Source organism: Arabidopsis lyrata (assembly GCF_000004255.2).
Source record: "Arabidopsis lyrata subsp. lyrata unplaced genomic scaffold ARALYscaffold_7, whole genome shotgun sequence".
NCBI classification, from domain to species: Eukaryota; Viridiplantae; Streptophyta; class Magnoliopsida; order Brassicales; family Brassicaceae; genus Arabidopsis; species Arabidopsis lyrata.
Genome location: NW_003302549.1, coordinates 18,165,932 through 18,236,123, shown reverse-complemented (window position 1 = coordinate 18,236,123; position 70,192 = coordinate 18,165,932). Strand labels below are relative to the sequence as shown.

Sequence of the window (70,192 nt, the reverse complement as noted above, 5' to 3'; positions counted from 1 at the left end):
TGGAAGATCTGTCTCAGAAAAGGGTAAATATCCAGCCAATATAACGAAAAGAATAACCCCGCAAGACCAAATATCTGCTGCTGAACCATCATAACCATGGCCACTAAGTACCTCAGGAGCTACATAGTTCGGAGTTCCACATGTGGTGCGCAGAAGTTCTACTCCCTGATTGAGTATATAACAAATGAATGAAAGAGATAGAACTTTACACAGCTAAAATAATTTAAATGACGCAGCTGCTGAATAAGAGCATTTACTTGCTGAGGCAATGCACTGAGTCCAAAATCCGAAACCTTCAGATTTCCATTTGTATCGAGTAAAAGATTTTCTGGCTAGATATCATAGTGACACAAAAATATCAAGACTGGATTACAACGCAGTAAGAAATTGAAATATTCTGAAGAATATTGGTTTAACAAAAAAGGGCTTCACCTTTAGGTCACGGTGGTAAACACCCTTGCAATGACAATGAGCAATAGCATCAACAAGCTGTTGAAAGTATTTGCGAGACTCACTTTCTTCAAGCCTCCCATTGTGAACCTGCATGAACAAAAGATATCCAAGAAAAACAAAGATTTGAAATGCCGAAGCACAGATGCTTTAACTACTGACGACTAAAAGGCATACAAGTACGAAATTCCTTACAATTCTATCAAAGAGCTCTCCTCCTGTCACAAACTCCAAAACTATATATATTTTTGAAGGACTTGCCAAGACCTACATCGGTCGGGAAATCACAAAGAAACAACAAAAGACCAGCCTCAGATGGACAATGATGCAAAAACACTTAGGAGAAAAGTTTTGCAGATGCAGGGAAAGAAACATACCTCATACAACCTCACTATGTTAGGGTGACGGACAATCTTCATTATAGATATCTCTCTTTTAATCTGGAAAAGACAACAAAAACAAAGTAAAAGAGATTAAACGAAATCAAGATCATACCATACACAAAACTAATGCAACAACCTTAGTTGCAATATAAAAAATACAATCCAGAACACACCTGATCAACCATTCTGTTCTTAAGTATTGTACTCTTAGCCATAATTTTGATGGCAACATTTTCACCAGTGTCTGTGTTCCTCGCAAACTTAACCTTAGCAAAGGTTCCTTCACCTACCGTGCGACCAACCTCGTACTTGCCCACTCTCCTCATTTTCTTTGTCATTCTTTACAAATTTTTACCAGATCCATTAACAGCTATCAATCAGATTATTCAGAGACACACTGAAAACTAAACAAAGCCAAATCATTTGATCTGATCCATTAACAGCTATCAATCAGACTATTCAGAGACACACTGAAAACTAAACAAAGCCAAATCATTTTCACAAAGAACAGGCAATGAAATTAAGGTAACACTGAAACAACAATCTCTCTCCGAACACAAAATTCAGAGACAAAACATCGATATATATTGAAGAATTACTTCGTAACCATAGTTTCGATTTCTCAGCATAATCAACAGAAATCGATAAAGGGAACGACCGAAATTAGCAGCAACTAGGATCGTAAGATAATCAAGTCCAATTGCGATTTTTCTGAATCGAACACATAATGAAATCAAGCTATCTTGGAATCGAAATATACCTGAATAGGATTGGCAACGAAGGCAGAGAAGAGTAGTGAAGGAAGAAGGCGCATCATGCGAGGATTTTAATCTAGTCGGCCCCCTGTACTCAAAATCCATTCCATTTAGCCCCGTAATAAAATTAATATAGTTAATAGTTTATTTTAATTCAGAAAAATAGTAAAAGACAAATAAAACAAGGAATTTTCACTTATTTACGATCCAACCAGTCAGTTGGATCTAGATCCATATGACTTTCAGATCTTTTATCCCCAAAGTCAATCCAAACACTAATTTCCAAATCACTTTTTTTTTATTTCTCCTCTCTACGACTTTTTCATCTTCTTCGTTTCTTTCTGTCTCGAGTCAACAATCCGACAAACACAAAGCTTTCAATCTCTTTTCTTCTTCTTCTTTCTTCTTTTTTTTCTCTCTTTTCTCGATTCCATCGATACTCATTCATCTTTTTCATCTTCCCTCTTCACTCGTTTCTATCGATCCAAAGATCCGTCCTCTCTCTTCTTCTTCGTGAGAAATTCGCAGTGAAATCGAGAAATCCGCCGTGAGAAATCTGCCGTGAGAACTCCGCCGTGTCTTCTCTTTGTAAGATTTCATTTGTTTGATCCCTAATTTTGTTTTATTGTGTTGGGTTTAATTAGGATTTGATTTCTTCCAATTTATTCTTCTCTGTGAGGGTTTGATATGTAATTCTCTTTGATTTTGTTTGAAACAAATGCATTTTGAATGGAATTTCGATTACAATTAGGATTTTTTATGATTACAGTTCGGATTTTAAGATTACTAATAGGATTTGAATTACAATTCGGGTTTGAAATTCGGACGACATGTAGCTACTTTTTCTTGTTTTTATTTGGAGATATTGAGTGAAAGTTGTAACTTTGTTTGTAAACTCTTCTTAAGATGATTGATTTCTCTTGGTCAATTTTGGAAGAAATCTAGTTTCAAGTAAGTTAATAAGGAGTGGATTGCAGACATAGATGAAATTTTTTGTACGTATATATTAGCCTATAACATTTGTTTCTCTATTACGAGAGGAAGAAAAGGAAAAGGAGACTGAGACTGAGACTGAGAAGGAGAAGGAGAAAGAGAAGGATAAGGAGAAGAAGAAGCAGAAGAAGAAGCAGAAGAAGACTTGGTGTGTTCAGATGTGTTTTGGTTTCTAATGTTATGTATGAATCTAAGTGTTTAGGTACAACTGGTACACTTATGTACAACTATGTATCTGGGTTTGTATGAATCTAAGTTTTTTTGACAGAAAAATCACCAAAAAACTATGAGTCAAAGTGTTTTGATCAAAAAATTCACAACAACACTATGAATCTACTAAGTATGTTAAAAATATATATAGTGTTGAAAAAAAAAGTATTTTACTTTTTTTTTTGGTGAATCTAAGTATTTTGATTAAAATAAAAAATAAAAGAAATATCTACAAATATCTAAAAATATCTGAGAAATATCTAACATAAATATCTAAAATTTGTTCATAGTTGTACAGTTGTACTCGGTTGCACATTTTTGCTCATAGTTGTACAATATCGAGAATTTAGTAAATCTAGTTGTTATCAACTCTAAATTAATTTTTGTGGGTGGAACCGATGGTATTGTCTCATCAAAATACCATTTCTTTGTATGAGTGTAGTTATATTTATCAAAATACAAGTATTTCAAAAATTTAAAATTTTTTAGTTCAAATCTACAAAGTAACAATGGAAGTATAAGGTTGTTAGTGTATGAATGTGAGATTTTGTGATAAGAATTTCACTAATTTAGGAAAATATGAATTTTTTTGTCAAAAACTTCTTGTGTAGTTTCATTACCACCGAGTATGCATTTTTTAAGATTTTTTTATTTGGTTTTAAATTTTCATATTATATAAAACTCTGAAAACTAGCCAAGGCAATAGACCTTAGTTGTACAGGTTGTACTTAGTTGTACCAAGACAAAACAATTTAATTTGTATAGATACGATAAAAAAATCAACCAGAGTTGTATCTGTTAAAACTTAGTTGTACGAAACAGAACAAGTAAGTTTCACAAACAAAACCAATACAAACAACATCGCTTCTTAAATCATCCTAATAATGGCACTTAGAAATCAACCTTGGTCACCCTCATCGTCCCATCAACGTCACCATCATTGTTACCATCATTGGTAAACCACTCGCCTAAACTACTCGGCCTCTTCGACCTCTTCTTACCTCATTTTCTTCTATGTTCTCCAAAGCATAAGCACAAGCAAATTAAAGCGCATGACTGAATTCTTTTTTATTGTCCCTGAAAAAGAAAGAGAGAAAGAAAATGGTCTATAATTTTATATTTTTCGTAGCAGTCCATCAACATAGTTGTACTCATTTGTCCCAATTGCACCAAATTTAGGGTTTCGGTAATATTATACTTAGTTGTACCTAATGGTTTCAGTTGTTCCAAATCTACAATTCCCAATTTTTTCTACCAAAAACTGCATTCAAGCTACGAATTCAACTTTTCTCAATCATAATTCACTAAAAAAACAAGTATACTTACTAGTGGATAGAGAAGAAGAAGTAAACAACGAGCTTTAATGGTGGATGGAGAAAAAGAAATAGAGAGGAAATATGTCATTGAAGATGCTTGAATCGTAAGAAGAAGAAGAATTTGATTTTTTTTAAGTTTTTTGATGGAGAAGAAGAAGAAGAGATGAGATATGTCTTTGGAGATGGAGAAGAAAAAAAAAGAAGAAGAAGAAGAAGAGAGGAGAGGAAATATGTCGTAAGAAGAAGAAGAATAATCTCATTTTTTAAGGTTTTTGGTAGTTAATGAGAGAGGAGAGAGAATGAATATGATTGGTTGCTTTTAAGAATTTGTTGGTAATAAAATTTAATGTAGAAATAAATTGGATAAAAGGCAAGGGTATAGTTGGTTTTTAAATGTATTGGGAAGGAGAGGGGTAGTGAGAATAAGTAAGGGTTTTTGAAAGAATGTTTGGAGGAAAAGGGGCTAGAGAGATTTAATTCCATCATGCGATTCGCGAAAGCCGTGAACCGTCAATGCTACGTCGGTGCAGATACGCTCTCCATTTCGGGTCGGGTCGGGTCATTTTACTCTATCCGTTACCCGATCTGAATTATTCGTTCGGGTTTTTTTTTAATCTATACTAGTATTTTTGCAACACTTTGGTGACGGTTGGGTAAAAATGTTTTTGGGTTAATCGGATATCCGACCTGTTTTTTAAATTCCTTCACAAAAAATTTGTTAGGTCGGGTTATATTTAACCCAACTCATACACCGGATATTCTATATTTAATAATTTAGATGTTTAGAAGATTTGATTAAGATTTATAATTATGATTCTCCTATCATCTTTGTTTGATTTATTTTTAAATGTTTTGAATCATCATATAATACAAAAAGTTAAAAAAAAAAATCAATTTTTTTTTCTGCATATACTGTGATTCGAAATTTTAAAAACGGATATATATTATCCAATTGACGAAAATGTATGTTCAACGTTCTACATCGATTAAAATATTTAGATAATGATTCAGAATCATATCCTAAATAAGAACATTAATAAAATAAATGAGTTTTTTGGCCGGACGGGTTTGGCGTGACGGGTTTTCGAATTAACAATAATAAAAAGATTAAAATATCATTAATCCGCCGCTTCAATACGGATTAAATCCTTTTTTTTAAATACCACAAATATTAGACATATTAAATCAGTCTCATTTAGAAAAGATTGTATAAAACCAAAAATTGTCCCGTGGTATAATGTTACTTAATAACAATATTTATAAAATTTTAAAATATCATTAACATGCCGCTTTAATACATACTAAATCTTTAGTTTATTAAAATATACATCTCTTAGAGAATGATATGATTTGTAAACTTTTATATATAATAAATAATCATTAAATTTCAAAATAAAAACAAATCAGGGGACGGGTTAAGAAATTACGGAACGGGTTATATTTCGGAAATGATTTATATGGCGGACGAATTTAAATCAATATTTATATACCGCTTTAATAGGGGTTCAATCCTCAGTTTATTAAAAATTGTCTCGTGGACTCGTGGTATACCGTTACTTAATAACAATTGTAAACTATAATATAAATAAATATGTTATAAGGAGATACAATTTACAAAATATTTTTATATTAACTTTAAAATTAAATCATCCTGCGGTGTACCGCGGGTTAAAATCTAGTTAAATTTTTAAGAAATTATCTTAAATTATTTATATATTTTGTTTATATCTTAAATAAATTAGATAAACATTTGTTTTCACAAAGAGGTTATTACTTCTCTTGTAATTGAAGCAATGCGAATCGTGTTTTACAAGGAACAAATTATATCGTTTATATAGACGTAAAAAGTAAATTACTATGCGTGCATAGTAACGGTGGACTCCACACACATTATATTTTACTCGTAATATTTTTCACGTGTAGCTTCTATTGTTGACGCTTGATATTGTTGACGTTGGTTTTTGTGACTTTTGTAACACTCCCCCTGGGTGACCAGTGTCACTATGTCTCTTTCTTAATATCTTATGTTGCCTCGTTAAAAACCGTTCTAGGAAAACCCGGTGGGAAAAACCATAGTAGGTAGAAAAAAGTGCAACCGCGCAAGCTCCCCCTCGAATGATCAGGATCATAACTTACAAGTCTTGTTGACGACGCATTCCAATGTTATGAACATGTTTCCTGAACATAGAGGTGGGTAATGATTCTTGGATGATCGGACATATCTTACTTCAATGTCTTTATTCTTCAAGAGTTTTTGGATGTATGAGAAGAACTTCGGAGGGATATGTTTGGTTATATCACTTTTAATATATCCTTCTTTTGTCTGAACAACACATGCAACATTGTCTTTAGAGATGGCAGACGGGCCTGCCCGCGTCCAAACGGGCCGACTGCGATGGGCCTTTTTTAAATCTGATCCGCGACAATCTAGCCCGCTAACGACCGCGGGTTACAAACACAAGCCCATGCCCGCCCCGCATAGCCCAGCGGTTTGACGGTCCGGCCCGCGGGCATTCTTGGTTCAACAATTTTAAGTTCAGTTCGTGCAAGAAATCCTCTACAACCCAACTAAAAAATACTAGGAAACAAATCTATGAATACAAGCTATGAAAACTCAACAAAGATACAATTGGCTTGAATTCTTTAAGAAAACGCATAATTCATGACCAGAATGATTATCATTTTATTCATTCCACACATCTAAAGGCCATAATCTATTCGTTTACACCAATTTTCAGACATTAAACTTCATATATAAATTGGCTTCGTAAGGATGGTGACATGGTGTTGTGAACGTATGGTTTATATGTTAAGATTCCAAATCAAAACCAAAACATATTCTTAAAACCAGAAACTGATTCTCCAAAACAAACTGAAACTCTCACATAAACCCAGTCAAGTAACTTTTTTGAATAATCATCAACAAATTTTCACACACGATATCAATTCGTGTCAATCGATATGCCATCCCTCAATCCTTTCGCATCGATCTTCAGTCACGATAACTTCGGAGTTCAGATTCACCACAAACTTCAATCAATTCATGGAGAATTAGAGAAGAATTGAAACAACTTGGAAGAGATGAATGATTAAACGGACCACTCGCAAACCCGCGACCGCAATGGGACATAATCCGTCTGACCCGCAAATCGTACGGGTTGAGTCCGCGAGACTCGCCTTTTTTTGGGCATCAGTTTAAAGGCCCATACCCGCCCCGCTAAGTGACATAACGGACCATGCCCGCGGGTTTGAGGCCCAATTGACATCTCTAATTGTCTTCATATAAGATAGTTGGCTCCGTATTCAGACGAATTCCACTACTTGTTTGAATGTGTCAACTTATTGATCGTAGCCATACGCATTCTCTACTCGCTTCATGAAGTGCAATGATTTCAGCATGATTCGAAGAAGTAGCTACAAGCGTCTGCTTCTGAGAACGCCATGATATAGCAGTACCTCCAATCGTGAATACGTATCCTGTTTGTGATCAAGTTTTGTGTGGGTCTGATAAATATCATGCATCTGCAAAACCAATCATTTGACCATTTATATTTTTAGGATAAAATACCCTTAAATCAACTATCCCTTGAAGATAACGAAAGACATGTTTAATCCCATTCCAATGTCTTCGTGTAGGGGATGAACTAAATCTAGCCAAAAGATTTACTGAAAATGATATATCAGGTCGGATTCAATTTGCAAGATACATAAGGGCTCCAATTGCACTTAGATACGGTACTTCAGGACCTATTATCTCTTTATTCTCTTCAGGTGGTCGGAAAGGATCACTTTCAACATTAAGTGATCTAACAACTATTGGAGTACTGAGAGGAGTTTTCTTATCCATATTAAAACGTTTTAACACTCTTTTGGTGTATGTGGATTGATGTACAAATATACCCTTTTGAGTATGTACAATTTGTAGGCCAAGATAAAATTTTGTATATCCGAGATCTTTTATCTCAAATTCCCCTTTTAAATAGTTTGTTGCTTTCTATATTTCTGCTTGAGTCCCGATTATGTTTAGATCATCAAAATATATCGCGATTATCACAAATCCGGAATTTGTTTTCTTTATGAAAACACATGGGCATATAGGATCATTCACATATCCTTCTTTTGTTAAATGCTCATTGAGACGATTATACCACATTCGTCCAGATTGCTTTAACCCATATAATGATCTCTGTAAGTTTATTGCACACAACTCTTTGGTTTAGATTTTGATGCATGTGGCATATTAAACCCATCGGAAACTCTTATATAGATATTTGTATATAATGATCCATATACATATGTTGTAACGACATCCATGAGACGCATCTCTAGATTTTTTCCAGCTGCTAGACTCCTCAGAAATCTAAATGTTATAGCATCCATAACGGGAAAATATGTTTCCGCATAATCAATCCTGGATCTTTGAGAAAATCCTTGAGCTACGAGACAAGCCTTGTATCTTGTATTTTATTTTCCTCGTTTTCTAACGAAAATCCATTTGTATCCAACTGGTCTCCCATCTTTAGGTGTGAGTACAATATGTCTGAATACATTTCGTTTATTGAGCGAATCAAGTTCGACTTTTATTGCATCTTTACCTTTTATCCAGTCGTGTCTCTTTTAACATTTATATACAGACTTTGGTTCTGGATCCTCATTTTCCTCATCAATTTCCTTTGACAAAAAGTATGAAAAAATGTCATTAACGTCATCCATTTTATTTCGATCCCAGATCTTTCCATTATGGATATAGTTGATAGAAATCTCATGATTTCCTTCAGGCTCATGATACTCATCATTGTCATTAGACTCATGATTCGTTTCTTCCAAAATGCTCTCTGCTATATTGGGAATATCATGCTTTTCAACTGCCTTTCGTTTTCTAGGATTTTTATTCTTAGCACCAACTGGTCTACCATGTTTTAAGCGTGTTTTAGACTCACGTATACTCATTTGCAGCTGGTATATATGATTTAGTTACCGTTGTGGTATCTACAAAAGCATCGGGAAGTTGATTTGCTATACATTGCAATGCACAATTCGTCGAACTTCTATTTCTGACTGTTTTGCAAGAGGATCAAGGTGTAACAGAGATGGTACACACCATTTGATTTATTTTCCTACTTGCTTATTTTCTCTCCCTAGAATCGGAAATACTTTCTCATCAAAATGACAATCGGCAAAACGTACCGTAAAGATATCACCAGTCTGCGGTTCTAGGTATCTTATATAAATTCTCAACCTTCTTTCTGGTCCCATCTTTGTACGTTGTGGTGGTGCTATAGGCACATACACCACACAACCAAAAATTCTTAGATGAGATATATTTGGTTCTCGACCAAATGCTAACTATAGTGGAGAGTATTTATGGTATACACTTGATCTTATCCGAATGAGTGCTTCTGCATGCAAAATGGCATATCCCCATACAGAGGTTGGAAGTTTTGATCTCATGATCAATGGTCTTGCAATCAATTGCAGACGTTTAATTAATGATTCCGCCAAGCTATTTTGTGTATGAATATGTGCTACATGATGTTCAACTTCAATTTCCGTTACTATACAATAATCATTGAATACTTGGGATATGAATTCACCAGCGTTGTCTAGTCTAACTCTCTTAATAGAATAATCAGAGAACTGAGGTCTTAATTTGATTATCTGAGTTATAAATCTCGTAAATACCAAATTTCGAGATGACAATAGACAAACATGTGACCATCTGCTAGATGCGTCAATCATTACCATAAAATAAAGGAATGGTCCACATGGTGGATGTATCGGTCCACAAATATCGCCTTGAATTTGTTCAAGGTACTTTGGTGATTCTTTATCAATTTTGGTTGGCGATGGCCTTATGATTAATTTTCCAAGAGAACACACTGCACATATCATTTTATTTCCATGACTCAACTCATGATTTTTCAATGAGTGACCATGTGAGCTCTCTATGATTTTTCGCATCATTGTGGTGTATGGGTGACCAAGGCGATCATGCCATAATACAAAATCTTCTAAATTTTTTTTATAACAAGATGTGATTCTATGGCATCTATGTAAGTATGATGCAAACCAGAAGAAAGTTCTGGAAATATTACCAAGACATGCCTTTTTCAGATTTATTAGAAGTTATATACATATATTTCTTTCCATCCTCAGTTGCAGACTGAGTTTCATATCCTTGAAGGTATATGTCTTTGAAACTCAACAAATTCCTCTTAGAATTCGGAGAATATAAGGCATTATTTATGAAAAACTTTGTTCCATTAGGCAATTTAAAATTATTTTTTTTTGCCACTTCTTTCAATTAAGTCCGAAGGACCCGATCTTGTATTGACAATAATTTGTCTGTTTTAATTCAGAGAAAAATCTCTGATGTCTCAGAATAGTGTTCGTTGTTCCACTATCTGGTATACAAATTTCTTTGATATTTTCCCTTACTATCGTTTTGTTTGAATCTTGATTCCTTTTTATTTGTAATTGACATAAATATTAATAAATATAAGTAAATATTATTGATGTTGAAAACATATAATAATTATACTTCATTTCATTTTTCAGAAACAATAATTATACATCAGTTCATTTTTCAGAAACAATATTATTTAGAAAAACTGAAATACATAATAATTATATAATAGCATTACTGGATACTAGTAGTCTCACTACAAGCATTTCAGTTATCCGCATGAGCAGTCTCGACGAAATCGTTTACAAAGTCGGAAGCATCGAGGTACGATGTACCCTCAAAGTGCTCAGTAAGATTTACTAATTCCTTCCCTTTTCCCTTTTGGGACTCTTTGTACAAAAGGGAAGGCTGAAGTTTCACACATATAGAGAATAGTACTTGGTCTCTTATTAATCACCTTGTATGATCAAAGTAACAGTTTTAGCAATCATGTTGGAGGGGGCCGGGAAGCCATTGTCTACTCATAGTTCTCCCTTGAAAATGGGAATGATTAGACGTAGGATGAGCGTTGGTTTTTCCGTGAACTTGTACATGCATTAATTGCGTTCAATCACTCATTAACCTCCAACATCCTTTTATGCGACTCGCTAGTTGGATTTCGGTTTATATTTTGGAAAAGAAAGTCATTTTTTCATTTACATATGCGTCATATCATCGAAAAAACAAAATAATGTTGTGAAGAGGGAAAAACTGAATCTTCTGTAATTGAATCTAACATTTGGATATTGAAGATGCATATCTGTCAACAATGAGTTGATGGACTACAGCGAGCTGATGACAACAATCATCTGTTATCTACATCAAGCGACATATGAGTGCGGAGAACCTAAAAGCTGATGTGACACTTATGGAAAGCTGATGTGTCATGGCAAGGAAGCAAAAAGCTAACGTGTCATGGAGATATGGAAAATTTTGGTTTAGAAATACACAAAATATTCTCTAGATCAAGTTATGGAAAGGATAAACTTGAGGTGCAAGTTTATTCATTTTCGTAGATATTTTCAAAGATTTTTGTTAGGGTTTCCATGGAGTCTTATAAAGAGTTGAAGTGAGCCATAAGCCGCCGTTAACACTTTGACTATTTGTGAGTTTGTTCTTCCAAGCTTCAATATAAACAACGAGCAAGGAAGGTGGGTAAGTGTTCAGTTCTAGGTATTATGGTAGGTACTACGATTGATTTACTTGTGTGTAAGTCTTTCCAATAGAACTTTTATTTCAATCCTCTTTGTCTTCACCGTATGAGTGATAACAAAAAGAACAGAGCATCACTGCTTAAGACTAGGTTTTGTCTATGTCAAGCCTAGGGAAAATCTAGATTAAGTAAAGCTGAATATGTTGTAACTCTTTTATGGTGTAAAGATAGACATATAATAAAACTATTATAAAAGCGTTGGTCTTGGCGTGTTCCAAACAAAACAGTGTGTTGTTGTGCAAATTACTATTTACAGATATTAACTTCATGATTATCAAAGAAAACTAGTTGCTGGCAAAAAATATATTCACACATCGCCAAACGGGTTGGGCAGAAAGACATATGAATATCAAATGGTTAATGGCTTCTTCTTCTTGGCAACACCTTTGGAAATCGGAGAAAAAAAAATATGGTTAATGGTGAATATTTTTATTAAAAAAAATTAATCTGATTTATTTTTTATTTAAAACAAATAATAAAATTGAAAATATTAAACCTAAAAAAAGGGAAAAAAATGGTTCTTCCACTTCTGTCGAAGTCTTCATCTTCCTCCAAGAGCTTCATCCCCATGTTTCTCCAATGACTCTATCTATTGATGGCCTGAAATCTCAGCCACCAAAACGATCTCGTTTCACTTATTTCAATCCGATTAAATTTTTCTATTGTTGGTGTCGGATCCCGCACCAGAAGTCCGAGACCAACCAAAGATTGCCACGTAGTCAAGATAATGGCCCATAAAGGATAAAGCCCATTGGACCCGTGAGCCGAAGGAACGGTCGAGGTGGTTATCACCACTTCGAGAATCCGAAGTGACTGCGCTTCGACGTGAGTTCGGTATAGAAGACACGGGTAAGTCGGTTCAAGGACACTTGGGCCAAAAGGCGAGGCCCATGAAGATCAGAGTTAACTCAAATTCAAACGTTGAGCATTAAAGTCAAAGATCAAAACGGACACATTTAAGAGGGAATAATTGTACTTAATTATTCATTTTAATGTCGTTTCTCTATGTATAAATATAAAGGCCAATGGTCATGTAAAGGGGGGATATCTCTCTCTTGAGCAAGAAAGACTATAGCAATTTTTGTAGCAATTCATAAGCCTTTTACGTTCTTATTTTTTGTCCCTCAAGAATAATCTTTCCTAATAAAAATACTTGAGTGTGTGAATCCGACATCCACATTTTGGCGCCGCCTGTGGGGATAGAGGATTCTTGAGTGGTCAAATTTTTCTTTACTACATTCCCGAGATAAGCAGCAATGTCCGGAGGAGACGCCGTTGAGACATCATTGGCCGAAACCCTCAAAGCTATGCAGCAAACCATGTCGGACATATCACAAAAGTTCTCGGATGTGGAAAAGGCTGTCGATACGTTGCAAACATCCCAGGTATCTCTTAGTCAAAACGTCAATACTATACAAACTCGTGTTCGCTCTTTAAGTGCAGGAAATCCTGTGGGAATCCGAAGGAGGATACTCAACTCGCCAAGTTACGTTGCGCGAAATGAAACCAGCGGACAAACAACTCCTGGTACTACTAATAATGTAGTTCAGCCATTGGATGGAGAGGCACAGCTCGAAGATGAAGCTCAACTTGCAGACCAATACGAGCAGGAAAACCTCGACCAGTTCGAGACTATGAGGAAGGTTAGCCAAGAACTAAAAGAAATGAAGTTAAAGTTCCATCAGGCTACAAGCTCGGAGCCGGATATCAATCGAGTCATTGAAGAAGCTAGGCGAACACCTTTCATTTCGCGAATTGCGAGTTTGAGAATCAAAGATTCCCGGAAGCTCAAGTTGGACCCTTACAGCGGATTGGAGGATGCAAAGAGCTATCTCGCAGCTTTTCTGATCGCTGCTGGAAGAGTCGAATTGGATGAAGCTGATGAGGATGCAGGTTACTGCAAGCTTTTTTCGGAAAATCTATGCGGCTAAGCTTTAATGTGGTTCACCCAATTAGAGCCGGGTTCGATCAGCAATTTCGACGAGCTATCAGCTGTATTCTTAAAGCAATATTCCATCCTTATGGATAAAAGCGTTTCGGATGCCGATCTTTGGAACTTATCACAAGGATCAAATGAATCACTTCGAGTTTTCATCACCAAGTTCAAAGGAGTGCTGTCAAAGCTCCTAAGAATCTCACAACAATCAGCTTTATCTGCCTTACGAAAAGGATTGCGATATGATTCAAGATTTAAAGAAGATTTAATACTTCATAAACCAGACACAATTCAGGATGCACTCTTCCGCGCAAACAACTGGATGGAGGTAGAGGACGAAAAAGAAAATTTTGCCAAAAGAAATAAGCAAGAGAAGCCGGCAATCACCGTCCTTACCAAGAAGTTCGAACCCAGGGAAAACAAAGGACCAAAGAAATTTGGGTCGCAACCCTTCAACAGTACCGTCGGAAAGCAATTCCAAGGGAAAGGAAGATCAAACACTTGGGTCCGTGATGAAAGTTTATATTGCGACATTCATAAAGTGACCGGACATTTAACCAAGGATTGTAGCGTTCTTAAAAGGCACCTCGCAGAGCTTTGGGCCAGTGAAGATCTTTCCAAATTCGATATAAAAGATTTTGTGAAGGAATACCACGAAGCAAAGGAAAATTCCAGAGATCAAAATTCCAAAAGACCAAGGTTAACCAACGAGGAAGAACCAAGGAATTCTAAGGGTAAGATCAATGTTATTCTAGGAGGTTCCAAATTTTGTCGAGATTCGATAAGTTCCATCAAGAAACATAGACGAAATGTCCTACTCAAAGCAAGCTTGAGCGAAGAAGTCGATTTTCAAGGTGCATCAATATCATTTAATGAAGAAGAAACGCGGCACCTCGAAAGACCTCATGATGATTCCCTAGTCATTACCCTAGACGTTGCCAACTTTGAAGTATCAAGGATCCTTATAGATACAGGCAGTTCGGTCGACCTGATCTTTTTAAGTACTTTAGAAAGAATGGGAATTAGTCGGGCAGACATAGTGGGGCCTCCATCTCCATTAGTTGCATTCACAAGTGAGTCAGCCATGTCTCTCAGAACAATCAAGCTACCGGTCCTTGCCAAAAAGGTATCGAAGATCGTGGACTTCGTTGTCTTCGATAAGCCCGCAGCTTACAACATCATCTTCGGGACTCCCTGTATTTATCAAATTAAAGCAGTCCCCTCTACATATCATCAATGTATCAAATTTCCAACATTAAGAGGAGTGGAAACAATTCGGGGAGATCAAGAAGCTTCACGGACGTGTTATCTAGCTAGCCACCGTATGAAGATTCAATAGCAATTAACGAAGCCCGCAAAAGAGGGACTAAGAACAAAATTTCTTAGCGGGCAGAAAAAAAATGATGTAGTAATTGAAGTGGTGTTGGAAGAAGATAAACCGGACCGGAAAATTTGAATTGGGGCAACTTTGACTGGCCAATTAAAAGAAGCTTTGATCGAACTTTTGAGAAAAAACATAACATCATTCGCATGGTCAGCAGCAGATATGCCCGGCATAGATCCAAGCATAATTTGTCATGAACTAAACGTGGATCCAAGCTTCAAGCCGGTGAAACAAAAAAGAAGAAAGCTCGGAGTGGAACGAGCAAAAATAGTAAATGACGAAGTAGATAAACTTTTGAAAATAGGGTCCATAAGAGAAGTGCAATACCCGGAGTGGGTAGCAAACACTGTCGTTGTCAAGAAGAAGAATGGAAAAGATAGGGTTTGCATCGACTTCACTGATCTCGATAAAGCTGTTAACATTAGATCGACTTGTAGAGTCCACCGCTGGAAACGAGCTGTTAACATTCATGGACGCCTTCTCGGGTTATAATCAAATAATGATGAACCCCGAAGACCAAGAAAAAACGGGGAAAACGGCCTATTCCACCCCGAACTAAGTTACTTTATCGTTTTCATACACAGAACTTTCGTCTGTGTGAACTTCAATTTAATTTGAATTTTCATCACAAACTATTCTACTCCGGTAGGATCCCTCAAATCGTGTGACGGTGTTACTGTTCCGTTAACGGATGCTGACGAGGATGACACGTGATCATATTAAACGACTGCGTTTTGGTCTAGGTGGTTTCTCATTTGACAACAAGGCAAAACGACGTCGTTTTGTGCAAATCAAAACGACGTCGTTTTATAATTTGGGGGTTTTTAGTCACGATTTAGGATCCTTCCTTCTCTTTGTCGGGGCAAAATCGAGGGTTTGAGAGATACTTGAGACGAGCGACAGAGGAGATCCCAGCAACAGAGTGAGACGAATTCTGAGTTGAAAATGGGTGAGAGAGGGATTCCAAATCGATGTAGATGTGGAGAGGGTGTAGTTTTGAGGACATCAAAGACTATAAAAAATCCAGGGAGACTCTTTTATGCTTGTCGATATGGAGAGGAGGTAATGATATTGTAGTGTAATTGAGGTTAAATTATGGGTATTGTCTTAATTGTGTTTTTGTAAGCTGCAGAATAGTCGTGGTCACTTGTTTAGGTGGACTGATGAAACAATGGTTGAAGAGATGGAAGACATAATTCCGAAGATTGATGAACTTGAAAGAGCTTCATTGACATTACAAAAGGGTTTACAAGCTGAGATGGAAACTCTTGCAATGGAGACTCGTACATGTGAAGCTGTTGTATGCGGTTTAGAGAAGGAGCTTCGTGGTTTAGAGAAGGAGATTCAAGGATGCAAGATAGAATTGCGTGGTTTGAAGAACATTCTTGTGTGTATAGTGTTGATGGTTCTTGTTTATGTGTTTGTGTTGTAGTCATTCTGATTCTGGTTCTTATTTGTGTTTGATATTAGTCAGACATTGTATTATCTAATGGGAAATTATGCATTAACAATGTTGAAAAGAAAAGAAATTGACTTAACCATAAATGGAAACAGAATTATCATTTGGTTACAAGAGACTTAATCCAAAAGTCAAGATAACATAAATCCTAAAGATACATCACCAAAATATTATCCTATCCGAATTCTCTAAATGCTCATTCAAAAAAATCCAGAGCACCTTCACTCCTAAACCTGAGAGTTTAGTCAAAGACTTGGCTTTGTGTTGGCTGACTTGATGATCCAATTGTTGTACTCTCTTTAACCTTCTTTGGACGTCTATAAGGAGCAGGTCCTAAGAAATTGCACTTCCTTGTGTTATGCCCTTCTCCACCACATATTCCACAATGAACAATTCTTTTCTTCCTAGAAATTTTAAGCTCTTTCTCTTTGCCCTTGCTCTTCTTCTTTTGAGGTGACTCATTCTTCTCTTTGATTCTTGTTGGGATTCGTTTTCTACCTTGTGTTGTAGGTCTCGGTGGTAGCAATAGCTCAGTCTCACCTGACTTTTTCCAGAAGTTGTAGCCTCTAACCGCATCTATATGTGCATTATACTCATTCCTCCACCTAGAAGTCAAATACCAAGGTGATATGTAGTCCTCTTGATTCCATTTCTTGTCTGAAATCACCATTAAAGCATGCCGACAGGGAATGCCTGACATGTCCCACCTCCTACATGTGCAAGAACGCTTGCCAAAGTATACCTTGAATGAAGATTTCTTCTCCTTCACCTCATACTCACCTGGTCCAGCAGGCCATGCCTTACAGTTTACGATCTTCTTCAGCTCTAATTGCAGCCTCTCCATCGCCTTTATACTATACTTGCCTTTGTGATTCTTTGCCTTTTTCCTTCTAACATCTATGCGTAGCATTGCTCTTCTGCGGATAGTTTCCAACATTTCCACCATTGGCATCTCTCTTGAAGCGTTGATGGCATTATTGAAGGACTCAGAGATGTTGTTACTTACATCATCACAACCAGATGTTGTACTGAAAAAGCAGAGACTGCAGTTTCTTGGATTCTTCTGCATCACTGAATTGTACACACTCATGTCATACATCTTCAACTTTTCTATCCTCTTCTCATACTGTGCAGTGTTGTAGCTCTTTGCAACCTTCCAGAACATCGCCTTCATGTCAGCTCTATGTGGATGGTTCTTCTTTAGGTTAGCATATATGTGTCTTGCACACATCCGATGTTCACACTGTGGTAATAGCTGAGAAACCGCATTGAGTAAACCCTGCAAAAGCATAATACAATCACCATTAATACTTGTAAAAAAGAAACAAAGTCATTATAAATTAAAAGATCTACCTTCTGTCTATCTGAAATGACAGTAAAACCAGAACCATCACCGAGGTTGAAATCAGACTGCAGCTTTCCAAGGAACCAGATCCAATTGTCTTCGTTCTCTTTTTCCACCACAGCCCACGCAAGTGGGTACATCTGGTTGTTGGAATCTCTTCCAACTGCAGCCAACAACTGACCCCCTGTAAAATACTTGAGAAAGCAGCCATCAATACCAAATATTGGACGTGAATAGCTCCTCCATGCTCTCTTTATCCTACCAAAGCAGACATAAAATCTGAAAAAGACATCAAGTCCACCATCTTGCTGGAATGTCTCAAGCTCCACAGTTGAACCTACATTTGAACTAGCAAGAAAGGAAAAAATAAGATCAGATCCATGTTAAATTCAACTATAAACCATAACAATGAAAAAAAACAGTGATCCTACTCTAATAGCTCAAGACGATAGTCTTTCAGTCTTGAGTATTGCTCATCATGCTCCTCTTGGATCATCTCCAAAGCTCTTGCTTTTGCTTTTCTGCACTGATCACCAGATGCAATCAAGCCCCAACGTTTCTGGATTTCCTCTCTGATATTTTTAGGCATAATATTTGGATTATCTCTCACATCATTCACGAATAGCCTGGCAATCACTTCTTGAGTTATAATCTTGCTATACCCCGTATTCATACAACTGTGGTCATCATTGAAGGTTTTTACCACATACTTTTGCACTGTTGTTTCATAAGCGCAATAGATCCTCCATTGGCATGGCTGTGCCTCTTCTACATCTTCTTGCTGACCAACTTCCTTCCTTGGTTCAGATCCAACTGCAGTCTCTGGATTCTCTCCTTCAATATCTGGATTTAGGGCCTCTGGATTCATCTCTTCAGTTTCTTTCCCTCCATGTGCACATCCACTTGCACATCTAAGCTCTGATTTTGCTTTTTCCCATCTCACATACTTGATATTCTTGCCTGAATTCAGCACATACTCCACAATAGCATTTTTAAATGCCTCTATACTATCGAAAACTTGTAAAAACTTCAGTTCACCACTACCTTTGATGTATCTGACATAACCATCATCATACTCATCTTCAGCATCTGATTCCACTGGTGTCGCATACTCATCATACTCGTCATCTACATCAACTGCAGTAGCAACATTCCTCTCCACTCTAATTTCTTCCTCAAATTGTACACATTCAGGTCTTGCTTCTTCATCGCTTGCTACCTCTTCTCTGTTATCATTTTCCTCTACTCTGTTAGCATTTCCATCACCATCAGCCTCCACAAAGATATCAACAGCTTTCGTCCATTTTGCAGCCATACACATTTTATTAAAATTTGCATCACCATTAGAGATTGATTTCCTCTCATGAAATCCTTCATAAGGCAATTTATACCAAACTCTCTGGCCATACAAACTCACCGGAAGCTGATTCATCAACTGTGCAAACAACTCTCTCGGTTTTGAATCAATGAACCGAACACCACCACCTTCATAGAAAATCTGTCCTTCAACCTCTGCAAATTTCCCACTGTGGTAGCAAGCAAACTGTGCATCGGGCTCTTCATCACTGCATCAATTGTCCAAAAATTCTACATTCAACGAAAATGAAAAAATCTTGACATTTGAATGAAGATCGACTAACCTCATTATCGGACCCAAACTTCCCTTTCGACTTAAAATTGTCGATTCGAAGAACACTTATACCGGATCTCCGATCTTCTCCGTCAATCGACTCAGAATTCGTCTCACTCTGTTGTTATCGCTCGTCTCAAACCCTCGATTTTGCCCCGACAAAGAGAAGGAAGGATCCTAAATCGTGACTAAAAACCCCCAAATTATAAAACGACGTCGTTTTGATTTGCACAAAACGACGTCGTTTTGCCTTGTTGTCAAATGAGAAACCACCTAGACCAAAACGCAGTCGTTTAATATGATCACGTGTCATCCTCGTCAGCATCCGTTAACGGAACAGTAACACCGTCACACGATTTGAGGGATCCTACCGGAGTAGAATAGTTTGTGATGAAAATTCAAATTAAATTGAAGTTCATGAGGGTTTAAGCACAGACGAAAGTTCTGTGTATGAAAACGATAAAGTAACTTAGTTCGGGGTGGAATAGGCCGTTTATTACTGATAAAGGTATCTATTGTTGCAAGGTAATGCCTTTTGGTTTGAAAAATGCAGGAGCAACTTATCAACGGTTGGTTAACAAAATGTTCCATAATCATCTCGGGAAGACAATGGAAGTCTACATAGATGATATGTTGGTTAAGTCATTAAAGAAAGAAGATCACATTAAGCATTTAGAGGAATTTTTTTATATTCTCAATAAATATCAAATGAAGCTGAACCCGGCGAAGTGCACATTCGGAGTCCCATCCGGAGAATTTCTTGGCTATATTGTGACAGAAAGAGGGATTGAAGCCAATCCAAATCAAATTAACGCTTTTCTAAATATGCCATCTCCAAGAAACTTCAAGGAAGTACAACGGTTGACTGGGCGGATCGCGGCTTTGAATCGTTTTATCTCGAGATCAACAGATAAGTCGTTACCTTTCTACCAAATTCTAAAAGGAAACAAAGGATTCCTTTGGGACGAGAAGTGTGAAGAAGCTTTTGGGCAGCTTAAGGCATACTTAACCACTCCACCTATACTCTCCAAACCAGAAGCGGATGAAAAACTTTATTTGTACGTATCGGTTTCAAACCATGCGGTTAGTGGAGTCTTGGTTCGGGAGGACTGCGGGGAACAGAAACCAATTTATTACGTAAGTAAGTCAATGACAGATCCGGAAACCAGATACACAATGATGGAAAAACTCGCACTCGCGGTGGTGACTTCGGCTCGGAAGCTGCGCCCATATTTTCAATCCCATTTGGTTGAATTATTAACCAACCAACCACTCCGAACAATACTTCATAGTCCAAGTCAGTCCGGACGTTTGGCGAAATGGGCGGTGGAATTAAGCGAGTACGATATAGAATTCAAAAGCCGGATCAGTATGAAGGCTCAGGTTTTAGCAGACTTCTTGACCGAGCTACCAATACCTGGAACGATAGAGCAACCGGAGAACCAAACTTGGAAATTACATGTAGATGGGTCTTCAACAAAGCAAGGATCCGGAGTGGGAATCAAGTTGGAGTCTCCAACATCAGAAATTCTAGAACAGTCATTCCGGTTGTTATTCAATGCCTCCAACAATGAGGCAGAATACGAAGCCCTGATTGCCGGACTTCGATTGGCACAAGGAGTTGGAGCTAAGGAAATAGTGGCTTATTGTGATTCACAATTAGTAGTTAACCAGTTTAATGGAGACTATGAAGCCAAGGACTCAAGAATGGAAGCGTACCTCGAAGTAGTGAAGGATCTATCTAGAAATTTCTCAAAATTCGAATTAATCCGCATACCTCGGGGGGAGAATACAACTGCGGACGCACTTGCCGCATTGGCGTCAACATCAGATCCTGAATTGAAAAGAGTTATTCCAGTGGAATGCATTTCGGAGCGAAGCATTCAAGACAACAAAGAAACCCTCGTCGTTACAAGGTCTCGAGCAGCGGCACGTGACCGTGGCAAACCAGAGATCGAACCTCCGCCCAACAAACGGAGGAAGTCAAGGGGATCAAACACATCTAACAAGGAACCCGTTGTCTTAGCAGAAGATGTGATTCCAGAAACGATATTAGAAACCGAGCCGTTAATCGAGGAGGATGTTCTTGAACCAAACGAACATCCCGAACCGGAGCCACGAGTATTTCACAAGGTTGACCAAATTCCGGCTAAAGACTGGGGGGCTGACTGGAGGGAGCCAATAAAGCACTACATCATGACAGGCGAGCTCCCAAAGAATAAGTGGCAGGCCAGGAAAATGAAAATCGTTAGCGCGAAATTTTGTCTATCAAAGGATGCATTATATAGACGAGGTGTCAGTGACCCTTACCTATTATGCATTTTTGGGCCCGAAGTCGAAATCGTCATGAGCGAAGTGCATGAAGGATTATGTGGGAGTCATTCATCATGAAGAGCTATGGCTTTTAAAGTTAAAAGAATGGGATACTATTGGCCCACTATGATCACGGATTGTGTTAAATTTGCCCAAAAATGTAAGCGCTGCCAACTCCATGCACCATTGATCCATCAACCTTCGGAGTTATTCTCTTCCATCTCCGCCCCGTACCCGTTTATGAGATGGTCAATGGACATCATTGGACCATTGCACAGATCAACTCGAGGTGTACAATACCTTTTGGTCTTGACGGACTACTTTTCGAAGTGGATTGAAGCTGAGGCATATGTTGGCATCAAGGATTCAGCGGTAAAGGCTTTCATTTGGAAGAATATTATATGTCGACATGGAGTTCCATATGAAATAGTCACCGATAACGGGCCACAATTCATTTCACAAGAGTTTGATGCCTTTTGTGCGGACTGGGGAATCAAAGTCAGTTACTCTACTCCACGATATCCGCAAGGAAACGGTCAAGCTGAAACCGCGAACAAGACGATATTGAGCAATCTCAAGAAACGTTTGAATCATCTAAAGGGAGGATGGTACGAAGAACTCCAACCCGTCCTATGGGCCTATCGTACAACCCCTAGGCGACCTACCGGAGAAACTCCATTCTCTTTGGTTTATGGCATGGAGGCAGTAGTACTAGCTGAACTCAACGTGCCCGGACTTCGCCGAACAGAAGCACCATTAAATGAGGAAGAAAATTTAGCAATGCTTAATGATTCACTAGATACCATAAATGAAAGGCGTGATCAAGCTTTGATTCGGATTCAAAATTACCAGCAGGCAGCAGCCCGATATTACAATTCTAAAGTTAAAAGTAGGCCGTTCTTCGTGGGAGATTATGTATTAAGGCGTGTCTTTGACAACAAAAAAGAAGAAGGTGCCGGTAAACTCGGTATTAATTGGGAAGGACCTTACATTATTACCGAAGTGGTTCGGAACGGTGTTTATAGGTTGAAAGACTTAGAAGACAGTCCAGTCAAGCGACCTTGGAATGTGATCAACCTAAAGAAGTTTTATGTTTAAAGCTACATGTATTTTTTATGTACATGAACTACGGTGTGGCTTGATCCCGAAATGGGTATGTAGGCAGCTCGGAAACGAGTTCAACTATTAATAAAAATTTGTTTTATTTCTGTATTAAAGGGAATGGTTCGGCTATGCGAACATACAAGGGATTGGAAATAGAGCGTTTATTCAAACAAAAAAAAAAGATGGAATGTCCCTCAAAGATGGAGATCTTGTTGACGAGCAGAACACTCCAACTCCTTGACCAGCAAGGTCGAGGATTGGCATCATGCAGTCCGGAATTCGAGCGAAGTCAGAGATTCCAAGCTCGACCCATTCTCCAGGGTGAGATTCAAGGACGTGAAGATCTCTTGATACCGTAGTAAGCCTGCGTTGCATCCGGTTAATCTTCTTCCGGAGTCTCCTCTTTTCCAACGTAAGCTTCCGATGTTGAAGCGCAAGTGCCTCTATGAATGCCATCGCTGTTCCTTGGTCTCTGATTGGGAGATCTCTGATCAAAGCACATGGAGCTCGGATCTGGGATCTTAGGAAGCCGCGAGGTGGAAGAGGCCACCTATTTGGTTCATTTGGGGCATCTTCGTTTATCATTCCGATCCTGGAGAAGTCGGGCATAGATTCTAAACATCGAAGGTTGAACTCCATACCTGCTAAAATGAAAAAGAGTGGTGAGGAGAAAAGAGAAGTTGACACTATAATTTATAGGAATATCGTATTCCTAGAAAGCTACGTATTCTATCCTAGTAATGGAGTGATTCGCGGAGAGATTTATGCCTTTAAACCGATCCTGCATTAAAAGACGCATCTCCGAGAATATTTGAAGAATAAGGAAAATTGCAAATGCTTCCATAAATAAAAAAGGGGCCGAAGCCCATTACGAGTTCAAATAAGTAAAGAAGTTAGAGAACATTTATGGAAGAGATACATCCGGAGCATCTTCGGGATCTCAGCGACAGAATCAAAGTTCCACCATTCCCATTGAAAGGGATCACTTTCTAAAGCCCGTATCTTCCTCTCCACCCGAGCGATGCGAGCCTCGAGTGTTTGTCTTTTGAGGCCCAGCCGCTGCCTCTCTTCACACAAGCGACGGTGTTTGTCAGCAACCTAGCATAAAGATGGATGAATAAGATGAAACAAAATTTTTTAGTCAAAGACGACAGATATTAACCTTGTCAATAAAGTCGCAAGCCTCTTTCTTCTCCTTCGAAGGAAAGTGAAAGACGGCGTGAGGCAAAAGAACGCCGGCCGGTTCAAAGCCGTCGCCGGACAAGAAGAGTGGGCTGCCGGGATCAATGGGGGCTACTTTTTCGTTTTCCATTCTCGTAATATTTCTCAAGTAAGATTCTAAAATCGTATTTAAAGAAAGCTTAGAGGTAAGTAAGCCTTTATTTATAATGGTTTAGGGTTTGTCTTGGAACCATAAATCCAATAATGGTAGTGTGCCCGAATGGTTTAAACCATTTTTGGAAATAAAGAAAAAGCAGTTATTGCATTAAAGACGAGCCGTTTTTCCTACTTTTAAGAAATAAGAAGGGAAAGAGCAACTGTCGTATTAACTACAAAAGTTTCTAAGGCCCAAGCCCAATAAATTTATCGAGTTGACTAAACCCGAAGTGGGGAACTCGCTTTAAGCCGAGCTCAGTTCTCGCATTCTAAAGAGAAAGGTCTGATCAGCCTAAAAATCTCGAAAGCATAACCACAAGGCCACAAAGGGTTAAAAGCGGACTTTGCAAACCCGCACATAATTTTAACCAAACCCCCTTGGGGTCAAAACCTAGAAAGGTTTAAAAGCCTCCTCAGGCAAATATCTTGTTCAAAAGAAATAATAAAGCCTCCTTAGGCAAAAACAAGTTCGAAATTAAGTTTTAAAATTAATGGGACAATTCCCAATTTAAAGTGGACGCAGCCACTACGGAGTAACAGCCACCTCGGACTCCGGCTCGACAGTCGGAGTTTCATTCGCCTTCTTGGCTGGTGCTTGGTCAGATGGAGCTCCTGGTCCGCCCTCCACAGTACAACCATCCTCCGGGGTGACCTCCGATGTCACAGGAACTTCGGGTGGGATGACATCTTCTGTCTCACTTGGGCATGGGAAGGACGGTTCCAGTCAATTTAAAAAAAAAAAACATAAAGTGAGGAAAAGGTAGTAAGAGTCAGGAGCCAAGCGTTACCTGCCCAGTCTAGACCCAATTCACTTATAGGAGGCGATTCAGTGAAGAATTCCTCGAAGTCCTACGGGTTGAAGGTCGAAGTAAGAAGAGCTGCCAAGCGACTCCGCTTTTCAGAAAGATTAGCCGATAGTTCGGTCCTCTCTTGTACCTCGGAGAAATCTGTTTCATGGATTTGATCCAACAAAATCAGATTGCTCTCATGCTCCTTGATGTCTGATTCCATATCTAACCTAGCTTTCTCGGTTTGAATGAAGCGGATGGCTCCTTGGATCAACTCCATCCTGCGTCCCTTAACCTCCTTTCTGGCTTTCGATGCCGACCTCGCCAACTCTGAATCACGCAATTTAGCGATCGCCTTGTACTTCGCGTTAAGCTCAATAAGTTGGTTGTTCAGGGAATCAGCGGTTGATTCGGATTCGTGAAGCCTACCCTGAACGCCAGAAAGCTCATCCTGGAGTTTGAAATTCTGGTCGTACTGGTCCTGCAGCTCCCCCTTTATCTTCGCCAGCTCGGATGTTAGATTATCGACCTTGTCCTCCAGATCGTGCTTGGAGCCGGTAGAAGAGCTTAGTTCAGCCTCAAGAGCAGAAAGTTTTTTCTTCCACGCATCAATCTCCTTTTCCCGACCAAGGACCAGCCCCTCATAATGTTCAATCATGTCATTAAGTTCACCGTTAGCCTGCCATTATGCATGAAATCGGGATGGTGAGTCATTTTGATGAACGGCAGCACAATCGGAAACATAAAGCAGAACTAAACCGAGATGAATGATGAGCATGAAGCAAATAGCGTTCACGAATCGCAGGGCGCCACTTGTCAAAGTCTGGCAAGATCGAACCCGATCGGGTCTTGAAGCATCGGAAAACGCTGTCTTCCTTCTCCATAGCTGCGAAGGAGGAAGAGTTGTAAAAATCGGAATCTGAATAGAGACAAAAACTTTTAAGACTGTGTAAATCACCAAACCTGAAAGCGATTTGACTTGAGGGACAAGAGCAGGCTTTAACCTCGAGGAAGCATCTCGAGATTCAGAATCTCCCTTTTTTGGAGATGTGCTCCGGGCAGTCTTTTCATTGTCAGGCTGGGAAGAGGAAGACATATCAACCGGTCGTGGAGGACCCATTGGTTCAGTAGGAGGGGATAATCGAGGTGAACGGTCAGTCCGGGCCCTTGACTTTTCCCTTCGCGGGGAAGAATCACTACGAGAGGACTTGTCTCTCTTCCTACGAACCAAGTTCTTAAGTGGTTTGTTGCTAAAATCATCTCGGGGAGGACGAGGTGAATCACGGCGAGGAGATCGGTCCCTCCGAGGAGAACGTGAGTCACGACGATCGCGACGAGGAGTTAATCTGAAAGAAGCAACGGATCTGGCTCCTTCGGTGCTGTCATCATCAACCAGCAGGGTCCTATTGTAGTCCTTCTTATCTATAGAAGTCGCGAGAAAATTTTTCTTCTCCTCACAAGCCTCAGCTATCGGCTTGGAAAGCACCTTACGCTTGGCCGCAAGGGCCCGAGATGACATCCCCTGAGTTGAGGGAGGAGGCGGAAGTTGGTGAAGTTGACCCGGTGGACTCATCCTGAGTCTGTGGTTAGCTTCTAGAAATCGTTCAAGAGTGAAAGAATTCCAAAGGGTTTCCCCTTCGAGAATTATTTTGAAGAATTCGATGAACTCTTCAGATGGGAGAGTGGAAGCGACGAAAGCTGCGAAATGAAACAACGGTTTTAGTCAATAAAGATAATAAAACAGCCGGAAAAGATATATGCGACCTAATCTCTACCAGGCTTCGCAGACCACTTTGATGGGAGTAAATCTGCAAGATTTCCAATCGAAGCGGGAGTTTTCTTAATCAGAAACCAAGGATGGTGGCAATTTTCATCCTTGTTCGAAAGGTGCGAGATGATGTTTCTATTAGCGTTCGGATACGCTGAGAAATACCCCGTCTTCTTCGATGAACTTCTTATGCTTAGAAGTTCATTTAGTTCAGTGACTCCGATAACATATCCGGCCTCCGCCGCGATTGTTATAATTCCGAGGATAGTACGAAGAAGATTAGGGGTTAATTGAGGAAGAGCAATTTCAAGAGCCGCTAGGTATCGAACTAGGGCTTCGGGAAGGGGAAAGGTCAGCCCGCAACCTTTAAAGTAGATCTCGTATACACAGAAGTAGCCATCGCGGTGGCTTTCTGGGGACTCCGTAGGATCAGCTATCTGCGCCTCCGCCATAATTCCCGGTGGGATTCGGTAGAGCTCCTTCAATCGTTCAAGGGATTGAAGGGTGCAGGTGGATCTATAGTGCGGACCGGCAATATCATTAGGGCGGGTGCACTCATCATTGCTAGAACGCCTCTCATCGAAAGACAGAGACTCGGGTCTATCGGAATCGGAAGTCATTGGGAAGAATGAAAAATTCAAGTTTCGGGAAAAAGAAAATTTTGAGATTAGAAGTAGAAGGAGTTTTAACCACAAAGATCAAGAGTAAAAGTAAGAATGAAAAAGAAGGTTACCTCACGCAAGCTAGGTGATAATGATGGAACCGTCTTGGGAATCGTGGAAGAAGTGGGAAGGATTTTTCCCGCTTTAATAGTAAATAATCGATATACGGTCATAATGGCGACAGATGTCACGCGACTAAATATGGGTAGCGCCGAAATTAAAGGACTGATGGGATCTTGGCGGGAAAAAATCAGAAGATTTCTCGGAACGCAATCTTTGGTCATTAAAGCATTTAAAGTCCTCCGAATTGGAATAGCACTTCGAAGAACTTGGGGGGCTAATTGTTGGTGTCAGATCCCGCACCAGAAATCCGAGACCAACCAAAGATTGCCACGTAGTCAAGATAATGGCCCATAAAGGATAAAGCCCATTGGACCCGTGAGCCGAAGGAACGGTCGAGGTGGTTATCACCACTTCGAGAATCCGAAGTGACTGCGCTTCGACGTGAGTTCGGTATAGAAGACACGGGTAAGTCGGTTCAAGGACACTTGGGCCAAAAGGCGAGGCCCATGAAGATCAGAGTTAACTCAAATTCAAACGTTGAGCATTAAAGTCAAAGATCAAAACGGACACATTTAAGAGGGAATAATTGTACTTAATTATTCATTTTAATGTCGTTTCTCTATGTATAAATATAAAGGCCAATGGCCATGTAAAGGGGGGATATCTCTCTCTTGAGCAAGAAAGACTATAGCAATTTTTGTAGCAATTCATAAGCCTTTTACGTTCTTATTTTTTGTCCCTCAAGAATAATCTTTCCTACTAATAAAAATACTTGAGTGTGTGAATCCGACATCTACATCTATGTTTTGTTTATTTTCTCTTTTGTTTTTTTGTAATAAAAAATTTAGGTAAATATTTTACAAGTTTTGTTTATTTCTCAAAAATAAATAAGTAGTTTTTAAATCGGCCAATACTAGAAAACGTCGTTCGTTAGAGCATAACAATATCGAAATGTATGTGTTATGATATTTGCCCATATGTCTATGTTACTTGGTGGATGTCACCATATGTCTACTGCGGAAGTCGTTGAAAAATTGGTTGGATTTTTGTTGTTAGGCTAGGTGGTTAACGGTAGAATTTTCGGATTCTTAGATGGCTTTAGCGGATTCTGATGATGGATGGTTGTTTGAGCCATCAACCTCTGTTTTCTGCTACGATGTTGCTTCCACGGGTCCGGATTGAGTTGGATCTTGCTCAGAGGTGTTGGATTTGGCCGAATCTGGAAGAAGGGAGGTTAGATATAAGTTTGTATGGCTAGGTGGGGGATCCATCAACGGGGAGCCGCTGTATCAGAGATCAGAGCATTTTGGGTTATTTGTGGCGGCGATGGTAGTTCGTCGTAGAGGAAAGGTGACAGAAACTGAATACTTACGTCGATGTTTCCGATCTGAGGACTAACCCTGTAAACGGAGCGTATATCGAGCTTTTTTAGGATATCCGGTATCCGGATATTCGTTAAAAAGAAGGATATCCGTGACTATTCGGAAATAAAGTTTTAAAATCCTAAATTCATAAATATCATACATAAAAAGCTTAAAAATTTCATAAAGTAGCTAGAAGTTGATCAAACATACAAAACATCACAAGAACAAAAAATTTAGCAAGGTAGCAAAAGTTCAAAAGATTCAAGGGATGTTCTTCATTTTCCTTCGTATATTCTCTTTATAATCTCGAAACAAAAAGATTTTCTTAAATTCTTTTTAGGGTTTTGGTTTATTTTTACTTTTATTTTTTGTCATATGATTTATTTATTAACATTGAAAATAAAATAAAAACAATTCAAAAAGTTGGGCTTACAATTTTTTTTGGGCGTTCTTGAAGAATGATGTCATAAAGCCTTTAAGTTACAAAATCTTATATGGGCCTTGACATACCCTGGATATCCGTTATTCGGCCTAAATTTTAGGATTATTCGTATCCGTATCCGCGATATCCGTCAGTTTACTATCCATATTAGTATCCGTTTGACCGGATATCCATTTTTCGGATTAGAAACCGGATATAGATACGGATATTAGCTGATAAAAGATATAAAACTCAGGCCTACCAAGCATACTGCCGCAAATATGTGGATCTTGTATTCGCCCGCTCTAGTGCTCGAGCTCTTATCGTCTTATCCATAATATATTTACAAGGATCCAAGTCTCATCTCTGGTGACAGAATTTTTCCCGACTCTTTTTTTTGTTTCGATTTTGTTTTCCATACAAGTTCAAGATCTTTTAAAGTTTTGCCCATATATTGAATATTAATATTTTTAAAAAAATTTGATTTAACAATTATTTTTATAGGTTATAAGACATTAAATTAGTCTATATGTGTGATCATGTGGTGGCTAATATTTCATCTAGTTAGTTATCATTTTCTCTAATCCTATTTGATCTATTATTTATATTTGTTATACCAAAGTCAAATAATCCACAGATTGAGAGGTCTAGTTTTTGACGTTTTTTTGTGGATGCGATCCAAATTGTGCTAAAAATATATTCACTGTGCACTTGTGATATTTATAAATTCCGGTTAAAAGTTAAAACTAGACCTCTCAATCTTCAAAAACAAGTGTTTGCTACATTGATACTAGAAGGAGATTGGAATCAATAGGTTCCTTTTCTGATCATAAATTGACAAAAGCTTCACTTTCAAAGCGTTGGCCATCTTCTCTCTCTCTCATATATCCCATTTTATTAGCCAATCAAATTATTTTCACGTCAAAAGGTTTTGGAATCAGTGGAAAACAAACAAGACCCACAAGGCCACAACAACGCAATCATCCTCAGATCTGTTTTTATCATAAATAAATCAAAAGGACAACAGTTTTTACTATTTTCAATAATTGGTTTTCACTATACATAACTCATTTCTCATCAGTTATTACCAGGATTCCTTTTAACACACATGTGTAAGAAACAATCTCGGGATCGATCTAGTACGATGTAAAGTTATAATAAATATATATATATACAGAGACTTAATTATGTCTACGTTAGCAAATTGTTTTACCAAACAATTCGATAATATATACAGTTACGAACGATTTCAGCCTTTTTTAAGAAATTCATTCAGTTATTTAATTCTTTTTTTTTGACAGAATTAATCCTCTTATAATAAATTTTGAAGTCAGTTTTTATTTTGTTATTACAAATGAACATTAATAATTATATTAATTTTTTTTGTTGCTAAAATCACATAAAACTTAACTAACAAAATATTAATCTATATAAAACAATAAACTTCATTACAGAAACTAATGGAATATTTACATATATTTCGGGAACCGGGAGTAGCTAGCAGTTAACAACATATACATAGATTATTTTAGCTTTATGAAATGATTTTATTGAAAAAGTTCCTCAAATATTAACCAATCCATTTTTAAGCCTCTATCTAAATCATTGATGAAAATAAATTCATCTATCATTCCGTATAAATTTATGTCTTTAACCTCGATGAGTTTTTCATTAAAAATGTAGTTGAAAAGATGTAAAATGGATAGACCAATACTTGAAAGGTCATTTCATTAAAATATATTTTATTTGATTTTTTCATTAATAATTTAGTTCAGGAGTTTGAAATAGATCGGCTGGTGCTTAAGAAGTTTTTTTCATTTAAATTCCTTTTATCAATATATAGTTTTCTTTAATAACCATATATAAATTGAATAATTGATCAACAAATTAATGAAAGGAAGATTTGACAAATGAAAAATAAGATGGGATTGTCAAATCTAATTATTTACCTATATATTCAGTATATATACAATGCCGTGTCTTATTTTCATCAAAATGAATGGTACATTGAAGACTTAAAGTTGAGGACATATATATGAAACTGATTAGGAAAACCAAGCACTTGCGAGAAACGGAAACAGTATGTTGATTTGATATGAAAAAGAGAAAAGGGAATCGACAGAGGAAGACAAGTCCAACTCCAAGTTAAATTACTGACAATTCCTTCTCTTCAGGACATGCACATGTGCATGTCATACAATCTCTATGTATGTAAATTTGTTCTGCATGCATATGTACTTACTCTATGTATGTATATATGTATGTATGTACAATTATATGATCACATATGCATATACATGAGGTATATATACATATAAACACAATTTGGATGATATGTGCAAGTGTCACATGTTAATAATAACAGAGTCATAGAGACCCCAACTTATACTAATATATATGTAAATGAAGGACTAGGCCTATGTGTATATATACACTCGCATGGGATACATACATATATATAACCCCAAAATAATGTGTCCATTATTTACAAAAGGTATGAGTAAATCGTGCCTGAGGTGGAGTGGTTAGAGTGACATCACATAAATCTTTTTCCAATGAAAATGTAATAACATATCAACATATAAACCTTATTTTCTCATGTAGAACTGGAAAGTGGAAACTCACATAAACTTCGTTCCTCATTTTCATTTACAAAACCATTCAAGGAGTACCAATATTACAGGCTTATCAATAACATAATAAGATAATCTAAAACAAAACCTAGAATATTTAGTAAGAAACCATCATAATTAACAAAATTATCATGTGTAGCCTTGATGATACGGTAAAAGACAAGTAATCTTTTATTTACTTTGGAGAAAACAGACCTAATCAAATATATAGATTTAACTATAATTACCATCCTAATGTCTTCGGTACTTTAGTTATTATGTATAATTATGGATCTAAAGAGTTATTGTGTGTCTTGAATTTAGAAATAAAGGGTAATTGTAACCATACGTATGGATCTAAAGAGGTATACCTTCAAATTCATATCTTTAGAAGAAGAATCTTGACTATTGAATCAATGGAGTAAAACCCTGAATTGTCATGTTTTCCCACAGCTTTCTTGAGCTTCTTCTTTGTTTCCAAAATGCTAAATTTTAGAGATCTTTTTTTTTGGTTTAGAAAAAAAAAAACAATGGAAATGAAAAAGAAAGTTCAAGAAAGCTGTGGAAAAATATGACCAGGATCTTCTTCTTCTTCTTCTTCTTCTTCTGGAACCTACTCACGAATTAAACTTAAGAGAATTGTGGAGAGAGGGAGAGATATTAGTTGAGCAACTAGCATATAGAAGAAATTCAAGAGGACCACTCTATTTATATATAATACAAAGTGAGTGATAGATATGTGAACCTGCTTAGTAGGACTGAAAGATAAAAGTAGACTTCTTTGTTTCTTTATGCGTTTTCTTTTGTTATACAGTTTTATATTAAAAGTTCCATCAAGTCCAAATACTATGCCAATTTCATTTCAATGTTTTTTAGTGTAAACAATTCTTATGCTAGTATAAAAGTATATGTTTGGGCCAAAATTGTTAGTTAAATTTTGTCAAATCACTTACCGTTATGTGTAATTTATATGTGAATTACTTTTCTTTTTTTCCTGTTTAAAAAAAAAAAAAAGTGAATTACTTAGTGGTATATGGCCTCTAAGGTGTTTAGTTTGTGTTCTCCCAATGCTTATTAAATGATTACATTACCCGATATGGAGAACACTCGCCGTTTAGTGGTCATATGGCCTCAAGAAATCCAACCTACCTAACCCAAAAATTATCCAGTCTTGATCAAGACTTAGGTCAAGTAACTCTTCATTATCTTTAGAGGCTCAAGGATATCTCTATAAGAGGTAATATATCTTTAAAAGATTTTTAAAAAAAGAAAACTTCTACATATTTTAACAAATATCTTTTGCGCACATGACATAAACAGACAAAACCGATCCAACTAATTCGCCATCCTGGAAAAATCATTATTTGCAAATAATTTTCTACACCTTTGTGTATACACGAAGTATCGTTGAGATCCCGCCCCAAGTTTCCAAAGTTTGAAATCGTAGTCTAGGTTTAACGCTATTTCCTCGTCATATCTCCATATTTTATCTAAAATTTCAATTCATTTTTTCAATTCGTTTGGTAAATACTACATTTTTTTAATGTACTTTGCTTCTATAAATATTTTACCTAGTTTCTGTTTATCTTTTTTCTCCTCTAATACTAATTATTAAAACTATAGATACTAGATTTTATGAATATAAATAATCAATACAATAAAAACACTAAGGTTTCTCTCCAGTGCTGACACCTCAGCTTTTTGGAGTATTCTGGGCATGACACATCATTAAAATCATCATCCAATGAAAACATTTGGATTAATACACATCAGATTGTTTTGGCCAATAATCATCCCTCCTGCTTTTCTTAATGTTGTCTCATTTGTTCTTAGGATCTAACATATAGGCTTAATGTTTTAGAATAGGGTTGTTGGACTTCAATTTACTTATAATGTTTACCCTTTCGATAAAACTGTATACAAATCGAATTGGATAAGAACCATTGCAATAAAATATTACTCCCTCCGTTTCAAAATATAAGGCGTTTTAGATAAAATCACGCCGATTAATAAGATCTACTTTTTAAAAGTTCAGCCAATCATAAAAGAGACTGCATGATAAAAATAATCATAAAATATTAAAGTAATATATAATTTGCATAGAAACTTGAAACGACTTATATTTTGAAACAAAACAGTTTCTCCAAAACGTCTTATATTTTGAAACGGAGGGAGTATTAGATTTATTGAGCGTTATCATGAATTTTGATGAATAACTAAAAATCATTTGAGAGACGTTCTATACTCCTATAATAAAAAAAAATTTCAATTTTCAAATTCTGAAAAACAAACAAACAAATCTCTTAGCCTTTTACGCCTCAAATATCTATAGTCATGACTTCTATACAGCTATGACATGTCTATATCCATATAAGTCCGATCGAACCAAATATCATAACTTTTGTCAAAAAATGAAAGCTCAACGATTGCATCGACGATATATTCAAATCGGAGAAAACAAAAACAGAAACTTCAGTAAAAAATAAGAGAAAAAAGAGATTTACTTATGGGGACTGAATTCAGATTCCAATTCCATCAATCGCTGAGAAGAAGACGTAGGAGATTTAGAGTTCGATTGCGGAACACCGCCATAGCTTCGCCGCACTCCGGCGATAGAAACTGTTTTAGACACACAGTGAAGCAATCGTCTCTTATTGGCTCCCATTAGTGAAAGTCTTTCAAATATGAAAGCAAATGTCTTTTTTTTTATCTCTCCGTTTAACTATTTATCTAATCTATCTCTCTCCTTTGTTCATCTGTTTTTTCAGAAAAAATGATCGTTTTCTGATTTTTTTGGGATACAAATTTTATCTGAATACTAAATTGATTTACGGTTTGGTCTCAGTTTAACATTCCAATTTGATTTGGTTCCTTTTTTGCCTTCAAATTATTTTAAATATTAAATATTTAATTAAAATCATTTCACAAATTTTAAATTTCTTCAATATTTAAAAAATTCATTTAAAAATATTTCGCGGCGGAGTGTGGGTTTCGACCTAGTGTATGGTAAAACCAAAAAAGATAAATAGAATGATATATGATTTATCGAGGTATCGTTTAGTTCTTTCAAAACCGACCACGATAACCGTAGGGTTGGCTGATTTTTCAGCCCTTAACTATTCGCAAACTCAAGGATTCCTCCTATACTTTTTTACTCTTAAAAAACCACCAACAACTAACACTTTTCTTAAAAAAACACCACGTACTTTCGGATTCAGCTTGAAAAATACGCCTCCAATTGAACCGGCCATTAAACCGGGTTTAACCACAAATCCGCATTTACTGTACCGCGATTAGGATTACCCGGATGATTATCCATGACCCGTTAAGAAAACGAAGTCGTTTCACTTGTCTCTCTATGTCTCAAAATAAAGCCAAAACGACGTAGTTCTTGTATATAAAATCGATTTGGGGGTTTAGGGTTCATCTTCATCAACATTTGGTACTAAATTTCTCATTTCAGCTAACTTATCATCAGATACTAACCTAATCTTCCTATCTCTAGTGACCACATGATCCTCATCTTCATTATCACTCTCTGGAATTACACCACGACGAATCTGAAACGCATCAAACCAATTTGCCACTGCTTCCTCTATCTCGAACTCAAACCTCTCCATTATGCCTTCTTCACGCAGATCTTTGTTCTATTTTCTCCTCGGTTCTCTGCCACTGTCTCCATCATTCTCATAGTCTCTGTCGTTGTTGTCACACTCTCTATCGTTGTCTCCTCCATCTTTCTCAGTCTCACTATCGGAGTCGTCTCCTCCAGCACTAGCGTCCTCACCATCTCCCTCATCTCCGCTTTCAATTCCACAGTCGACCACATCACTCTCACTCTCTGGACGCTCGAAATCAGGATCATCAGGATCACTTTGATACACTAATTCTTTCCACGGCGATAATCCGATGTATCCCCAACCCAATCAGACATAATTCCAAACCCTAACCCAGAAATTGAAAAATCTCCTTTTCCCTTTCTCTGAAGAACCCTAATTTTGAAATGGGTGAACAATGACGATTCACGATTTTGAGAAATTGAGAGAAGAGTGAAACGACGTCGTTTTCTTAACGGGTTATGGATAATCATCCGGGTAATCCTAATCACGGTATAGTAAAATCGGATTTGTGGTTAAACCCGGTTTAATGGCCGGTTCAATTGGAGGCTTATTTTTTAAGCTGAATCCGAAAGTACGTGGTGTTTTTTTAAGAAAAATGTTAGTTGTTGGTGGTTTTTTAAGAGCAAAAAAGTATAGGGGGAATCCTTGAGTTTGCGAATAGTTAAAGGCTGAAAAATCAGCCAACCCATAACCGTATCATCAATTTCATTATTCGTGTGAATGGAAAATAAATAAATAAAAGGAGAAGTAAAAAAAAAAGCCCAATAAACAAAGCCTGGTCATGTTGGGCTCTGATCCAAACCATAACCACCTCCTGAGTCTTCTTCACTAACACCGGTCTTCCACGGCGGAAACGAGCAACGGCTTAGGTCAATCAGACAATGGCGAGCAGAGTTTACGTTCATTACCACCACGCCGATGCCTGTAGCAAAGCTCGCTGGAACGCCAGGTTTGTTCTTCTTCTTGTTCACTAGTTAATGATCCTTAACCTTATTGGAGAAATTCGGACAATGATTGTTGCTCCCGAGTAAAAAAGTTCATTGAATTCGGAACACATTACACCAAAACATTCTGAGTCCTTTTTGGATAATTTTAGCTTCAGACATGCTTTTATGTTTTGTTCTGCAGAGAGACCTTTAGGTTTATGTATGATAGGCCTTGGAAACATGTTCTTGATTTCTACTCAAATGCAGTGGAAGGGAATCTTTCTGTCCTGAATCTGTTTCAGCCTAAAGTTAGTATCTTTTATTACCAACACTTTACTATTCAGTTGTGTCAAGATGGCTTTTTATTATCCTTCTGATATAAATGATTTGTCAAAATTTAGAAATCTTTGGTACATGACGATGGGATAAACGAAGAGATGTCTCTTGAAACGGAATCAGAGACTTCGACTCGAAAAGACGGGAGGTCTGGGAGGTGGGAAAGAGTGAATTTCAAGATTGTTCTTTCGTACAATGGGACTTCTTTTGATGGATGGCAGAAACAGCCTGACTTACATACTGTTCAGGGGTAAGGTAGCATCTTAACTAAATTTTCATATCTATCTGTCGTTTCAGAAAAACATAGTGTCAAACTTTCTTTGATGGTTCAGTCAGTCCTTATAAACATAATGATTGATTGAAGTTAAGACGCACAAGCACTTACATTCCTTAGTTTCAAGACTCTTATTCCCTCATGTATTTTTTTTTTTTTTTTTTTTAATTTTCCTGAAAACTGATTGTTCTAGCGTTTTGTGGTTTTTAAAGTGTAGTAGAGAAGTCTCTCGGGGGATTTGTTGATGATAGGAAAGCCCAACTGCTCAAGAAAAAATGTAAACCATTAGAAGGCCGTGTTCTTGTTGCTGGAAGAACCGACAAAGGAGTGTCTGCTCTTAATCAAGTTTGTTCTTTCTGTACGTGATATTCAGATTCCTAACAATATACTATAATGGTTTTTCTTTCCCCCAAGTTAACCACCACCAATAGATAAGAGAAAAGCATCTGCATATTTGTTTCGCTACTATATTGTTTGCTCGTGAGAGTAGGTTCTTACTACAGTCAGCTGTAAATCATTACGAGATTGTACTGTTTTTTCAAGGACATGGCCATTCCAGCTTGTCAACGTGATTAATTGTAAGATTGTCTAATTTTAAGATTTTCTCTTAGATACATGGAGGAAAGACATTGAACCCATTGCTATTGAAGATGCTATCAATAAAGATGCTTCTGGGAAACTAAGGGTTGTGTCAATCTCTAAGGTATACTCTCTGTTCAGGATGGTTTCGTTTCCTTATTGTTTTCTGGCAAAATTTGATAATAGTATAAAAAAATGTTCTAATCCCATTTTTGGAATTATGAACGAAACTACAGGTTTCCCGATCATTTCACCCAAATTTCTCTGCAAAATGGAGGCGCTACTTGTATATCTTTCCCTTGGATGATGCTGAGTCATTGCACGAAAGTGGCGAGAATCATGAGAACTTCATCTTTGATGAGAACCATGAAAAGCAAAGAAATGGACTCTTAAGTGAAGAGAATACTGAAGAAGTAATATTGAGCGAGGACGATGAGCTTGAAATTGAGGAAACCAGCAATGGGCTTGAAGTAGTAGAAAAACCAAGTGACTTCAGTGTAATCAAGGTTGATCAACTTTTACAGCAGCTTCAAGGAAAAGTATTATCCTACAAGATGTTTGCTCGTGATACAAAAGCTGCAAGAAACGAGTAAGAGCTTACACAAGGTCATTGGTATTACGTTTTAGCATCGCAACAGTTCTAGATCACTGTCTACATTAGCGTAGAAATTTACCTTTCTTATTAGCATGGTGTACATTGTCTTAGATTTGTAGTGTAAATGGTTTCTTATTTGGATTTTCTTGACGTTGCAGAGGTCCGCCTACAGAATGTTTTATGTACCATGCACGGGCAGCCGAGATTAGATTGTCCTGTTCTGTAAGTGTTTGATTCTGTTCTCACATTTTAGCTATCATTTCTTTACTTCACACATTGCTCTAATGTTACTTGTTGAGTTACGGTGCTTCACGCCATAGTTTCTACATAAGAATTTAAGGCCTAGCTAAAAGCTCATATTTTTAGCTCGTCATTTTTGTGGCATGGGTTTTTTGGTGCATCAATAGCACTTGTAATCCTGGCAACTGAAGGATAGACAACATGAGACTTGACAGAAACAAAACTGCATATTGCACCTTGGTTTTTGATTAAACGTTCTCGTGAGTTCTTGTTCATTGCAAGTGTTTCCTAAAGATGGGATCAGCTCCCCATGTGAAACTAAAATTGACTTCTTTTGATGAATTGTACCAGGACTGTGTGGAAGGAAGAAGGGTTATGTGTGTTGAGCTTGTCGCTAACCGATTTCTCCGCAAGGTGTTTACTTTAAGCCTAATATTAGCTTCATATACACTTAAGTTGCAAGTGTTGGTTCTATGTAAAAAAGGTTTACTTTAAACTTTAAAAAAGTAAAGAATTACACAGTATAAAAGACACATGTATGGGAAGTATCTTATCCCTAAAGAGGCTTAGTCATATTTGACTGTCAAACCTGTATCTGCTCGTCTTCATTGTTTTGCATTGCATAACGATTTACTTATAACAGTTATACCATGTCTATGTAACTTTCAGATGGTTCGAGTTCTTGTGGCAACATCAATCCGAGAAGCTGCCGCTGGTGCAGAAAATGATGCATTGTTAAAACTGCTAGAAGCTTCATGCAGACGAGCCACAGCTCCTCCGGCTCCATCTGAAGGTCTCTGTCTATTCGACGTTGGTTATGCTGACTTTGACCCTCAAACTTCTCTCATTTCGTGAGAATGGCATGTTACATTTACTATATCATATATTGGATGGAATCTGCATGATTTAGATTGGAAGTCCGCTTGTCGTTAAAGCAAGCAAGACTGTAGTTTTATTAATATCTCATGATTAATGGTAAGGATATAGATTTATTTGACCAAAGCCTTGACAATGATTTTTAGTTAATGGGTGTATTGGAAGATCTATTTACATGCCATATATGATGACACTGAAGAAATCATGTCATGATCTACAGAAACATGGAAGAGAGAAGTGCAATAATCAGCGGTATTCATGCATTTGTGTGTCATGTTTGTTGCAGATACATTATATGCTATAACACAGACCCAGCTTTCATCTACTTCAGTTCCCAGGTAAAAATGTCCACACATCCATCAACTCTCATTGTTTTATACAGCACAAGAGCAAACCCTTGTCTATTTCTCATGCAAAGCTGATACTCTCGCTTGACACTCCTTTAGATGACCTCCCATCAGTTTCACTCACATACGTTGAGTAGAAGTCGTCATCATCCCCTTCCCGCTCCTTCAACACTTCAATCTTCTCCACAGCCTGTCCTATGTCCAACCTTTTCTCCACATCGGGTTCACAACAGCTCAATCCGATCCTCAAGAGTTTAAGAATCTGTCCTTCACAATGGCTTGTCTTGCCCATCCCCTTATCAAGCAAATTTGGTGCCCCTACTCCATGGAAACCCGAGTTCACCCAACTCGCTAAATCCTCTTCACTACCTTGTGAGAAATTAGGTGGGAATTTTCCCGTTAGGATCTCCAGGATGAGTATGCCAAGCCCCCAAACATCGGTTTTCTTGGTGATACGTCGGTGTTGCAAATACTCTGGAGATCTATAGGCTGCCATATGCACTTGTGCCTTCTCTTGGTTGAGCACCGGAATTAAGCCATAGTCTGTGAGAAGTGGTTCAAAGGTTTTGGTGAGGAGAACGTTGGAGGATTTGAGATGACCATGTGGAGCCATTAGGCTAGGTAGATCTTGGTGGAGATATGACAGCCCCCTTGCAACTCCTTTCACGATCTTCAATCTTGTTGGCCAGTCCAAACTTGGTTTCCCTAACGATTGATTACCTACAAAGATTTGACTTTTCAGCAACGGTAAATCAAAACTACTTAAAAGTGTAGAAATACCGAAAACTTACTATGAAGATTAACAGCCAAGCTTCCTCTCTCAGCAAAATCACATACCAATAGCTTTTCCTCCTTCCTATAGTAATAAGCCACAATGGGAAGCAGATTATGGTGCCTTAACCTCCCTAATCTTTTCATGTGCTCTTGAAACTCATCCCTCCCTGCATTATTCATCTGCTTGAACCTCTTCACGACCATCATTTGTCCGCTTGATAGCACTGCTTTATAGGATGCTCCAAAACATCCACTTCCAAGTATCTCAGCTGAAGCCTTCAACAGATCTTGCAGGTCAAATTTTTCCCTATCTTCCCTCAAGAATGAAAGTTTTGTGTTCTCCACTCCAGCTGCTGTACCCATCCTTTTAGTAGTGCCTGAGCCATTCCGATGGTCGGCTTTCTGTCGTTCTCTCCGGCTTTGGTCCGCTTCTCGGATGCTGGTTTTCTTCTGTAGACTTGATGGTCCGTTTTCCACCACCAAACGCGGTTGTTTATTCCTATAGTTGCGGTTAAGCAAGATGATCACTCCAAGGATTATGAGTATTGTCAGGGCCGCAACTATTGCCGTTATAACGAGGGGCCCCCTTGATGATGATTGAGGTCGTACCCCAGGTTGTGGAGGAAGCTCTCTAGAAGGAGAATCACATTCTGTTTCCAGCGGTTTTCCACATAAGCCTTTATTACCTTCAAACACCTTTGGATCTATCATGCTGAGACTCTCAGGGATTGGACCTGTTAATGCATTGTTTGAAAGGTTTAACAAGTGTAGCTGATGTTCAAACTCTGGTATTTGTCCAGTGAATTGGTTCCCGTCAAGTCTCAGTTCTAAGAGCTTGGGCAATTTGGCCACAGAGGTCGGGATTTCACCGGTAAACTTGTTTTGTGCCAAATGGACCTTCTTCAACCACCCCATACCTTCAAAAGCATTCCCTGGTATATCTCCTCCGAATTGATTGTTAGACAGGTAGAGTGACTTGAGAGCAGCGAGTTTCTTGAACTCAGGGAATGGCCCTCCGAACTTGTTGTTCATGAAGCTTAGAGTCCTCAAGGATGTCAAACCCGACAATGCCTCAATGTCTATGGAACCAGAAAGCTCCAAATTCTCCATCTGCAGTCCCCAGACGGAGCCGCTATTGCACAAGACACCAGGCCAAGTGCAGGGAGGAGTTTTAGCATCCCAGGAGGCCAACGCGTTTTCCTGCCCAAAAACTAAAGATTTCTTGAACTTGAGGATAGCCTCGGAATCCGAAAGACCATGAGTGGGTGTGGAGAAGAAAAGGAGGAGACATACTAGTGGTACCATGACGTTGTATATGCTGAAGGAACGCGCCTGCATGGGAGGCATGAGGCGCGCCCTCTTGAGAAAACCTTTGAGAAGGGGACAATGTGGTGTTACAGCTTGAGTTGGATTGACACAGCAGAGAGGAAAAAGATGAATGGTAAAGAGAAGGCTTTGCCTCAAAAGCATTCCAATAATAGGTTTGTGGTAAAACTTAAATTTCTAATTGCTGACCTGTAATGTCCTTTAAGATTACATCAGACAGCATCAATACACAATTCTCTGTTTTATTTTCTCTCTCATCAATACAACAACCCCATTATCTATATTGGTAAACCCTAAACCCAAACTTGGTACGGCAGAAACAGGATTTGAACTAAACAACAAGTTTCAGATATATTCTTTGTTATCTGGTCAAAAGCAGAGGAAACTACCATTTTTGTTTGACTTACACAAGTATTAGATAACTATACCAACAAAAGAAAATAGAAAAGCCTGGATGCTTATGAAGTCAGTTACATCTATAAGGAGACAATTACAAAGAGAGTCAAAAAGGTTTATGTTGGGATGCATTTGCTAATATTAGCATAGTCAAACGCATTTCTCAAAATTTGTTTCATTTATATATAAACTCATTGAGTATTTGTTTGTTGCAGAAGGAAACTGAAACCGAGAGAAGAAGTAGTGGAAATGGTGAAAACCTGCGAGAAAAGAGAAGAAAGTATTACGTTGGCCATTGACAGAGACAAAGAGAGCCAAAACGCTTTGAAATGGGCGGTTAGCAATCTTCTTAGCCGAGGCCAGACTCTTACTCTTCTTCATGTCAAACTCAAACAACCCTCTTCTCTTCCCTATTCCGGTATGACCAAGCCTCTGTTTTAACAACTTCTGTGTTTGATGCTTAATGTCATCTGATATTCATATTAACATAAGGTTGATTCAATGCAGGATCTAACCTTAGTAAGCCAGGCGATGATCCGTCAGAATTGTTTCTTCCCTTCCGTTGCTATTGTGCCAGAAAAGATGTGCGTTTTCGCTTCACTTTCCATCTTGTCAAGCATTTCATTTCATTTGACTGACTTTCTCTTGTTTCTGTGACAGATCAACTGCCAAGATGTGGTTGTAGAGGATGTTAGTGCGGCTAAAGGAATAGTTGACTATGTGCAACAGAATGCAATCGAGACTCTAATACTCGGTTCATCGAAGATGACTCTTTTAAGGTAATTAGGCAAATGTTTTTCTCCTTTACTTAAGACTAAATCTGAGCATCCTTATATATATGCTTTATTTGGTAGAAGGTTCAAAGCAGCGGATGTTTCAAGCACCGTCATGAAAAAGGCACCGAGTTTCTGTACTGTATATGTTATCTCTAAAGGGAAAATCTCGTCTCTGAGATCAGCTACAAGTTCACCTCCCCATTCCATTATGCCGCCTATGCGACAGCATGCTCACGCTCAGACGAGTAATCTGAATGGTATATATGACCAAGTTTTTTCAAGGACATCACATAAAGATTAAACTAGTTTTTTCCTTAACTGATCAAATGTCTTTCATGTTGCAGTTGAAAGGAGGCAACAAACAATGCAAAGAACACATGACGAGATCAAGATCGAGATCAAGTATGTTTCTTACCTATATAACTTGTTTCATTCTTGTCCATAAGTTAAATTTTACTTAAAGTAACCACACATGTTGAATAGGTCTCCCTTTTCGAGAAGAGGATACGAAGGCGTTTACCAGCCCTCGATAACAGACTCTGATATATCATTTGTGAGTAGTGGAAGACCGAGTGTGGATCAGATGTTTCCTTCCTTGTATGACAATGTGGATGTTCCACGGCTCTCAGTCAGCTCTGAGTATGGAGAAAATCGATCCAGTTTTGCTACATCATACTCAAAGCAGTCCATAGATCTCGGCTCACCATATGCACCAAACTATTCAAGCTCATTTGAAAGTGGGAGACAATCATTCTCACTACAGAGCCAGGTGTTTTCACTACTAGTATACCACATTACATGCCCATGAGAAATGTTTTTTTTTTCATTTGTTTAACTCTAAAATCTGACAGGATGAGATTGAAACCGAGATGAGAAGGCTGAAAATGGAGCTAAAGCATACAATGGAAATGTATAACAGTGCCTGCAAGGAAGCAATATCTGCAAAGAAAGCGGTATATTTGAGAGTTTTCAACAATCAAAAGCTAATCTGTGAGATTCTCACCAAACTTATAATCTGATCCATCTCTTCTCAGGCTAATGAGTTACACAAGTGGAAAGCAGATAAGGAACATAAATTAGAAGAGGTGAGACTTGCCAAGGAGGCAGCAATGGCAATGGCAGAGAGAGAGAGAGAAAAAGGCAGAGCAGCCATGGAAGCGGCAGTGGCAGCTCAAAGAATATCAGCACTTGAAGCTCAAAAGAGAAAGCAAATTGAAACCATAGAGGAAAAGAAGAGGGTGATGTCTTCTGTAGTGAAAACTAATTTAAGGTACAGAAAATACAGTATTGAGGAGATTGAAGAAGCCACAGAAGATTTCTCGCCTAGTCGCAAGGTAGGAGAAGGAGGCTATGGACCTGTTTACAAGGGAACACTAGATTATACTAAAGTGGCAATAAAAGTTCTAAGACCAGATGCGGCACAAGGAAGGTCTCAGTTCCAGCAAGAAGTTGAAGTACTAACCTGTATGAGACATCCAAACATGGTTCTCCTGCTTGGTGCCTGTCCGGAATACGGATGTTTAGTCTACGAATACATGGCCAATGGTAGCTTAGAAGACTGCATCTTCAGACGAGGAAACTCTCCAATCCTTTCTTGGCAGCTAAGATTTCGTATAGCAGCTGAAATCGCAACCGGTCTTCATTTCCTCCACCAGATGAAACCGGAGCCTTTAGTGCACCGTGACCTTAAACCGGGAAACATATTACTTGACCAGCATTTTGTCAGCAAGATTTCCGATGTTGGCTTGGCCAGACTCGTCCCTCCATCTGTTGCTGACACTGCAACCCAATATAGAATGACATCAACCGCTGGAACATTCTGTTACATAGATCCAGAGTATCAGCAGACCGGTATGTTGGGGACTAAATCAGACATTTATTCGTTCGGCATTATGCTTTTGCAAATAATTACAGCTAAGCCACCAATGGGTTTGACTCATCACGTCGAAAGAGCAATCGAAAAGGGAACTTTCGCTGAGATGTTAGACCCTGCTGTTCCTGACTGGCCAGTCGAAGAGGCCTTGGTTGCAGCAAAACTTGCTCTAAAATGTGCAGAATTAAGACGCAAAGACAGACCTGACTTAGGGAATGTTGTTTTGCCTGAGCTTAACAAACTCAGGGATGTAGCCGAAGAAAGCATTAAATTTGGCGGAAGCCAGCCTTCACCAATCAGGAGCTCAGGGTCCGCGACCTCACTACAGGTATGAATCCATTAAGCACCTTTTTCAGATTTTAAACATGTTTTGGTTAGTTAAACTATATTTTCTCTCTTGCAGGAGATTATGAGTGATCCTCAGCTACAATATGGATCTGATAGCTCAAGTATCAACAACAGTTCTACATCTTGAAGAAGAAAATCAAATGTCAGAAACAATCAAAGAATGAACAATATACATTAACTAATTTTGGTCAAGATCAATCAAGAATTGTTGTTTGTCCATAGCGGTTATATACCGAATATTTTAAACAGAGTTTTAAATCTGTTCATATAGTATTGGGTTTTAGAGTTCATATACTGCTAACACTAAACCCTTGTAGTTAACAAAAAAAAAAAAAAAAAAAAAAAAAAAAAAAAAAAAAAAAAAACCCACTAAAATCTTGTATACCACAGAATCTATACAGATTTACAAGAAAATATACCATTTTAATTGTTCTATACGTAAATTAGAAAACTCCTTGAGGAAGTAGAACAAATAAGGTTGAAATGAGCACTAGAACGGCTAATGGTATAGTGGCAAAGTCCACATAATGTTCACACTTCAAGAGTGAGATGAAAATGAAAATTTTGTTATTCCTTCAGTTTCAATTTATAATACTCACTCTTTTTCAAAGTATTTGATGTTTTCGGATTTTTTTTTTGTTTCAAATTAAGTGATGCTTTCACCTATCTAGACAAAGTTCAGTAGTTTTTTTTACCATTTATATTTTGCGGTATGTTTTATGATTGGTTGAACTGTGTTAAGTGAATAATAAAAGATGTTTTGTCTAGAAAAAAATAAAGAAATGATTATTTAATTTATGTTCAACAATCTTTAACGTCAACTATTTTGAAACATAGGAAGTACTGTTTAAGAAAGAAAAATGTTTAAAATAAATATTATTTTAGATTTTCAATGTAAAATTTAGCATTAAATTCCTAAATTAACCTCATCTCTATAGAAGAAAATGAAATGTTACCTTGATTTTATATTTTAATGAATATAACAGAAATTTGAATGTGTTTTTCTAACTTGTGTGAAAATTGTTAAGATGATATTTATTGCGAATCGAACCGAGTAAAAATCAACTTTAAACATGTATAACAACACTTATCATGAAAGAAAATTTAAGTTCCTTTTTTTGGCATTAAAAATGTATAACAACACTACATTATATATATTTGGGCAAAAACTACAATAAAAATATATAACGACATTTTATGTAGCAGATGAAGGTGTACATTTTTCTTTTTCCTTACAAAATAAAATTATTTAAAAATATAAGCCGGCAACATCAAACTCATAAAATCTATAGTCATCGTAAGAAAGAAAACTGGCCTACTTCATAAATGCAAGCCGCAATTGATTACTAAATCTTCCCTTATGTAGTTTTCTAAGCATTCAAACGTTGCGTTCCTAAAATAAACAAACAAAACAATTATAAGGTGATAATGGTCACCACCACACCAATAATACGTTTCTGCAGGTCAAACTTAACAACACAATACAAAAAACAAAAGATTCACAACTAAAAAACAGACAAGAACTCATTCAGATTCCTCTCTGATGATCCACTTCTTGTAATAATAACAAAATACAGAGTGGTTTCTCTATGAGATCAACATTTCAGTTGTTGTTGTCCCTTAGTCTCCTCAATCTTTTCTTTGTCTATGTTTCATGTGCGTCGTCCACAGAGTTTGTTTACCCTAACTTCACAGCTTCTAACCTCAGATTCATCGATAGCTCCAAAGGAGCTTTCCTCTTCTCTCGTAATTCCAACTTCAAAGCCGGTTTATTCAGTCCCGGCGGCGATGATTCTTCCTCTACCGGTTTCTACTTCTCTGTCGTCCATGTCGATTCCGGTTCAACAATCTGGTCATCAAATCGAGATTCCCCTGTTTCAAGCTCTGGTAAAATGAATCTTACCCCTCAAGGAATCTCTGTTATTGAAGATGGTAAAAGTCAATTACCCGTTTGGTCAACGCCGGTTTTACCCTCTCCGGTTCACTCCCTTCGGTTAACCGACGCCGGAAATCTCCTTCTTCTTGATCACTTGAACGTTTCTCTATGGGAAAGCTTTGACTTTCCCACCGACTCGATCGTTCTTGGACAAAGACTCAAACTTGGGATGTTCTTGTCCGGATCCGTCTCGCGGTCTGATTTCTCTACCGGAGATTATAAGTTCTTGGTCGGTGAATCAGACTGTTTGATGCAGTGGAAAGGACAGAACTATTGGAAGCTAAGGATGCATACACGAGCTAATGTTGATTCTAATTTCCCTGTTGAATATCTAACGGTCACTACTTCAGGGTTAGCTCTTATGGGACGGAACGGGACGGTGGTTGTAGTCCGTGTGGCTCTACCACCGTCGTCTGATTTCAGAGTGGCGAAGATGGATTCTTCAGGTAAATTCATCGTTAGTAGATTCTCCGGGAAGAATCTTGTGCCGGAATTCTCTGGTCCTATGGATTCCTGTCAGATTCCGTTTGTCTGCGGTAAGCTCGGGCTTTGTCATCTTGATAATGCTTCGGAAAATCAGAGTTGTTCATGTCCAGATGAGATGCGGTTGGATGCGGGTAAGGGAGTATGTGTTCCGGTTAACCAATCATTGAGCTTACCGGTTTCTTGTGAAGCAAGAAACATTTCGTATCTTGAACTCGGCCTTGGTGTGTCTTACTTCTCTACTCAATTCACTGATCCTGTGGAACACGATCTCCCGTTATTGGCTTGTCATGATCTCTGCAGTAAGAATTGCTCCTGCCTCGGTGTTTTCTATGAGAACACATCTCGGTCTTGTTATCTGGTTAAGGACTCGTTTGGTTCTTTGTCTCTAGTAAAAAACTCACCAGACAATCATGATCTTATTGGATACGTTAAGTTGTCTATCAGAAAACAAATCGCTCAACCCTCGGTAAACAATAACAGAGGATCTAGTTTTCCTTTGATCGCACTTGTGCTCTTACCTTGCTCTGGTTTCTTTCTTCTGATTGCACTAGGGCTTCTCTGGTGGCGAAGATGTGCAGTGATGAGATACAGCAGCATCCGTGAGAAGCAAGTAACAAGACCTGGGTCTTTCGGATCAGGAGATCTAGGATCTTTCCATATTCCGGGGTTACCTCAGAAATTCGAGTACGAAGAGCTAGAACAAGCGACCGAGAATTTCAAGCTGCAGATAGGATCAGGCGGATTTGGCTCAGTCTACAAAGGAACTCTCCCGGACGAAACACTCATCGCGGTCAAGAAAATCACAAACCATGGGCTTCACGGTAGACAGGAGTTTTGCACGGAAATCGCGATAATTGGAAATATCCGACACACGAATCTAGTGAAACTCCGAGGCTTTTGCGCTCGTGGGAGGCAGTTACTCTTAGTCTACGAGTACATGAACCATGGATCGTTAGAAAAGACTCTGTTTAGTGGGAATGGTCCGGTGCTTGAGTGGCAAGAAAGGTTTGATATAGCGCTCGGGACAGCTCGTGGACTCGCATATCTCCATAGTGGATGCGACCAGAAGATCATACACTGCGACGTGAAGCCAGAGAACATCTTACTGCACGATCATTTCCAACCGAAGATATCTGATTTCGGGTTATCAAAGCTTCTGAATCAAGAAGAGTCAAGTCTTTTCACGACGATGAGAGGTACTCGAGGCTATTTAGCACCAGAGTGGATAACAAACGCAGCTATCTCTGAGAAAGCTGATGTGTACAGCTATGGAATGGTTTTGTTAGAGCTAGTGAGTGGTCGGAAAAATTGCTCGTTCCGATCTCGGAGCAACAGTGTGACGGAGGAGAATAATCAGAACCACTCGTCGACTACGACCACTAGTACTGGTTTGGTATATTTCCCATTGTACGCTTTGGATATGCATGAACAAGGGAGGTATATGGAGCTGGCTGATCCGAGGCTAGAGGGTCGGGTAACGAGCCAAGAAGCTGAGAAGTTGGTTCGGATAGCTTTGTGTTGCGTCCATGAGGAGCCAGCGTTGAGGCCAACAATGGCAGCGGTAGTGGGGATGTTCGAAGGAAGCATACCGTTGGGGAATCCAAGGATGGAGTCTTTGAATTTCTTGAGGTTTTATGGGCTGAGGTTTGCAGAGTCTTCCATGGTTGAAGGGCAAAATGGGGAGAGTGAAACTATGGTCTTCCACCGGCGAGAGAGCTCTAATAGCGTCGGCTCTAGGCAGTCCGTGTCTTACATAGCGTCTCAGGAAGTGTCTGGCCCGCGATGAGATTGCCTAAACGTGAATTTTTTTTGTTTTTTGTTATATATGTTTTTGGTTACTTTGTTAATATTGATAGGCCTTGTTCATATAATCTACTATATATGAAAATTATTGGATAATGTTGACATAGAGACTACAAACAAAAGTGTTTCATCTTCTGTATGACACAAGAAGAACATCACATAAAGTGATAAAACCACAGACTCTAAAAGAGCACTCTTATCGTAACCAAAGTTTGTACCAATGACAACACAAAAGGAGACGAAGATTGCAATAATTGGGTGGTCTTTCAGAGCTGATGTATCGTTCTAAACCGCTGCGTTTGTCAAATCTTTCACTGCCACAATTTCGTGAGGCTGCATATACAATACAATCATGTTAGAACCCACCATTTGGTTAAACAACCTAACTATTACAAACACAATTAAATCTGTCTTCCTCTATACAGTTTCATTCTTTTCATGCAATTTTCCAATCTCTATGTTCAGCTTTATGAAGATTTCATATTTACCTCAGCTAGCTCCTCTTCATGCTTGACAATGAAAGCTGTATCAACTTTTCCATTTTTGAAATCCTGTTACCAACACAACAATTGAATTACAAAAAAGCCAACATTTTCATGATAAAATTCCCTAAATATAGCACTACTTATATCACACACCTCAACATCAAGGATAAGTTTGTGGTAATTGATAGTCGTTGGAACCCCTGATGAAACCAAGAAAACAAAAACTGATTTAACATTCCACCAGATGTCCAATGTAATAAAATGTAACTTTTTACGCAGAAAAAACGAAGCAAACAATGACAAAGCATAAATAAGATGGAATTAACAAAAAGTAGTCCTCGGCATACCTGTAATTATAGTGTCATTAAGCGCACGCTTCATCCTTTCAATTGCTTTTTCCCTCGTTGGAGCCCACACAATAAGCTATAAAACATTTAGTGTGTCAACACATTAGCTATAAGTTCAAGTAAGCTGCTGCGACAAATGAACAACACCTGAAAGCCTCTTCCAATATTTGTATAAGATTCCAAATAGCACAGTGATTATTTTACCATGAAGCCACAAAATTTGTTCCAAATAACCAAACAGATACAAAATGGCTATCCAGAGAAATTAAAAGACAACTATACCTTCCCAAGAAGAGAATCATAGCTTGGAGGCACAACATAGTCGGAATAAACATGGCTGTCCATTCTAACGAAAGGACCTCCAGATGGCAGGTATGATGTTATTCTACCTGTTATTGTAAGAGTGACGGTTTTGTAAAGAAAGCCAATCTGCTAACAATTCGAAGATGTAACATATAAGGTCTACTGAAACATACCAGGTCCAGGTCTGAATCCTTTAAATGGATCTTCTGCGTTGATACGACATTCAATTGAGTGCCCTCTGAGAACGATATCTTCCTGTAAAGAAACAAAATTCAGTTTTGAAAGAAATATTTTGATATCCATACTTAACTTCCCATACAACACTTGTCAAACCTGTTTGTAACGAAGTTTCTCTCCCATTGCAACACGAATCTGCTCCTCTATCAAATCAACAGAGTAAATCATCTCTGTCACAGGATGCTCCACCTGAGTTTAGTTTAAAGAAATGGTTTATAAGTAAATTTTGGAAAACAACTTATAAAATATAACATAATAAAATATAACCTGGATCCTAGTGTTCATTTCCATGAAGTAGAAGGAACCTCTCTCATCTAAAAGAAATTCCACAGTACCAACACCAATGTACCCAATGGATGCTGCTGCTGCGACTGCTGCATCACCCATGGCTTTTCGCAATTCAGCGGTCAATGCTGGAGAAGGTGCTTCTTCAAGAAGCTTTTGGTTACGCCTCTGTTGTCAGGGGAAGATATAATTAAATGAGCCAGATGGTTTCAGCATGCCATACAAGAATCGAAAGAAAGCAGCATGAAGTAATTCTCAAATTCTGAGAACTGGTATTTAATTTCGAGTTATCTTAGCAGATCCTGCAGCTGGGATATGACATGCAAGTGCAGTGATTAAGCTGAAGTAAATTGTTCCTGTTTTCATATATTCAGATACATTTATTCTTCGAGCACTATGCAACAATTGATGGTAATGAAATTATGAAAACCTAGGAGGAAGATACCTGGATGCTGCAGTCACGCTCACCAAAGTGAACAACATTTCCAAATTTATCTGCCAGCACCTGAAATACAAGAGGTGCAGAAGACAAGATGGCTTTGAAATCAATAATGGGTATCACTAGAGCATCAACTCACAAGAATCATCTTTTGCTAAAACCTCAACTTTTTTGAACAACTTCTCCTGATAAACTCCATACCTGGAACTCAATATGTCTAGGGTTCTGTACAAACTTCTCCAGATAACATCCATCATTTCCAAAAGCAGCAGCAGCCTCACTCTTAGCTTGCTGTAGATCAACAAATTAAGCCAAGTTCAATAAAGGGAAGTCAAATCATTAGTGAAATTTTCATTTAAGAAAATTATGACTATAAAGGCAAGTGGAAAGCATACGATCTGGTTGTTTCATAGATACCAATGGTCAGTATTACTAGATTTAAGTTACTACACATCCAGTTTTCACAACGATAATGTTCTCTAAATTTCGAAATGCGGCACACATCATGAGATTGTGTGACGTCTGTATATTGTCTGAGTTAGAAAGAAATAATGAATCTATGATAATACTGCAATTCTTTAAACATCTGGATTTTGGAGGATATGCTTACGTAGAACTTGATCTTGGACTCATTTATTATTGAAAAAAATTCTATGAGAGGCATTGCTGGTTCATATTTAGATGATTGTCATTCATACCTGTAACAGTTTTACAAACTCTCCCGGTTCCTTAGCAAGACGCATTCCACGTCCACCACCACCGGCTGTTGCCTTGAAACCAGAAAAGCGAGAACAGTCAGTTTTTGTAACTATAAGCATATCAATTAGTACAGGGTGAGAAGCTGAAAATACTTAAATTTGTGTCTTTTCAAGCAGACCAATTTGAGAATCCAGTTTATCGCTTACATAAAAAAAGTATGAAATACAATTTGTCCAAATCCAATCATAACAAGTTAATTTTACCTTGATCATAACAGGGAAACCAATCTCATTGGCGACCCTGACTGCTTCTTCTGTGCTCTGTAATAAGAACAAAAGAAGACATTGAACTCCAAGAATTCTCTTGACATGCTAAATTGATAATCCAGCAAAATACCTGCAATAGCCCATCACTCCCTGGTACAGTTGGAACCCCTGCATTTTTCATTGTCTCTCTTGCAGTTGCTTTGTCCCCCATAACACGGATGCTATCAGGCTGCAGACAGGAGAAACGAAATACCGATAATCAGATTACTGACAGTTTCTTTTTCTCCAACAAAAGAAAGCTAGGGCTGAACTGAGACTAATGAAGAATAAATACATGAAGTTGTGCACTCATATAAATAGTATCTGCCTCTTAAAAATGGAAACATACATTTGGTCCAATAAAATTGATCCCATGGTCTCTGCACATTTCAACAAAGAGAGCGTTCTCCGAAAGGAAACCGTATCCAGGATGAAGCATTGTACAACCGCGACTGATAGCAGCAGACAGAACATTTGGAATTACCAAGTACCTACACAAGGATAAGAATTAACACTTGTTGATTCTCTACACAAGATCAAGCATTTTGTTCCACCTAATGTAACAAACTTTTATGCTAGCGAACCACTATCACAAGAGAAACTTACGACTGGTTACTGGGAGCTTCACCAATGCAAACAGCTTCATCAGCTAATTTGACATGGAGGGCATCCTTATCAATAGTTGAATAGACAGCAACACAAGGAATCCCCATTTCATGAGCAGTTCGGATAACACGAACTGCGATTTCACCTCTATTAGCAACAAGAATCTTATCACCACTGCATGTAGCACCAAGAGCACCACCACTAGTAGCTCTCTTGATCTTCTTCTGGCTAACCTTTAAAGTTTGAGTTCTTTGTCTAGGAAAGTTAACCTTACTTGGCATCATCAAGTTACATAGAGAACTTCTAATAACTCCTCCTGTCTTCCCCAAGACTAAAGACTTCACATAACAAATTTAACAGATTAATAACCACATGAAACACAGAAACAGAGATTGAGAAATCAAACCAATATAGCAATTGGTGCTTACGGGTGGAGAAGTAATGGATTTGGAATTGGTAATCATAGAAGCGTCCATTTCCAAATGCAGGAGGAGGCAAATCCTGGTTTAACAATGGAAGGAAGTGAGAGGAAACCTCGTGAGTATCGAAACAGATCTAATCGCAGAAGAAGAGCTTTGTACCTGTTCTTCACAGAGAGAGAGAGAGAGAGAGAGATTGAAATGTTGAGAGTGGAACTGTGAGATATTGAATCCTCCGCCTGAATGGTTTAATTTGGTGGATTCTGTGCCAACTCCAAACGCGGAACGCAAACGTAGAACGCAAACTCTTCTAAATTACCTTTTTATAAAATAATTTTGTTCCAATATAAGTATGATCGAAAGAACTTTTAAAGGCTCTTATGATTTCATTTTTTTTTTTTTGTCATCCAAAATTAATTAGAGTTCAAAAGAGTCATTCCTGAGGAATGTTGTTTACATATATGATATGAAACGGTTCTGTACGAATTTTTCGTGCCAGATTATCCGTTTTTTACATTAGCATTACGAGAAATTAAAGATAAAGAGAAGGATGAGAATTCTTCCTTGTCGCTCTGGAATTCCTCCAAGTACATTGAAAACGCCGGCCATTCGGTTGGAGAAGACACCATCTTCACCAGGTCAGAACAGTCTGTAAAGAACGCTACCTCTTGATTATCTGCACCAATCATACACTTCATCGCCCAGAGAAGAGCCTCGAATTTTGTATGTAATGGAGATAGACTTCTACGTAGGTTGGCAGCTCCCATGGTTGGTGGCTCTCCGTTTGATGATGTACAGAACCAACCTGTACCGGAGAACTTATCACTTTCTTTCCACGATCCATCCACAAAGCAACGACATCCAGAATAATTCGAATCAAGTGAAGCATTCCCCACTCGAGAACGAGTTACCAATTCCACAGTGCCATTATTTTCATGATGAAGCTCGATTTGGGCTGATTGTCACAATTGTGCTTCTTTTTTCGCTAACTATAATACCTTTAACGGATCTTTATCAATATTTTCAAAGATTTTTTCATTCCTTGCTTTCCAAATGTACCAGATAATCTATGGAAAGACCGAAGAATCAAAATCCGAAGGTATTCTCCAAAATAAGTGGTCTAAATTCGCAAAAATAGACTCTGTTGGGAAAATTCCCATTACCGTAGGAATCTGGGAAAGTGCCCAAACCTGTCGTGCTGGGTGGCACTGGAAGAGTGTATGATTGATTATTTCCACTGGTTCACCACACCTAGCACAGCCTGTGTCACAATCAATTCCTCTTTTCCGTAAATTTTATGTAACTGGTACACAAACCATTAAGATTTGCCACAAGAAATGACGTATCTTAGGTTGGACACTGTACTTGCCAAGAGTGTGCTTTTAACGGTTTGATGTCTGGGCCAATCAAAGATAAATTGGTCTCCACCTTTTCTAACCTTGTGGTATGATATCCCGATTTGACTGTATATTTTCCGGATTTTGTAAAATGCCAACCCAGTGTGTCTTCCTTAGTTGGCGCACCCACTGGTAAGGCACTTATCAGGGCGACATCTTTAGGATCAAAGATCTCCTCTAAGAGAGCAATATTCCAAAAATTCGACCGACTATCTATAAGATTGTTAACTTTTAACAATGGGTTAACAAGTGAACCATTACTTTTTGCTGGTCTCGGGAATTGAGCTGGAATCTAGGGATCATCCCAAACTGAGATAGATGTCCAGGATCCGACCCTTTTAATAAGTCATTTTTTAACCAGAGATCTAACTGAACAAATACTGCGCCATCCATATGATGGGAAGTATGATTTTATATCATTTGATATCTTATATTGCTCATATTTTGGTAGTTTTACTTCTTTTTTTTTTTTTCTTATAAGTTTTCTTTTTTATTCAAATTATAACAAGTATACTGGGTTTACAAACATAAGTCTCTGTCATCAAAGACCTTTACAAACCCACAATTGTTGGTGTCGGATCCCGCACCAGAAGTACGAGACCAACCAAAGATTGCCACGTAATCAAGATAATGGCCCATAAAGGATGAAGCCCACTGGACCCGTGAGCCGAAAGGACGGTCGAAGTGGTTGTCACTATTTTGAGAATCCGAAGTGACTGTACTGAGGCACGAGTTCGGTGTAGAGGACACGGGTAAGTCGGTTTAAAGATACTTGGGCCAAAAGGGGCGAGGCCCATGAAGATCAGAGTCAACTCAAATTCAAACGTTGAGCATTAAAGTCGAAGAATCAAAACGGACACATTTAAGAAGGAATAATTGTACTTAATTATTCATTTTAATGTCGTTTCTCTATGTATAAATATGGGGGCCAATGGCCATGTAAGGGGATCTGGCTCTAAAGAAAGAAATACTATAGCAATTTTGGTAGCAATATATAAAGTTTTTACGTATTCATTTTTGCCCCTCAAGAATAATCTTTCCTACTTAATAAAATACTTGAGTGTGTGAATCCGACATCCACATTTTGGCGCCGTCTGTGGGGATATTAGGTTCTTGAGTGGTCAGATTTTTTCTTTATCACACTTCCGAGATAAGCAACAATGTCCGGTGGAGACGCCGCTGAGACATCATTGGCCGAAACCCTCAAAGCTATGCAGCAAACCATGTCGGACATATCACAAAAGTTCTCGGATGTGGAAAAGGCCGTCGATACGTTGCAAACATCCCAGGTATCTCTTAGTCAAAACGTCAATACTATACAAACTCGTGTTCGTTCTTTAAGTGCAGGAAACCCGATGGGAATCCGAAGAGGGATATTCAACTCGCCAAGTTCCGCTGCACGAAATGAAACCAGCGGACAAACAACCCCCGGTGCTACTAATAATGTAGCTCAGACGTTGGAGGAAGAGACGCAGCTCGGGGATGAAGAACAACTTGCAGCTCAGTACGAGCAGGAGAACCTCGACCAGTTCGAAACCATGAGGAAGGTTAGCCAGGAATTAAAAGAAATGAAATCAAAATTTCATCAAGCTACAAGTTCAGAGCCAGACATCAATCGAGTCATTGAAGAGGCTAGGCGAACACCTTTCATCTCGCGAATAGCAAGTTTGAGGATCAAAGATTCCCGAAAACTCAAGTTGGACCCTTACAGCGGATTGGAGGATCCAAAAAACTATCTCGCAGCTTTTCTGATCGCTGCAGGAAGAGTCGAGTTGGATGAAGCTGATGAGGACGCAGGCTACTGCAAGCTTTTTTCGGAGAATCTATGTGGCCAAGCTCTAATGTGGTTCACCCAATTAGAGCCGGGTTCGATCAGTAATTTCGACGAACTATCAGCCGTATTCTTAAAGCAATACTCCATCCTTATGGATAAAAGCGTTTCAGATGCCGATCTTTGGAACTTATCGCAAGGATCTAATGAGTCACTTCGAGTTTTCATCACCAAATTCAAAGGAGTGCTGTCAAAACTCCCAAGAATCTCGCAGCAATCAGCTTTGTCTGCCCTACGAAAAGGATTGCGACATGATTCAAGGTTTAAAGAAGACTTAATACTTCATAAACCAGACACAATTCAGGATGCACTCTTTCGCGCGAACAACTGGATGGAGGTAGAGGACGAAAAAGAAAGTTTTGCCAAAAGAAATAAGCAAGAAAAGCCAGCAATCACCGTCCCTGCCAGGAAGTTCGAGCCTAGGGAGAGCAAGGGACCAAAGAAGTTTGGGTCGCAACCCTTCAACAATACCGTTGGAAAGCAATTCCAAGGGAAAGGAAGATCAAACACTTGGGTCCGTGATGAAAGTCTATATTGCGACATTCATAAAGTAACCGGACATTTAACCAAGGATTGCAGCGTTCTTAAAAAGCACCTCGCAGAGCTTTGGGCTAGTGGCGATCTTTCCAAATTCGATATAAAAGAGTTTGTGAAGGAATACCACGAAGCAAAGAAAAACTCCAAAGATCAAGATTCCAAAAGACCAAGGTTATCCAACGAGGAAGAACCAAGGAGTTCGAAGGGTAAGATCAATGTGATTCTAGGAGGTTCCAGATTTTGCGGAGATTCAATAAGTTCCATCAAAAAACATAGACGAAATGTCTTACTCAAAGCAAGCTTGAGCGAAGAAATTGATTTTCAAGGTGCTTCAATATCATTTAACGAAGAAGAAACGCGGCATCTCGAAAGACCGCATGACGATGCTCTAGTCATTACTCTTGATGTCGCTAACTTCGAAGTATCAAGGATCCTTATAGATACAGGCAGTTCGGTCGACTTGATCTTTTTAAGTACTCTAGAAAAAATGGGAATCAGCCGAGGAGACATAGTAGGACCCCCATCTCCGTTAGTTGCGTTCACAAGCGAATCAGCCATGTCTCTCGGAACAATCAAGCTACCGGTCCTTGCCAAGAAGGTATCGAAGATCGTGAACTTCGTTGTCTTCGATAAGCCCGCAGCTTACAACATCACCCTCGGGACTCCCTGGATTTATCGAATGAAAGCAGTCCCCTCTACATACCATCAATGTATCAAATTTCCAACATCAAATGGGGTAGAAAAAATTCGGGGAGATCAAGAAGCTTCACGGACGTGTTACTTAGCTAGCCACCGTTTGAAGATCCAATAGCAATTAACAAAGCCCGCAAAAGAAGGACTAAGGCAAAAATTTCCTAGTGGGCAGGGAAAGGAGGATGTGGTAGTCGAAGTTGTATTGGAAGAAGACAAACCAGATCGGAAAGTTCGAATTGGAGCAGCATTGACTGACCAAATAAAAGAAGCTTTGATCGAACTCTTAAGGAAAAACAAAGCATCATTTGCATGGTCAGCAGTGGACATGCCTGGCATAAATCCAAGTATAATTTGTCATGAACTAAACGTGGATCCAAGCTTCAAACTGGTGAAACAAAAAAGAAGAAAGCTTGGAGTAGAGCGGGCAAAAATAGTAAATGACGAAGTGGATAAACTTTTGAAGATAGGATCCATAAGAGAAGTGCAATATCCGGAATGGGTAGCAAACGCTGTCGTCGTCAAGAAAAAGAACGGGAAAGATAGGGTTTGCATCGATTTTACAGACCTGAATAAAGCATGTCCCAAAGATAGTTTCCCGCTCCCGCATATAGATCGACTTGTAGAGTCCACCGCTGGAAATGAGCTGTTAACGTTCATGGACGCCTTCTCGGGTTATAATCAGATAATGATGAACCCCGACGATCAAGAAAAGACGTCATTTATCACAGATAGAGGTATCTACTGTTACAAGGTAATGCCTTTTGGTTTGAAAAATGCAGGAGCAACTTACCAACGGTTGGTGAACAAAATGTTTCACAATCACCTCGGGAAGACTATGGAAGTCTACATAGATGATATGTTGGTTAAATCGTTAAAAAAAGAAGATCATGTTAAACATTTGGAGGAATGTTTTGATATTCTTAATAAATATCAAATGAAGCTGAACCCGGCGAAGTGCACATTTGGAGTCCCATCCGGAGAATTTCTTGGCTATATCATGACAGAAAGAGGGATTGAAGCCAATCCAAATCAAATTAACGCCTTTCTAAACATGCCATCTCCAAGAAACTTCAAAGAAGTACAACGGTTGACTGGGCGGATTGCGGCTTTGAATCGTTTTATCTCGAGATCAACAGATAAGTCTTTGCCTTTCTACCAAATTCTAAAAGGGAACAAAGGATTCCTTTGGGATGAGAAGTGTGAAGAAGCTTTCGGGCAGCTTAAGGCATACTTAACCACTCCGCCTATACTGTCCAAACCGGAAGTGGACGAAAAACTTTATTTGTACGTATCAGTTTCAAACCACGCGGTTAGTGGAGTCTTGGTTCGGGAAGACCGTGGAGAGCAGAAGCCAATTTACTACGTGAGCAAGTCAATGACGGATCCGGAAACCAGGTACACAATGATGGAAAAGCTTGCACTCGCGGTGGTAACTTCGGCTCGGAAGCTGCGTCCATATTTTCAGTCCCATCCGGTTGAAGTATTAACTAACCAACCACTCCGAACAATACTTCATAGTCCAAGTCAGTCCGGACGTTTGGCGAAATGGGTGGTGGAATTAAGCGAGTACGACATAGAGTTCAAAAGCCGAATCAGTATGAAGGCTCAGGTCTTAGCAGACTTCCTGACCGAACTACCAATACCTGGAACGATAGAACAACCGGAGAACCAAACTTGGAAATTACACGTAGATGGGTCTTCAACAAAACAAGGATCCGGAGTGGGAATCAAGTTGGAGTCTCCGACGTCAGAAATTTTAGAACAATCATTCCGGTTGTTATTCAATGCCTCCAACAACGAGGCAGAATACGAAGCCCTAATTGCCGGACTTCGATTAGCACAAGGAGTTGGAGCTAAGGAAATATTGGCTTATTGCGATTCGCAATTAGTAGTTAACCAATTTAATGGAGATTATGAAGCCAAAGATTCAAGAATGGAAGCGTACCTCGAAGTGGTGAAGGATTTATCTAAAAATTTCTCGAAATTTGAACTAATCCGCATACCTCGGGGAGAGAATACAACTGCGGACGCACTTGCAGCATTGGCATCAACATCAGATCCTGAGATGAAAAGAGTTATTCCAGTGGAATGCATTTCGGAGCGAAGCATTCAAGACAGCAAAGAAACCCTCGTCGTTACAAGGTCTCGAGCAGCGGCACGCGACCATGGCGAACCAGAGATCGAACCGCCACCCAACAAACGGAGGAAGTCAAAGGGATCAAATACATCTAACAAGGAACCCGTTGCTTCAGCTGAAGATATAATTCCAGAAACAATATTAGAAACCGAACCGTTAATCGAGGAGGATGTTCTTGAACCAAACGAACATCCCGAGCCAGAGCCACGAGTGTTTCACAAGGTTGACCAAATTCCGGCTAAAGACTGGGGGGCTGACTGGAGGGAGCCAATAAAGCACTACATCACGACAGGTGAGCTCCCAAAGAATAAATGGCAGGCCAGGAAAATGAAAGTCGTTAGCGCGAAATTTTGTCTGTCAAAGGATGCATTATATAGACGAGGTGTCAGTGACCCTTACCTATTATGCATTTTTGGGCCCGAAGTCGAAATCGTCATGAGCGAAGTGCATGAAGGATTATGTGGGAGTCATTCATCAGGAAGAGCTATGGCTTTTAAAGTTAAAAGAATGGGGTATTTTTGGCCCACTATGATCACAGATTGTGTTAAGTTCGCCCAAAGATGCAAGCGCTGCCAACTCCATGCACCGTTAATCCATCAACCGTCGGAATTATTCTCCTCCATTTCCGCCCCATACCCGTTTATGAAGTGGTCAATGGACATCATTGGACCATTACACAAATCGACTCGAGGTGTACAGTACCTTTTAGTCCTTACGGATTACTTTTCAAAGTGGATTGAAGCTGAGGCGTATGTTGGTATCAAGGATTCGGCAGTGAAGACCTTTATTTGGAAAAACATTATATGTCGACATGGAGTTCCATACGAAATAGTCACTGATAATGGACCGCAATTTATTTCACAAGAGTTTGATGCCTTTTGTGCGGACTGGGGAATTAAAGTTAGTTATTCTACTCCGCGATATCCACAAGGAAACGGTCAAGCTGAAGCCGCGAACAAGACAATATTAAGCAACCTCAAGAAGCGCTTAAGTCATCTAAAGGGAGGATGGTATGAAGAACTCCAACCCGTCCTGTGGGCCTATCGTACAACCCCTAGGCGACCTACAGGAGAAACTCCATTCTCTTTGGTTTACGGCATGGAGGCGGTAGTACCAGCTGAACTCAATGTGCCCGGACTTCGCCGAACAGAAGCACCGTTAAATGAGGAAGAAAATTCAGCAATGCTTAATGATTCACTAGATACCATAAATGAAAGGCGTGATCAAGCTCTAATTCGGATCCAGAACTACCAGCAGGCAGCAGCCCGGTATTACAATTCTAAGGTTAAAAGTAGGCCTTTCTTCGTGGGAGATTACGTATTAAGGCGCGTCTTTGACAACAAAAAAGAAGAAGGTGCCGGTAAACTCGGTATTAACTGGGAAGGACCTTACATTATTACCGAAGTGGTTCGGAACGGTGTTTATAGATTGAAAGACTTAGAAGACAATCCAGTCAAGCGACCTTGGAATGTGATCAACTTAAAGAAGTTTTATGTTTAAAGCTATATGCATTGTTTTTGTACATGAACTACGGTGTGGCTTGATCCCGAGATGGGTACGTAGGCAGCTCGGAAACGAGTTCAGCTATTAATAAAAATTTGTTTTATTTCTTTATTAAAGGAAAAAGGTTCGATTGTGCGAACAAATGAAGCAAATAAAGGTTCGGCTATGCGAACATACAAGAGATTGGAAATAGAGCATTATTTAAAAGACGGAATGTCCCTCATCGTACACTTCGGATTATGAAAATCTTGTTGACGAGCAGAACACTTCAACTCCTTGACCAGCAAGATCGAGGAGCGGCATCATGCAGTCCGGAATTCGAGCAAAGTCAGAAATTCCAAGCTCAATCCACTCTCCGGGGTGAGATTCAAGGATGTGAAGATTTCTTGACACCGTAGTAAGCCTGCGTTGCATCCGGTTAATCCTCTTCCGAAGTCTCCTCTTTTCCGACATAAGCTTCCGGTGTTGAAGCTCGAGTGCCTCTATGAACGCCGTCGCCGTTCCTCGGTCTCTGATTAGGAGATCCCTGATCAAAGCACATGGGGCTCGGATCTGAGATCTCAAGAAGCCGCGAAGTGGAGGAGGCTGCCTGTTTGGCTCATTAGGAACATCTTCATTCATCATTCCGATTCTGGAGAAGTCAGGCATAGATTCTGAACAGCGAAGATTGAACTCCATACCTGCTAAAATGAAAAGAAGGGTGAGAAGTAAAGGGAAATTGAACCTATAATTTATAGGAACCCCATATCCTTAGCAAGCTGCGGATTCTATCCAAGGAATGGAGTGATTCGCGGAGAGATTCATGCCCTCGGACAGATCCTGCATTAAAAGGCGCATCTCCGAGAATATTTTAAAAGAGAGGAAAGTTGCAAGCATTTCCATAAATAAAAAGGGGGCCGAATAAGACGAAACAAGAAGTTTTTAAATCAAAAACTTTAATATTTACCTTGTCAATAAAATCGCAAGCCTCTTTTTTCTCCTTCGAGGGAAAGTGAAAGACGGCGTGAGGGAAGAGAACGCCGGCCGGTTCAAAACCGTCGCCGGACAAGAAGAGTGGGCTGCCGGGATCAACGGGGGCTACTGTTTCGTTTTCCATTCTTAAAATATTTCTCAAGTAAGAGTCGAGAGTCATGTTTAAATAAAGCTTAGAGGTAGGTAAGCCTTTATTTATAATGATTTAGGGTTTGTCTTGGAACCATCAATCCATTAATGGTAGCGTGTCCGAATGGTTTAAACCATTTTTGGAAAATCGAGAAAAGGCAATTATTGCATTAAAAGACGAGCTGTTTTCCTTGAGAAGGGAAAAAGCAACCGTCGCATTAACTGCAAAAGTTTCTAAGGCCCAAGCCCAATAAATTTTACGAGTTGGCTAAACCCGAAGTGGGGAACTCGCTTTAAGCCGAGCTCAGCTCTCGCATTCTAAAGAGAAAGGTCTGATCAGCCTAAAAATCTCGAAAGCATTGCCACAAGGCCACAAAAGGTTAAAAAGCGGACTTTGCAAACCCGTATATAAATTTAACCAAACCCCCTTGGGTCACAACCTAGAAAGGTTTAAAAGCCTCCTCAGGCAAATATCTTGTCTAAAAAAAAATAATAATAATAAAGCCTCCTTAGGCCAAAAATAAGTTCGAAATTAAGTCTTAAAATTAAAGGGACAATCCCCAATTTAAAGTGGACACAGCCACTATGAAGTGATCTCCACCTCGGACTCCGGCTCAGCAACCAAAGTTTCATTCACCTCCTTGATTGGTGCTTGATCGGATGAAGCTCCCTGATCACCCTCCGCGGTACAACCAACCTCCGGAGTGACCTCTAGCACCGTAGGAGCTGCGGGCGGGACAACGCCTTCCGTCTCCCTTGAACCTAGAAATAATAATTCCAGTCAGTCAAAGGTACAAGGTAAGAAAAAGGTAAGCCTCAGGAGCCAAGCGTTACCTGCCCAGTCTAAACCCGATTCACTTATAGGAGGTGATTCAGTAAAGAATTCCTCGAAGTCAAGCGGGTTGAAGGCCGAAGTGGGAAGAGCTGCCAAGCGACTCCGTTTTTCAGAAAGGTTAGTCGACAGCTCGGTCCTTTCTTGCTCCTCGGAGAAATCTGCTTCATGGATTTGATCCAGCAGAATCAGGTTGCTTTCGTGCTCCTTGATGTCTGACTCCAAGTCCGACCTAGCTTTCTCGGTTTGCATGAAGCGAATGGCCCCTTGGATCAATTCCATCCCGCGTCCCTTAACCTCCTTTCTGGCCTTTGATGCCGACCTTGCCAACTCAGAATCACGCAACTTGGCTAGCGCCTTGTACTTCGCGTCGAGCTCGATAAGTTGGTTGTTCAGGGTGTCGGCGGTTGATTCAGATTCATGAAGTCTACCCTGAACACCAGACAGTTCGTCTTGGAGTTTGTAATTCCGGTCGTAGTAGTCTTGCAGTTCCCCCTTCACCTGCGCCAGCTCAGACGTCAACCTATCGACCTTATCCTCCAGATCGTGCTTGGAGCCAGCAGAAGAGTTGAGGTCAGCCTCAAGAGCTGAGAATTTCTTCTTCCACATGTCAATCTCCTTCTCCCGTCCAATGACCAACCCTTCGTAATGTTCGATCATGTCGTTAAATTCGCCATGAGCCTGGCGTTATACATGAACCCGGGATGGTGAGTCAGTTCGCAGAATGGCAATATAAAAAAAAAAAAAAAAGAAAACGGAACTAACCCGAGATGAGTGACGCGCGTGAAGCAAATAGCGTTCACGAATCGCAGGGCGCCATTTGTCGAAATCTGGCAAGATCGAACCCGACCGGGTCTTGAAGCATCGGAAGACGCTACCCTCTTTCTCCATAGCTGCGAAGAAAGAAGAGTTGTAAAAATCGAAATCTTAATGGAAATGAAAAAAAAAAAAAACGTTGAAGACTGTATGAATCACCGAACCTGAAAGCGATTTGACTTGAGGGACAAGAGCAGGTTTTAACCTCGAGGAAGCATCTCGAGATTCAGAATCTCCCTTTTTCGGAGACGCACTCCGGGCAGTCTTTCCACTGTCAGGCTGAGAGGAGGAAGACATATCAACCGGTCGTGGGGGACCCATTGGTTCAGGAGGAGGGGACGATCGAGGTGAGCGGTCAGTCCGGGCCCTTGACTTTTCCCTCCGCGGGGAAGAATCACTGCGAGACGACTTGTCTCTCTTCCGGCGAACCAAGTTCTTAATTGGTTCGTTACTAAAATCATCTCGGGGAGGACGAGGTGAGTTACGGCGAGGAGATTGATCCCTCCGAGGAGAACGTGAGTCGCGACGATTGCGACGAGGAGTTAATCTGAAGGAGGCGACAGATCGAGCTCCCTCGGTGCTGCCATCGTCAACCAGCAAGGTCCTGCTGTAGTCCTTCTTGTCTATAGAACTTGCGAGAAACTTTTTCTTCTCCTCGCAAGCCTCAGCCATCGGCTTGGAAAGCAACTTACGCTTGGCCGCAAGGGCCCGAGATGACATTCCCTGAGTTGAAGGAGGAGGCGGAATTTGGTGAAGATGACCAGGTGGACTCATCCTGAGTCTATGGTTAGCTTCTAGGAATCGTTCGAGAGTGAAAGAATTCCAAAGGGTCTCCCCTTCAAGAATTATTTTGAAGAATTCGATGAACTCTTCAGATGGGAGAGTGGAAGCGACGAAAGCTGCGAAATGAAACAACGGTGTTAGTCAATAAAGATAAAGAAACAACCGGGAAAGATACGGGCGACCTAATCACTACCGGGTTTCGCGGACCACTTTGAAGGGAGAAAATCTGCAAGATTTCCAATCGAAGCGGGAGTTTTCTTAATCAGAAACCAAGGATGATGCCAATTTTCATCCTTGTTCGGAAGATGCGAAATGATGTTCCTGTTGGCATTGGGATATGCTGAGAAATACCCCGTTTTCTTCGATGAACTTCTTACGCTTAGAAGCTCATTTAGTTCAGTGACTCCGACAACGTAACCGGCCTCCGCCGCGATTGTTATAATTCCAAGAATAGTACGGAGGAGATTGGGGGTTAATTGAGGAAGAGCGATTTCAAGGGCCGCTAGGTATAGAACTAGGGCTTCGGGAAGAGGAAAGGTCAGCCCGCAACCCTTGAATTAAATCTCGTACACACAGAAGTAACCATCGCGATGGTTCTCTGGGGATTCTGTGGGGGAAGCTATTTGTGCTTCCGCCATAATTTCCGGCGGAATCCGGCAAAGCTCTTTCAACCGCTCGAGGGATTGAAGAGTACAAGTGGACCTATAGTGCGGACCGGCAATATCATCAGAGCGGGTGCACTCATCGTTACTAGAACGCCTCTCATCAAAAGACGGAGACTCGGGTCTATCGGAATCGGAAGCCATTGGGAAAAACGAAAAATTCAAGGTCCGGCGAAGAAAGGTTTTTATGAAGGAAAATAGAGAGAGTTTTTGATTAAAGCACAAAAGAAAAAGAAGAGAGTAATGGTGAAAAGAAGTTACCTCAAGCTAATGATGAAACCGCCTCGGAAGTCGTGTGGGAAGTGGGAAGGTTTTTCCCGTTTTAATAGTAATTAATCAATATACGGTCATAATGATGACAGATGTCACATGGTTAAAAATGGCTAGTACCAAAATTAAAGGAGTGATGAGATTTTCGGCGGGAAATCAGAAAGATTCCCGAGCGCAATCTTTGGCCACTTGAGCATGTAAAGTCCTCCGAATTGGAATAGCACTTCGAAGAACTTGGGGGGCTAATTGTTGGTGTTGGATCCCGCACCAGAAGTACGAGACCAACCAAAGATTGCCACGTAATCAAGATAATGGCCCATAAAGGATGAAGCCCACTGGACCCGTGAGCCGAAAGGACGGTCGAAGTGGTTGTCACTATTTTGAGAATCCGAAGTGACTGTACTGAGGCACGAGTTCGGTGTAGAGGACACGGGTAAGTCGGTTTAAAGATACTTGGGCCAAAAGGGGCGAGGCCCATGAAGATCAGAGTCAACTCAAATTCAAACGTTGAACATTAAAGTCGAAGAATCAAAACGGACACATTTAAGAAGGAATAATTGTACTTAATTATTCATTTTAATGTCGTTTCTCTATGTATAAATATGGGGGCCAATGGCCATGTAAGGGGATCTGGCTCTAAAGAAAGAAATACTATAGCAATTTTGGTAGCAATTTATAAAGTTTTTACGTATTCATTTTTGCCCCTCAAGAATAATCTTTCCTACTTAATAAAATACTTGAGTGTGTGAATCCGACATCCACAACAATGGGCTCAACGAAAATCCATAAAGATACAAAAGGTACATCGCAAATAAAACAAGTGAAAGCAACATATGACACGTGGATGTGACTCTCATTTCTTACACCGACGATTGTTTCATCGTTACCTTCCCAGCACCACCATCAATTCCGGTAACCAACCGATTCCTCCACGACAACCTCATCGCTCTTGTAAATCCGCCGCTTTGCTCCACCATATCGCTACCAAAGATGCTCTCCAACAAACTAACCAATGATCGAATCTTAAGAAAAATCTAGAAATAAAAACTTATGTTTGTAGTTTGATCTAAATTCCTCCATAACAGCAACGATCTATGACAAAAGAGAAATCATGATTTCTCTTGATGATTAAATCTTTCGAGATATGCCGGATTGAGATTCCAAATCAAAGGATTGAGCAGATCGAATTGGGTTGAAACAAACCCTAAAAGTTGATTAAAACCCAAAAGACAGAGACTAGAATTAAAACAAAGATTGACTTTCATCTAAAGAAGGATCCAAGAAAGCTCGAGAAAGGAGGATGGTAAGGAAACCCAAAAGAGAAATTGGTACTAAGATCACGATGATTATTGAAAGCAAAAACATAAAATCGGCATCGAATAACCAGAAACTAAAGCCGGATTCCACGAAAGAGTAAAGTGGGAACCGGACGACGAGATAAGAGGGCAAAGCCGGACCATGTCCGGACACAAAAGCCAGCCACCACCGCTAAAGAAGCCGGTTGATGCTGGAAAGGAGCCAACCATCGTCGTTAAAGAAACTGGCCGATGTTGGACAGAGATTGGTCTTTGCCAAAAATCGCTTTCTCTCTCTGAAAAATCAAGAGAGAGAAGGGAGAGAAAACTCACACGCTAGTTTTACTTTACCATTGTTATAAACCATATGGATGGACTCCATAACCGGCCCATGGCCCATTAGGGTTTTACCTTATTCTCTGTATCCTGCTATTATCCTTGTATATATATCCCTTATTCTATTAATGAAAGACACAGTTCACAACACGTTATCAGCACGATAGCCTCTTACCCTAAAAATTAAAAAATCCCGAAACCCTAAATCTCTCTCACAAAAACCAAAACCAAAACCCTAGCTGTCTCTGCAAACAAAATTTTAAACTCTATCGAGATAAGTTTTCTATTCATATTTGTTTCTGCACGAATTTTGCACGGATTATCTGTTATCAATCCTGTCTGTATTTCTGCACGAACTTTGCACAGATAATTTGTTATCTATTCTGTCTGTAGTTTTGCACGAATTTTGCACGGATTATATGTTATCAATTTTGTCTGTATTTCTGCACGAATTTTGCACAGATTATCTATTGTCAATTCTGTCTGTAGTTTTGCACGAATTTTGCACGGATTATATGTTATCAATTTTATCTGTATTTCTGCACGAATTTTGCACAGATTATCTGTTGTCAATTCTGTCTGTAGATTTGCACAAATTTTGCACAGATTATTTATTATCAATCCTGTCTATATTTTTGTACGATTTATGAACGGATTATATGTTATTGATTATGAACTGTTTTATGCAGTATATTACAGAAACCCTATTTTTTTTTCTTTTTACTAATGTAATAGCCATGTTTCTATGAGCAAAATTTTGAGTTTCTCAGGAATCAGGATTATATATATTGAGATTTTGTAGGAGGTCCCAACCAGCTAAGAGACATAACTGTTTCCAATCTCCGTATCAGATCTCGGGTCTCTGTTTCAGTTCTCCAATTAAGATAAGTGCTATTTATTTAATATGCTTTATATACATGATCCAATTAAAGTTTGATAAGATAAAATTTGCATGAAAATTGGCACATGTGATTTGATTTATGATTGGAGAATTAATTGAGAAGTTAGTGAATGGAAAGATGTTTAATGGCATGATAGATTGAATGTTTTAATATAAACCCTAAGTTAAACCGAAAGTAAACCGAAACCCTAAATCCTAGGTTAAACCGGTTTAATATACCCTAAGTCACGGTTTAAGATCAAGCTTCCTATAAATGGAAAGTTTCCAGAAATAGAAAGTTCCATATAAAGAAAGTTTACAGAAATAGAAAGTTTCGTAAAATAGCAAGTTTCCCAAAATAAAAGGTTTCCTAAAATAGCAAGTTTCCCAAAATGGAAAGTTACCAAAATAGGAAACTCCTTCATAAGTAAATATTCCAAAACCATAAAGTACATAATTGTTTAGGATTTATTTCTAGATGAGAAATAAAAATTTTCCATAAAAGGAAAGTTCCATATAAGGAAAGTTTCCATAAATAGAAAGTTCCATACATAAAACCGAAATCCTAGCAAAAACCCTAGTACTATAAATCGCGGATGCTAAAACCCTAAAACTTAACCGCGAAATCCTAATATCCTAATCTAGTATGATCCGATTGTTTGGTTGTTGCATACTAGATCAATCTTCTAGGGTTGATTTCATCCATATATATATATATAACATGATTGTTTAGAAAACACTTGCTGAAGACAAGCATGGCTCGGTCTTAAATACCGCATGACTTGGTCTAACCGATTACATGAGTTCTCATTTAACTCTATATATTATAGATATCAGAAATCAACTATTATGAATACACGGCACTCAATGCCTCTAGTGACAATTATTTACAATGGGTTTTGGACACTGAGATTGTCCTAAAGGAAAAAGGACTTGGTGAATCTATTGTGGAAGGAAACAATGCCACCAGAAGAGAAAGATATAAGGCGATTACTAACATACACCATCACCTCAATGAGAGTCTCAAAATCAATACCTCACTATTAAGAATCTTCTGGATCTCAGGACAGAGTTGAAAAAAAATATATATATATATAACCACCAAACAACGGTGCTATTACCCAAAAGCCCGATTCGATCGGAAGAATCTCAAATTCTAGGAATTCAAGTCCATGAATGAGTATAACTCAGCACTATTTAAAATAGTGTCAATACTGAGATTCCGTGGTGAGGAAGTTACTGAGAATGACTTGCTAGAGAAAGCATTCTCGACCTTTCACACAAACAATATATTGCCTCAGCAACAATATCGTGAAAAAAGGTTTTACCACATATGCAACTCTAAACTCTTGTTTTGCTACTTGCTGAGCAAAACAATGAGTTATAAATAGTGAAATGAGACCTCCTGGTCCTACCCCATTATCAGAAGCCCATTGGGCTGAAGAGCCTAAAGAGCCTAAAGAGACTAAAGAGTCTAACCACCTACAAAGAG

At 39.0% G+C, this 70,192-nt stretch overlaps 7 protein-coding genes and 1 pseudogene across 12 annotated transcripts in view; 3 read left to right on the top strand and 5 right to left on the bottom strand.

Annotated features, from left to right (window-relative positions):
• LOC9306503 (CBL-interacting serine/threonine-protein kinase 24) overlaps window positions 1-1,655 on the bottom strand; it is a 4,189-nt gene extending 2,534 nt beyond the window's left edge. Inside the window, exons 1-7 of one of the 4 annotated variants that reach the window (XM_021019175.1) lie at window positions 1,594-1,655; window positions 1,007-1,172; window positions 828-890; window positions 646-717; window positions 433-540; window positions 258-332; window positions 1-165 (exon numbers count right to left, since the gene is read on the bottom strand). The exon at window positions 1-165 is cut by the window's left edge and continues 15 nt beyond it. In XM_021019175.1, the coding sequence (XP_020874834.1) occupies window positions 1-165; window positions 258-332; window positions 433-540; window positions 646-717; window positions 828-890; window positions 1,007-1,171 (648 nt within the window). In that variant the 5' untranslated portion in view covers window position 1,172; window positions 1,594-1,655. Of the gene's footprint in view, window positions 166-257; window positions 333-432; window positions 541-645; window positions 718-827; window positions 891-1,006; window positions 1,534-1,593 lie in introns of those variants that run through there. The other 3 variants (XM_021019174.1, XM_021019173.1, XM_002868372.2) reach the window with 3 other exon arrangements.
• Window positions 1,656-15,706: 14,051 nt separating this feature from the next.
• LOC9304490 (uncharacterized protein At4g04775) lies at window positions 15,707-16,759 on the top strand. The gene is made up of 2 exons (XM_002870385.2): window positions 15,707-16,147; window positions 16,218-16,759. Exons 1-2 carry the CDS (start codon window positions 16,031-16,033, stop codon window positions 16,515-16,517), a joined length of 417 nt encoding a protein of 138 aa, XP_002870431.1. The 5' UTR covers window positions 15,707-16,030; the 3' UTR covers window positions 16,518-16,759.
• A 1,556-nt stretch (window positions 16,760-18,315) lies between these two features.
• Window positions 18,316-19,328, bottom strand: LOC110226135. Its single transcript, XM_021016786.1, has one exon. It carries the CDS (start codon window positions 19,319-19,321, stop codon window positions 18,317-18,319), a length of 1,005 nt encoding a protein of 334 aa, XP_020872445.1. The 5' UTR covers window positions 19,322-19,328; the 3' UTR covers window position 18,316.
• A 5,488-nt stretch (window positions 19,329-24,816) lies between these two features.
• LOC110226000 lies at window positions 24,817-27,489 on the bottom strand (annotated as a pseudogene).
• An 8,866-nt stretch (window positions 27,490-36,355) lies between these two features.
• On the top strand, window positions 36,356-45,550 carry LOC9306500 (U-box domain-containing protein 34). 2 transcript variants are annotated; one of them, XM_021018995.1, is made up of 19 exons: window positions 36,356-36,560; window positions 36,740-36,845; window positions 36,939-37,123; window positions 37,360-37,505; window positions 37,759-37,850; window positions 37,963-38,315; window positions 38,480-38,543; window positions 38,913-38,975; window positions 39,231-39,354; window positions 39,724-39,775; window positions 42,496-42,698; window positions 42,788-42,864; window positions 42,941-43,059; window positions 43,138-43,313; window positions 43,401-43,458; window positions 43,540-43,825; window positions 43,908-44,009; window positions 44,091-45,257; window positions 45,333-45,550. In XM_021018995.1, exons 1-19 carry the CDS (start codon window positions 36,493-36,495, stop codon window positions 45,402-45,404), a joined length of 3,513 nt encoding a protein of 1,170 aa, XP_020874654.1. In that variant the 5' UTR covers window positions 36,356-36,492; the 3' UTR covers window positions 45,405-45,550. The 2 variants fall into 2 exon arrangements, with proteins under 2 accessions (XP_020874654.1, XP_020874653.1); XM_021018994.1 differs by having other exon boundaries at window positions 43,135-43,313.
• Window positions 39,567-42,466, bottom strand: LOC9306501 (pollen receptor-like kinase 1). The gene is made up of 2 exons (XM_021018996.1): window positions 40,576-42,466; window positions 39,567-40,504 (listed from the first exon to the last, which is right to left on the bottom strand). The coding sequence occupies exons 1-2, from the start codon at window positions 42,026-42,028 to the stop codon at window positions 39,846-39,848; spliced, it is 2,112 nt and encodes a 703-aa protein (XP_020874655.1). The 5' UTR covers window positions 42,029-42,466; the 3' UTR covers window positions 39,567-39,845.
• Window positions 45,551-46,459: 909 nt separating the features above from the next.
• On the top strand, window positions 46,460-49,608 carry LOC9304488 (G-type lectin S-receptor-like serine/threonine-protein kinase At5g35370). The gene has a single exon (XM_002870382.2). The coding sequence runs from the start codon at window positions 46,867-46,869 to the stop codon at window positions 49,483-49,485; it is 2,619 nt and encodes an 872-aa protein (XP_002870428.1). The 5' UTR covers window positions 46,460-46,866; the 3' UTR covers window positions 49,486-49,608.
• LOC9306499 (biotin carboxylase, chloroplastic) lies at window positions 49,559-53,904 on the bottom strand. 2 transcript variants are annotated; one of them, XM_021018232.1, is made up of 17 exons: window positions 53,790-53,897; window positions 53,637-53,709; window positions 53,209-53,546; window positions 52,952-53,093; window positions 52,694-52,792; window positions 52,561-52,617; window positions 52,297-52,368; window positions 51,800-51,889; window positions 51,605-51,664; window positions 51,142-51,327; window positions 50,971-51,063; window positions 50,811-50,892; window positions 50,617-50,723; window positions 50,335-50,410; window positions 50,141-50,187; window positions 49,991-50,053; window positions 49,562-49,835 (listed from the first exon to the last, which is right to left on the bottom strand). In XM_021018232.1, exons 2-17 carry the CDS (start codon window positions 53,682-53,684, stop codon window positions 49,788-49,790), a joined length of 1,608 nt encoding a protein of 535 aa, XP_020873891.1. In that variant the 5' UTR covers window positions 53,685-53,709; window positions 53,790-53,897; the 3' UTR covers window positions 49,562-49,787. The 2 variants fall into 2 exon arrangements, with proteins under 2 accessions (XP_020873890.1, XP_020873891.1); XM_021018231.1 differs by having other exon boundaries at window positions 49,559-49,835; window positions 53,637-53,904.
• Between the last annotated feature and the right edge of the window lie 16,288 nt (window positions 53,905-70,192).

What these genes read in the sequence shown, in the direction of transcription:
- LOC9306499 (XM_021018231.1), bottom strand. Translation starts at nt 53,684, where the DNA reads ATGGACGCTTCTATGATTACCAATTCCAAATCCATTACTTCTCCACCC. An exon ending in GGAGTGATGGGCTATTGCAG is followed by an intron (nt 52,618 to 52,693) that starts GTATTTTGCTGG and finishes TTCTTATTACAG; the next exon opens with AGCACAGAAGAAGCAGTCAG. An exon ending in CTAGACATATTGAGTTCCAG is followed by an intron (nt 51,665 to 51,799) that starts GTATGGAGTTTA and finishes CTTGTATTTCAG; the next exon opens with GTGCTGGCAGATAAATTTGG.
- LOC9304488 (XM_002870382.2), top strand. Translation starts at nt 46,867, where the DNA reads ATGAGATCAACATTTCAGTTGTTGTTGTCCCTTAGTCTCCTCAATCTT.
- LOC9304490 (XM_002870385.2), top strand. Translation starts at nt 16,031, where the DNA reads ATGGGTGAGAGAGGGATTCCAAATCGATGTAGATGTGGAGAGGGTGTA. An exon ending in CTTGTCGATATGGAGAGGAG is followed by an intron (nt 16,148 to 16,217) that starts GTAATGATATTG and finishes TGTAAGCTGCAG; the next exon opens with AATAGTCGTGGTCACTTGTT.
- LOC9306500 (XM_021018994.1), top strand. Translation starts at nt 36,493, where the DNA reads ATGGCGAGCAGAGTTTACGTTCATTACCACCACGCCGATGCCTGTAGC. An exon ending in TGAATCTGTTTCAGCCTAAA is followed by an intron (nt 36,846 to 36,938) that starts GTTAGTATCTTT and finishes GTCAAAATTTAG; the next exon opens with AAATCTTTGGTACATGACGA. An exon ending in GACTTACATACTGTTCAGGG is followed by an intron (nt 37,124 to 37,359) that starts GTAAGGTAGCAT and finishes TGGTTTTTAAAG; the next exon opens with TGTAGTAGAGAAGTCTCTCG.
- LOC110226135 (XM_021016786.1), bottom strand. Translation starts at nt 19,321, where the DNA reads ATGAATCAGCTTCCGGTGAGTTTGTATGGCCAGAGAGTTTGGTATAAA.
- LOC9306501 (XM_021018996.1), bottom strand. Translation starts at nt 42,028, where the DNA reads ATGCTTTTGAGGCAAAGCCTTCTCTTTACCATTCATCTTTTTCCTCTC. An exon ending in CTTGGCTGTTAATCTTCATA is followed by an intron (nt 40,505 to 40,575) that starts GTAAGTTTTCGG and finishes AAATCTTTGTAG; the next exon opens with GTAATCAATCGTTAGGGAAA.